The sequence below is a fragment of the Panthera onca genome, chromosome A2, assembly GCF_046562875.1.
Source record: "Panthera onca isolate mPanOnc1 chromosome A2, mPanOnc1 haplotype 2, whole genome shotgun sequence".
NCBI lineage: Eukaryota > Metazoa > Chordata > Mammalia > Carnivora > Felidae > Panthera > Panthera onca.
In genome coordinates, this window is record NC_138340.1 from 117,630,032 (window position 1) to 117,702,120 (window position 72,089).

Genomic DNA, 72,089 nt, shown 5'->3' on the forward strand with positions numbered 1-72,089 from the left:
AACTTTAACCATTTGCCTGCTGCCACTGGGGTCCTTTTCTGTTTGTTAGACGCTGTACCTCCACTCAGCTGAGTGTCAGGACTTCAAGGCTGCAGAGGTGGACTGGAACCTTCCAGAAGAGGGTTAACTTGCACACTAATGTTCATAGCAACATTATTCCCAGCAGCCAAAAGGCAGAAACAACTCAAATGTCTGCCAACAGACAGATGGATAAGTGATACATACAATGGAATATTATTTGGACAAAAAATGAATGAAATTCGGATACATATGACAACATCAATGAACCTTCAAGACACTTTAATTCAGCAGACACAATAGGACAAATATCACATGATTCTACTTCTAATGAGGTATCATGAATAGGAAAATTCATAGAGACAGAAGGGGGAATAGAGGTGATCAGAGGCTGAGGGTAGAGGAAATGGGGATTTTTGTTTGTTTGCTTGTTTGTTTGTTTGTTTGTTTAATGGGCAGATTTCCTGTTTGGAATGGTGGAAAAGCCCTGGAAGTGGAGTGTGGTGATGGCTGTACCACAACATGAATGTACTTAATGCCTCTGAATTCTACACTGAAAATTATGAAAAGGATAAGTTTCATGTTATATATTTTTTATCATAATGAAAACATTAGGGAAAAAACCCTGCAAGACACCTTTTGGGGATAGAAAGAAACTGAATGCCACTCACACAGTCCTAGATGGCACATTTCCACCCTTCTGCCACACTTTTCTCATCTTTTCAAGCTTTATTAGCAGAATTTCTGCAAGGTCCCATGTACTACCTTTTCTTTGGCAAATGGGAAGACTAAAGAACAGGAAATTGCCCAAGGTAGCCACCAAGTTGGGCACATGAATGAGGACACCCTCGTTTCCATTCTTTTATCCCAATGACCTGTATCTCATCACTTCAAGGTTATGAGACACTTACCTTATGCTATAAAGAAAGAATATGTGTTCCTAATTTAAGTTTTATGTCTCTGATTTCCATAGAGCCAAAGTCCATGAGTGAAGATTCCCTGCCATGCACACATCACCTGCTCAGTAAGCAATTTTTCATCACTAAAAGCAATTGAGTATTCAGCTATCTGATACCACACTAGGAGCTATAGTTAGTGAGTTGAACAGTCCAGTTCTGACTGACGTGGGAATCTGAGAAAGACACCGCTCGTGCAGAAAGAGACATAAAACAATCAGATGGAGACTCTTGGTTTTATTATTTAAAGAAATACAAATGGTAATTCCTTAATAACAGTTTATTCTGGGGGGGGGGGGGGGGTGGAGATGGATGGGGGAGGGGATGGCTCCTAACAAGATCACTGATATCCATAAGGATCAGAAAGCATGAGACCTTAAGGATTATTTTCCAAATCTGTTTTTTATAGCACTTGATGGCTAAAGAAGTGTTAGCTAATAAAGGGGCATTGGACTTGCTGACATGGGAAGCTTTTAATGTCTGGTTCTCACTCATTGAAACATGAGTCTCAAAACTCTATATACTCCACTGGCCCAGACTTTCAAAGACATGTCTTTTCGAAGGTTAGTTCTAACACCTCAAGACAGAGCAGAACAGCTTTTCCCAAAGTATTCCCTGGGGAATTTGAGATGTACCTCAAGGAATGGATTCTGTGGTCAATTAATTTGGGTAAATCTGTTTAATAAAATCTCCCACTTGAAGATTTACTATGCACTTGAGTATTTTAACATCCCCCTCCCCCGTAAGAGTATAATCCACTCCTCACTTTTGCTACACTGGCGTGTGGGAGGAGTATACCTCCTGGTCTCTCTGGAAGGCTTGGCCATGTGACTTGCCTCTGTCAATGGAATATGCACAAAATATTATATACGCCATATCTAAGCAGAAGCTTCAAATATGCTTGAATAATTTGGGTCAACCTCTTTGTTCCTGCCTCTGCTGCGAGAACAGCGTTGACCCAAATGGGCACTGCTCCTTCAATCTAGGTCCAGGAATGAAAAGAAATGCACAACTCACCAGTGACAAGTCAAGTCAGAGCTGAGCTACAGATCTAGAGGCCAGAAGTAATGTTGGGAGAAACTTTCAGGTCTGAAGACAAAAGAGAAAACCTCAGAAAGAGCAAATCCAACACTAACTGCGAAAATATTCAGCAGTGGTCAGGGTCTTGGTAGCCCAGGGAATCCGTTACTGGGAAGGGACTTGAAAGTGAGTGAGACAGCAGTGGCAGCCTTGAAGAATCACTGCCTGGGAGGAGAGTCAGAAATACTGATAAGAGGGGCGCCTGGGTGGCTCAGTGGGTTAAGCAACTGACTACAGCTCAGGTCGTGATCTCACAGTTCGTGGGTTCGAGCCCCGCATCGGGCTCTGTGCTGACAGCTCAGAGCCTGGAGCCTGCTTCGGATTCTGTGTCTCCCTCTCTCTCTGTTCTTCCCCTGCTCGTTCTCTGTCTCTCAAAAATAAACACATGTTAAAAAACATTTTAATAAATAAGTAAATAGAAATACTGATAAGAAGTGGTGTCACTTGGATATGCAGCAATGAAGGCCAAGAAGGAAGGAAGAAACTAAAACTAAGAAACCCGCAGAAACAAATACAAAAATAAGACATTGTGGCTACTCCCAGTCCACCCCACCTCCATCATCATCAACATTCTCTAATAAAGATACTGAACTTTACTATAGTGACAGAAAATGGTGCTTTTGATTTAGAAAACTCACCCACAAGATGCCTAGGAATAGAAAACAATCTAACCAACCGTATATAATACTACTGTCGAAGAAAATAACAGTGTAAAAGGTTTTTCAGCTAATGAAAACTATCCCCCAGAATCCAACCATGAAGCAGAAGATGCCTGTAACACAATACTACAAATTGAATTGAGTATTTTCAAATAAACATATAACTACATATATCCAAAAACTAAGACCAAAAATGGACCAGAAACTGGAAGACATATAATGAGAGTTCATTTTACCAAAGAAAGAAATGAAAAGACAAAACTGTTCCAGAAACTACAAGATGCCCAAGGGAGAATAGATTCAAATGGAAATTAAATGCATTACAGAACTGAGCAAATGAGTAAATGGGTTGTTACTGTTGAGAGCCAGGGTTCTACGTGTAAAGAAAGAAATATGAGAATGCAGAAAGCAAGGAAGAGCCTAGGGCTTTGGATTGGAATTGGAAGTAATATTATCAACTCACAACATCACTAATAATTTTTAAAAATTCTTTAAATTCTAAAAGCAGTTACACTCCAGGTAACTGTGAGCACACCTAGCACCCAGGTCTTGGTTTCTAAATATCATCCCCAACTAAAAGGAACCAGGGCTCTTTGCAGAAGTGGCTGACTCCAGGGCTGGGGAAGGGAAGGTAAAGAAGAATCTGGAATATTGTGTTGTGCAGAAAGGAAGGAAGTATTCACCACAAATGATACAGATATGTCAAAAGAACAAAGAAGCCAACCTGAAAGGGTTCCCACTGGCCAAATCTGGGCATCTGAGCATCAAAACAAATGGATTGTAAGCCATTTAATAAAATAAGAATCTGTGTGCAATGGATTTAAAAAAAGGGAGAAAAGGAGAAGTAGAATGCCGACGAATAAATGTGAAAGGGGCAGGGTGCACACTGGCTTTAGGCCTCCATTCACACCCTTTGCCCAAGCACCCTTGTCCAGGTCACAATCTGCACGCTCATGAGCAGTGGCCCTGGGGAGCAGAAAGAAGCACCTTTTTGACAGGGAGTGTCTAAAAGACAGACTTCTCGGGGTGCCTGGGTGGCTCAGTTGGTTAAGTGTCTGACGTCAGCTCAGGTCATGATCTAGCTGTTCCCGAATTTGAGCCCCGCGTCTGGCTCTGTCCTGACAGCTCAGAGCCTGGAGCCTGTTTCAGATTGTGTGTCTCCCTCTCTCTCTCAAAAATAAATAAACAAATAAACATTAAAAAAAAATTTTTTAAGACAGACTTCTCCAGAGAAGTCATTATAGTCAGAGGAGCCAAGAAAAATAGATGAACATAAGAAAGAGGGCAGGGGAGAAAAGTGAAGTAACTCGAGGAACAAAATGTGAGGTGATGCTAAGACCCAGCGATGGGAACATCGAATCTCAGAACTCCTAACAACAGAGTAGAGAGCCGATAACAACAACAAAAAACAAACAAACAAAAAAACACTGCTCTCCAGTTCAGAAGCCCTTGAAACCACAGAGCCAGAATGAGAATTACGTAGCATAAGACACCCAGCCTCCCCTCTTGAATTCTCAGACACATCAATCATGCATTATGGAGCTCTTTTCTACTGCTCCTAGGTGCATCCTCACAATCTTTCTCAACACATCGACCCACTGGCTTTCATTCAAGGCAAAAGCCATCTTCTCTATGTGTGTGAGAGTTCACGAGGCTGGAGGCAGAAAGTGGAAGAAAACAGGAAGGGGACCCTCTAGCGCTGGGTCTCAGTTCAGTTCCCATGTGGGTGACAGACCGAAATCGGGAACTTTCATACTAAGAGTATATGGTACATTTTGGAGAGTTTTCAACTCAAACAACTACTAAATTTTTCACAATCGTAGCAATCTGGTGCCTTAAAGTTAATTCCTTCTCAACTGTAAAGAAGAATCCTTTCTCTAAGCAGTCCAGAAATTTGAATTTAACTATGGAATGCCAAAATAAGCATGCTTAACTTCTGCTAAATCTACATGTGGCACTGGAAATTTTTATAGTCATCCAAACCAAACGCCAGGCAAAGGCTTGTGTTGAGCATTTATACCTCAGCCATTTAAGAAATCAGCCATTGAGACCTTGAAGGCTCCACGGGCCATTGGGCCATCTGATTCTACCAGTCTTCCCACGTTCCCTACATCATGGGAGGCTAGCCCTGTTAGCTACAGGCACTGGTGTCTTAGGGAAACGGAGCCAGAAAAATGCAAAAGAGTTTGAAAGCTTTGTAATAAGGCTAGACTGTAGCCTCAGGGTCTCAGATCCAGCTCTCAAGGCTTCCAAGCACAATTAATTGTGAGGCTTCTCTAAGATTACAGAACTTCCTACTGAAAGCTTAATGTGGTGACTTCATATGAAAATTGTCATCCGGTCTTATCCATTAGAACACACTTCTTCTGTAAAAGGCTGAATAGGAAAGACTTTCAGCTTTGTGGGTCATAGGGTCTCAGTCCCAGCCATTGAGCTCTGCTCCTACAAAGCCAAAGAGCCATGAACAGTACCTAAACAAACGGGTGTGGCTGTGTTCCAGTAAGACTTTATTTACAACAGGCATTGGGCTGGATTTGGCCCAAGGCCACAGTTTGCTGAGCCCTCGTGGCAGGTTGCTAAGCGTGAGCCCAGATGAACTGCAAAGCAGTTTTTAGGATCCAAGCTTCCAACTTCTACCCCCGCCCCCAGCGTGAGACTTTTCCTTCTGGTGGTTCCTAACACACCTTTTTTTTTCACGTGCAAGAGGATGTTCATGCACTACTGGATACACACGGCCTCCTGGTATCTTGTTTCTGAAAGGTTATGGGGCTACCTAAGAGTTCGCTTACCAGCAACCTCTCAGCTCAAGCAGAACCCGGAGGCTCCACTGGAAAGGCTCCCAATACACAATTAAATGTCATCACTACAGAAGCATTGTTGCACCCTGAATTTGATTGGCTGCTCAGGTTCATATTTGCCTTTTCATTTTTCATCCTGCGTTATGAAAGATTGGGGCCTTTAGCATGGGCCATATTTAAATTGTCAAGAGATGTCAACAAGTTTTGAGGGACAGCCTCACACTGGCAGCAATTACGAGAGGGCAATGATCAATGGGGGTCTTTTGTTAGCATTGCGAGATCACCATTGACTCAGGAAGTAAGTGTCCCGGTGGTTTAGGCGAAAGCTGAAATGGACAAGTAGTTTCCCTCTGGCTGCTCGCGAGCCACAAACCTACACTTTCTCCATTAATTATTCCTGCCCAAAAGACAGGGGCTGTTACCATCCACCGTCTGCAGTCTCCTGAGAAGAGGGGGTGGCCAGGCTCACAGAGGTTCTATTTACAGGGCCAGGAAATGCATCCTTCTTGCTTTCCAGGAAAGGGTGATTGCCTTATTCCACTGTGATTTCTTCTATAAACAGACAAAGGCCATGTGATAGCCATTTGGAAATTGAGGACTTTGAAACTTTGGTCATGTTTTTCGACTCGAGATTATATTTATCTGGCACCATGACCTGATGAATTATTCCAGTGTGGAAGAGATGCTGTTTATAATCCATAATGCCCGTGGCGACTTGTTCTTTCTCTTTGCATTTTTTATTTTTACACTTCCTTGCCTTAAAGTCACATGACTGGTACCAAAGAATATAAAGTTGGGGGTTCAAAGAAAGGCCCATGCTGACCATCGCTAACCCTAATTTCCAGAAAGAATGTAAGTACCAAGAATTATCCTCTAAAGGAACATAAAGCCAAAATCCCATTCCCACTTTATGTCACCTCTTCTGGATCTGCCCACAGTATTCCCTGGTTAAACGCTGCCTCTTCCAAAAAGCCTTGCCCCACCTAAAAGCTAGAAACAATCTCTTTTGATTCTGACCTTCCATAGGAATTCTGCACCACATTCATGCCTCCATCTGCACATGCCTCCTTCTCCCCACCTTGTCTACATCGGAAAGCAGGATCCGGGTCCCATCCTTTATAGCCTGCTTATATAGCCTTATAGCCCAATCTTTATAGCCTGCACAGCACCCAGAGTAGTGCCCCAAATGAAGTAGGGGCTGGAGAAGTGTGTCACGAATGAACAAAGCGGCTCCGACCTCTAGACTCTGGGACTCAGGAACCAGAGCATAAGCACAAATAGTTGGCATTATAAGTCATGATGTTATTGCATGGGACTTCCCTTCCAATTAAGATTAGAAGAGCACAGGGGCGTCTGGGTGGCTCAGTCACTTAAGCATCCGACTTTGGCTCTGATTACCATCTCATCAATTTGAGCCCCGCATCAGGCTCTCCACTGTCAGCACAGAGCCCGCTTCGGATTCTCTGGATTCTCTGTCTCCCTCTCTCTCTCTGCCCCTCCCCTGCTCATGCACGCACCCTCTCTCTTTCTCTCTCTCTCTCTCTCAAAAATAAACATTAAAAAAGAATTTTAACAAAAGATTAGAAGAGCACAAAAGACTTCACTTCCTTGATGATAACAAACATTCAGACAAAATCAACATCAGACTTTTCGATGGGGCTAATGAAGAGCTGTGGAAACACGGAAGTCTTAATGGACTGAACTCAGAAAGAAACGGGGTTATTGCAAACAGGAAAACACCATTTGCAAAAGGATCCCAAATTAGCATCTTGCTTGCACACAATAGGATGCCGCATCAGAACAACACTGGGCTCTAAAGTCAGCTAGAGGATTTGAGGAAGACAAAGTGAGTCGGCTAACCAGAGATCCCTCTGGTCTCTTCCTTGGGAACTCCAGCAGAGACCCCTCTACACACTGGGTCAATTTCTCACCCCCTAGAACATCCTTCTCAGAGGAGAATTCCCGCCAAATTCCATAGGATGGGAAGCTGGCGGGCTGCCTCGAGATGAGAACTGATAATGATGAATGAGGCCAGTTTCCAGAGAGGCTTTCATTGAGGAAGTTTGCTTCTGAGCACTGACACTTTCTCCCCGGATCACTGAGTTGGGCTATTCCACTGGGGCCCCAAGAAATGGAAAGAACATCCAGCCAGGGGAATGTTTCCCATTTAGAAATTGGCTTTGTGGAGAGGTAATTATGTCCTAAGGTAAATTTTAAATATAAGAAAGGACAGCCATTTCCATTCACGAAATTACGCCATTTAACTTTATAACCATATCTTTCCTCAAGCAGTTAAGTTAATTTTTAGATGAAGGGCTTGACTGTCTATTTTTACTACGTGTAATTTATTCTGTAACTTTCACAGCTACTGGTCTTCATTTCTACGTGAAAAATCATGGAGATTATCAGGAGTGTAGTTTCAACCATTCAGCCATAGCTAAGGGTCCGCAGATTTATGACAGGAGAGAGACACTTCCTACCCAACAGAGTTTGTGGTAACTAGATTCCTGGGGCCACTGGATTGAAGGAAGTCCCCTTTGTGATGTTTTACTTGGCACATGGGTTTGGCATAACCTGAATCGAAAGTAACTATTTCTGACTCTGGACATACATAATAAATGTGCCCTCCTCTGGCTCAGTTTGCAAACCTGTAAAGTGGAAATAGCCCCATTTACTTATGTCACAAGAAAAGCTGCAGCTTATAGTTGAAACTTTTATTTTGTAATTATGAACTTAAATGCTAGAAAGGTATATCACTGTAATAATAATAATCAAGACACCAAAAGAATGCAAGGGAAGAGAGGATTTCTGTGTGTACAAAAGGGATGACTATGCCCTGTGGACTTCATTCAAGGGGAAAAAAAAGAGTGGGAAGAGTAAGGGGAAAAAAACCTTTTTTTAACTAATGGAAGGTGGAAGAAAAAACAGGAGTGACATAAAAACTTCACCCCGTCTTCCTGCTTCCCAGGGACCATAGGAATTGCCCCAGATCGGTCAACCTCACAAATCACATGCCTTCATCTCCCATTTCTGACAAAGCGACTCAGACTCTGTAAAAGATTTTTTCTCCAGCAGCCAGATCAAAGACAGTGGTTCTTGCCCTGTTTGGTCCAAAGTCCCCTCTGAAAAGCTGGTAAAAACCTATAGGTTTTATATCCATTTAAAATCCACATAGGCACATCACAACAATAGTTATAATAGCATCTAATGTTTAGAGAACACTTTGGGGCCAGGCATTGGGTTAAGTGCTCTGCATACATTTTCTCATGTAATCCTCATGCTAACCCGGTGAGGCAGGTATTATTTTCCCCCATCTTACAAACGACTGAAATGTAATAGGTCAACTTATAAGATATCAGAAAGCTTATTGTATGTAAGCTCGGCTTAAACTCACCTTTCATGAAGAATTGAGATAAAAGCTTATGCAGTTCCCTATTAGGGTTATTGGAAATTACTAACCGCCCTATCTCGCTTCTGTGACCTCGTCTGCTTGCTAAATAGATAACTTAGGTTGCAAAACGCTCCCCCACCCCCTCTACCAAGATCTGGCCTAGGCAAGACCAACATGTAAAAAGTCACGAACTCACTGCCCCACGGTATCTCAAGTGTCTGACTATGATTGGTCATTTTAAACCCTCTTAGGACAAAGAACTTTAAATTGATAGGTTCCCGCCAAAACTAACGTCTGTATGTCACAATGTAATTGGCTACCATGAAATGCCGTAAATTGTAATTGGTTAACTAAATAATGACGTATTCTGACTTGCTAAAATTCATATAAGCTCACTGCTACCTTTGTTCGGGGCCATTCTCTGTACTTTTCTCCTTAAGATCAGGAGATCAGGTTTGGCCCGGCTGTGAATAAAATCTTGCCTCGCTTCTATTCGGCGTCCGGTGGGTTTTTCGACAGCACCCTGTTTCATAAAAGAGCTTAGAGAGGCTGCATAACTTAGCCTCCCATGCAAACACTGACTTATGATTATAAGGATTCCCAGACCTTGCTGAGGCTCACCGACGGACCACTGAGCATGTACCCCAGGTTAGGAAACTGCCCTTCACAGACAGAACAGGTGCACACAAGGACTCTTCAACATGTGACAGAGGATGTCATAAATCCCAAGCTCATCCTAAAACATCAAAAATGACATAGATGTGTGTATATATACAAGCATACATATATACGCGTCTCTACGTATGTACATGTGGATCACCACATCTAAGAATCAACCACTTTTATTTTTGATGTAGTTTTCGAGAGTTGATTAGGACCAATGAACTGTTTCATTACTATCCAGTTCTGTTACCTGATAAGACACTAGTATCCAGTGTTTACAATATCCACACTGCTCCCCCCACCCCGACACACACACACACACACTCATCAAACGCAAACTGCATCCCAGCAGCCATGAGCTTCTGCATTGACCCTGGGGAGGTGTCAGATAAGGTGCTACCAAACAACAGACAGATTCACGGTTCCTCAGCCGACATTGATAATGAATAAAATATTACCCTGGGCCTTGAAACCCCTCTCAGACCCATTACTAATGACCCTTCCTGTCACTGGGCTGCTCTTGGAGCTGGTGTTTAATCATAGGCCTGCAATGACATCAGAAGTCTGGTGCTGGCCTTTTCAGCGGGTTCTGGGGGAGGGGTGGTTGATGTTCAGTGCCACTGAGGAATCCCATGAGCAGTTTCCAAGAGTCCCTACAGTCTGCATCCTTTAGCCATCAGCATCAAGGGGAGCAGATACAGATCTGAGAGACTCCCCCTCCAGCCCTAAGCCACATGGCCACAAAGGCTTCCTGGAGACTCCTTATCATCTCATCAGTCTTCCAAAGGAAGGTTCAACTTGAAGTACCCAGTGTTACCTCCCAGGGCATCTGCTCAGTGGTAAGCAGCTTCAGGGTGCTAACTCCCGGGGTGTACTTTTCCCTCTTCCTTCCCAACAAGAGACTTTGAAGTCCAAGTGATAAGCCGAGACTCCTTTCTGATTATCAGGAGTCATCAGAAGAAGTTATCCAGCCCTCTGATTGTGGGAATCGGTCAGTCCCAAAAAGATGAGTTTTCCAGCTAACACAGAGCCGAGATCTGTGTCGTACAGGTGTGCTGATGCCCTCCCAAATTTAGTGGCCTAACACCCGGCCAAGACAAAAAAAGGGAAGGTAAGAAACTCAATTGGAAAATATCAAAGAGACACAGCATCACAGGGTTTCTTTAAACTACAGTGAATGAAAGGTATTTTGATGTCAGCCATTCCATCCGGCATGAAAAACAAAATATCTACACAAAGCCAAGATACTTTTCCAAACACCATCCTGGATTTGTTTACCACTTCCAATTTGCCAAGCAAATCGGTTGTTGATTTGTTTATTTGTTACTGAACTAGACACACATGGCTGCTGGAAGCAATGAGACAGTGGTGGGGTGAAAAGAGAATTCAAAAATAAATCGATCTAAAGAGTAAAACATACTGCAAAAAAGCTCGGGACCCAGGCACACCTTCCAAGTCGTGTTATTCTATGCTATTCATACCACTTTCCTTATTTATGTAAAACAATTTTTGTTTTCTTTTCCAGAAAGAATGCTGCCAATCGCCAGAGGCAGACATGTTTATCAAGCTGTGCATCTTGAAGTCTGACATAAAATCTGTGGCCTTTGGTACAGCTGAAAAACACTCTGTCAACACCATGGAGAGAGCAAGCCCGTGGCGCTGGCCTCGACCCAAGGCGTGCAGGGGAATGGACAAGAACTTGACATGGGGCCAAAAATTACAAGATGAGGGAAAGTCAAACTTGAGGCGAACAAACCTTTTCCATCGAGTCTGTTTAATATCTGGTGTAAGCATCCAAACCACAAATCGGTCAGTGCTTAGGTGAAAAGACAAGTTTTTCTCCCCTTTGGAAAGCTATTTTGCTTAAGCTCCTATGAATACATCAATTATATTAGCCCTGAAAGTGTCTGTCAGTGCAATGTTAAAAGGTCTACTATTTTACAGACTGCCCACTTTAGAAACAAAATACCCTTCAAACTCCCTGCCCTGAATTGCTTCGGCCAAAGAGAGCTCCAGAGGAAGGGGGAAGAAAAGTGTAAATTCTCCTGTATTGAGAAAGAGAAGAGCCACGGGTTTTAAGTAAACTTGTATTAATATTTGCCAGCTTAATAAAATCCCCCCAGCACTTGTGTGCTTTCAAATTCTTCAACAAGTCAGGAAAAACGTTCTTTTGTGACAGAAGGTGCCAGGCCAAAGAGAAGGTTGTCAAAGGGTCTCCACCCCCTCCAGTCCAACTGCCCTTTGAAGTTTGGGGAGCCGTGATTAGGAAGAGAATAGACGTGCTACAGAAATACTGTGCTGAGGTTTTCCTTCAGGGCAGGTCTCTGGATTCCCAGATGAGAGGTCCATAACATCAGGACACCACTCTGAATCAGGGTTGTGTCAGGAAAAGCAAACTATGGTTGAGGACAGCCCACAGACTTTTGCATACATAGAGGAAAAAATAATAATGGCAGTTCATAATGGTGCATTTTCCAATGGACTTTATTATTACCTGGTGATCATCAGTCAACTACAGGTCACCCTTGGCTAAACTTCCAGAAATGGAGTAACCTCAAAGCTGTCGTTGTCAAATATCATGTGTTCTTTCCAGAGTCCCTCTACCCCTGCCTCCTCCAGTCATATCTGTCCCCAATCTCCGCCACCCTCTGTTGCTTATGTTGGCTGGCCTGCCTGAAATGGAAGAGTTTGAATCCTTCATGCTATGTGCATAGCCAACATTCCACAAGATTTATGTCACAAGAGCCTATGAAAAGGACAAATGGTGGGAAAGAGGGCCAAAGGGGGAAGAAAAATAAATCCAACTATGATTCAGCCAAAGGTGGCACGGTACTTGTACCCAAGGGGTCCTGTGATATCGTAGGGGACACAGGTTCAACAAGACAGAAGAAAAATGCTGTATGAGTATCTTTATAACATCCTTATTTTCAATTTCACATCTCTTCTGAAAAGTTTACTTTTTACCCTTACCTCATAACCCAAATGTGTCAAATTTGGGTGGGTGACTGGGCACAAGGAGGGACAACTCTTTTCTAAGATATTTACATCTCTTCTTTAAAAAATAAGCGTGGGTGTAGGAGGCATTCTGGTTGTCTGGGGTGATACAGTAATGGAAGGCAGGCCCCCCCATATGGGGAATGAGGACGTCACATTGTAGGGCAACTGTTCCATAGAGTAGTCTGTTTGTCCTCGTCACCGTTTCATGAGCACACTTTATCTACCAAAAGTCACCAGCTCTAGCCCACCCACCCCAAAGCTAAGAACTATTCTTATGAAGAACTTTTAACAACATACAGAGATGCCTCTGATGGAACAGTAAATGAATAAAAGCAAGATAGATAAGCACATTTTCAGTATAATCACAACTGGATATCAATATCCCAGAACTTTGAATGGTGGTTATCTCTAGCTGGTGAGATTACAGATGATTCTTATTATTTTTCTATACTTTATATTGTCTAGGTATTCTATGACAGGTAGGGATTTATTTTATACTTAAAAATAAACATTTTAAAATAGAATGAAATCCCTAAAAGGTATCACCCACTTTTTTCCAAACAGGAAATGTTCCTCAATTCATAGGTTGGGGCCTAGGACTCTCCTTTTCAAAGCTAAAAGGACACTGTGAAAAGTTTCAGAACCTATTTTCTTCAGTTTTTTATTTGATGCTTACAAGCTCTGTTGACTCTTCACAGAACTATGGGAGGAAACCCACTCTTGACTTTGTACATACATCCAGACTTTCTAGAGCTAGAACTCTCTAGAACTGCATTGGCCAATACAGTAACCACTGGCCACACGTGTCTCCTGAGCGCTCAAAACGTGAATTAAGATGTGCTGTGTTAGGTACCTACCAAATACTGAAGACGTGGGGGAAAAAGAGAACATAAAAAAAAAAATCTCATCATTAACTTTATATTGATTATATGTTGAAAAACTACTTCGGAGATACGGAGTTAAATAAAAAATGTTACAATAATTTTACCTGTTTTTTTTTAAACGTGGCCTCTAGAAAATGTAGTCACCTAAGTAGCTCACATCATATTTCTATTGGATGCAAATGGCGAAAAAAGTTCTGCAGAAGTACAGTTCAGTGATCCAACCGCCATCTTTTAGAAAGATACAGGATGCCAATATGCACAGACTGCTTGCCCACGCCATGTCTACAGCCCCCGTAAATGTATTTGTCTGCCCCTCTTCTAAGTTCTATCACACTCTCAGTGGTCACATAACTTCAGTCATTGCCCAGCGTGGCTGGATTGAGGCCGATTCCAGGGCAACACCCAGCTGTACCGAAAGGGAATGAACCTTCCTTCAGACTCGCACAGCCCACATGGCTCAGAATTCTCTAACTCCCCAACATCTGCAATGGATGGCCCCTGTTCCCAAGGATTCGCTCACACATCTGCGTCACACTTCATTTGAAGGGGATAGTCCCCATTTGGGACAGCCTCCAATATTGCCAGCTACCAAAAGGCCATGCCTACAGGACTCCCTTTATATGACTCTAGGCCATCTCTTAAAGTGCCCCCGGTGTGAGCGAACTGAAAAGGATTGCTCTTCAAAACGTCAGGGAAAATATGAGAGGAAGGATTATATCTGCCCGAACTGCCAAACCAAACTCCGAGAAGCAGGTCCTCCAGAGAGTGACTCAGATCCACATGATGTTTTCCAGAGACGATGTTTGCACGGGAGGAGGTGTACGTGGAGCTACCCAGACAAAGGCTACTCCACCTTTAACAGCCAGCCCACCCCACAGCACACGGGGACCTAGGGTCCCTTTTTCTCCCTGCTCAGAGCTGCATTCTCTCTCTGCCGCAGTCATTGGAAGAAATAAAACCCCTATAGTCAACATGAGGAGCAGAAGACACACTGTCTTTCCAATACAGGGCAGACACGGGGATGACAGGAAGAAAAAGAAAGAAGGGAGTAGCAAAGGCGGTGGGAGCACAGCTCCCGTCATCCAGAAGCCATGAGTTCTAGTCCTCCATGAGGGGCTCTCTCGGAAAAGGCAAACCTGTGTTCCCAGGCCCGTCTAGAACAGAAGGAAAGAACTTCATTCTGGATTTACCACTTGGCATAATCTTCTCCCTTTAGTGTCTATTGTTTAAAAGAAAAAAAGAAAGAAAGAAAAGGAAGAAAATAGAGAATGTCCTTTGAATGGGGGCAGACCTGGGCTCCCTAAGCAGCTACCCTGCGTGCCCCAGACCAGGCACACGGGACACACTCGGGAAGCCACAGATGGCAATTACTGTGTCAAGGCTCACGAGGACTGAACTGAGCTACTAACTCCCGATTACTCCCTCAGAGATGACTAACACAGCCCTAGCCCAGCAGTTTTCATACTTTAAAATAATTTTCCGTAGAGTTCTCTTTAATCAACCTCAGATTCAATGTCTTCACAAAACTGAAGTCCCTTTCACGACAGAGGAGTAGCCTCAATCCGAATTTTCCTCCAGGGATGAGAAGCCAAAATCCCAACTCTGTATGTGCCACGCTCCTGAACTGTCTTCATTTGTCTCTCTGAAATTTTTGGGCATGGCTCACAAATCAAAACTTTAAAAGAAATGAATGTGTAAGCATAAGAACCATGACCATCATGAGTTGTTTAATTTTTACATCCTTATTATGGAGGTGGAATTTAGAAAGCAAAAACTACACTTGATTACTTTAAAATCTACCTCCAAAATCACTGCATTAAAGGGTGTTAGAAAGGGTGACATTGTAAGAACGTTTCATTGGCATGATTTGGGGGAGAGGGCTGACAGCATACAAGGAAGAATTGAATTTGAAAGAGAATTTGTTAATTTTTAAATGTCATCCAAGTAATTACAGTCATTATACCTCCCCATGGGCAGCAAAGAAGTACAAATATCAAGCTGTACCACACATTTTATATATATATATATATATATATATATATATATATATATATACTGTTAAAACATACACATGTGCACACAAACACACACAGCGAAACCAGATTTTAGACTTTAGCTCTTGCTTGCCAAGGTTCACCCTAGAGCAAATATTTACTGCGGAGTTACAAAGTTTTCCTAAAGGAGGACCAAAATGGAAGCGTTTACATATGCTGTGAGTACTTTATATGTGCAGGGGCCACAAGAAAGATATAGTTTAATAAAAACATTTATGGACTTTGAAAGCAAACACAATCCAAGAGGCTTGCACATGTGGGAAAAGATGGTATTTCAGCCTAACACGTTTTCTCCTAAAGATCCTTTGGCTGTTCGCAGTGAACAAGTCCCAGTTTCCACTGAGGCCCCGCTAATCCGTATTGTAAAACATTCACAGGAAACAAATAAAAGCACAATCCGACACTGCTCTTGGAGACAGGGGCAGGGATGTGGTTCTTCTCTCTCACACGCAGACAGAATCTTTCTAGAATTTAAGTCGCTGCGTTGGAGTTCTCTACGCTGAACCATCCCCCATCTCCTCCCCCACCCTGAGAATGTCTTTCTCAGTTTTCCTCTGCATTCTCCCAACCCATCAGCCTACCTCCCATTCATGATCGCAAAATAAACCCAGTATTTGAAAAACAACCAGGAAAAAAAAAAAAAATACACTAGAGTGTATCCTCATTGTCTCAATGCCCTTGGCCCTTGTCTCCATTTCTTTCTCCGAGCCTGAAAACCCACCAAGTGTGCCTGGCATCAGAACCAAAGTTTTGCACTTCAAGTTAGCCGTTTGCACTCACTCCATGTTGCTTGGTCCCTGGGTCTTGGGGGTGTGCTAGCCTGTTCTCCATTAATGCTTTTGTACTTCATGCCCCCATGAGCCCCAAGCTGCATCCATCTACCTCAGCGCTGATGACCAATTGAGAGCTTAAAAGAACAAAAACTCTGCCCCACGTACAAGTCAAGCAAATAGGAAAAGGAAGCAATGACGAGTTTGACAAACTTTTGCAAAGAGCTTGCGCCGCCTGGCTTCTCTATCCTTGGGCTCTACCGCCCCCTGGTGGTTTCTCCGAAACCAACGTGGCCGGGGCTCAGCTCCCCAAAGGTTCAAGGACCCTGCCCTCGAGGCCTGGGGCTGCGCTCTGGGACGTCCTGGTGCCAACCTGGGTGTGGGGAAGGAGGGGGCTGGAGGAACAGTAAACGTGGAGGGAAACGGACCTTCTGGAAACCCAGCCGGCAAAACCCATCCAAACAAAAGAACATCAGGCCTGAAACAAAAAATGCAGAGATCCTAAAACAGCCTTTTCATTTTACAGACGGGAAATTGAGGCCCAGAGAGATCATGTGACTTGCTGGGGGTCCCTGGTTCCTACTGACTAATCTCCCCACTCCCAGTTACGCAGCACTTTCTGGAACCACAGGGCTTGGGGGTCCAAGCCGGCGGAAAAGACAGAGTTGGCCATGTTCGGTTGGAAGGGGCAAGGAGTGAGCCGCTGGAGGGGCGGGCGGCGCGAGATGTGTCCTAGGCCTCCAGGACCCCCGTCACTGGGTGGGACAGAGTGCGGCGGCTCTCTGGCCACCTCGGCCCCGCGTGCGAATGCGCCGCGCCCCCGAACCCCGGAGCGGCCCGGCCCGGCCCGGCTTCCCAGACCCCGGGCAGGCGGGCGAGCGAGACACAAAGCAGGCCCGGCGGGCGGCGCTCGGGCTTCGGGGAGGGAGGCGTGGGCTTGATTGACTGATTCACGCCGTTTAGCCCCCGCCGCGTCGCCGGAGGCGGCCTGTCCAGCTGCGGCCGCGGGCCTCGGGTGGCCGCGGGCCGGGCCCCGAGCCCCCTGCGTCCCCGCGCCCCCGCCCAGCGCCGGAGGGCCGCCGGGGCCGGGTGCGGGGGCTTGATTTACAGCCGCGCCGGACCGACTCTAGCGAAATCACTTCAACCGGGAAACGGACTCCCAAGGCTCAGCCCGGAAGAGGCCCTGAAAGGGGGGCGGAGGGGGGCGAGGGCGGCGGCGGGGGCTGGGGCGCTGGCGGGCCTCAACTGCCCGCGCAGGCCGGGCTTCGGGGAGAGGCGGCCGCGCCGTTCCCGCCTTCAGCCCACATTTTCGCGGGGACCTGAGCTCACCGGAATGCTGGGGGCCGCGGCGGCCCTGCCCCCCGGGACCCGTTCCGCGCGCGCCCGCAGCGCAGTCCCTGGTCCTTTTCCACCCGGAGTCGCCAAGCCCCGAATGCAACCGTCCCGCCGCGCAGGGGGCCAGATTCGCACCTTTGGGCTCGATTTTCCTGGGGGGAAAGCGAAAGAAACTCACACTCAGAGATTAGGGGAAGGCAGCTGCTAGCTCCCTGAAGTCCTGGGCGAAGCCTTGGAGAGCCCCTAAGCCCCACCGCTGTCTAAACACAATTTGCCCCCTTTTTGCAGCGCAGCAAACAAACTTGAGAGCAGCGAGGCTGTGCTTGCAAAGCTAAGGTGACCTTTTAAATCGCTTGGGAGTTTACGTTTCTGTGTTCTCTGCCTAAGAGAAATAAGCGCTCCCTAAAATGTTTGCTTTACCGTTAGACTGTGATGCTCTACGATCATAATTTTGCTTCGGAGGGAGAAAAATTCAGATAGTGGATAAAAATAAATGTACGGTTCAATTTGAACTAACAAATCCAAAGTGGTGGTTCGAAATTAAAAAATAATCTTATTCAACTTTGTATGTTTATGTGATGTGAGGTTGATCATAGAAACTGGGGTTAGTCAAACGTGCAGACCCTTGTGCTGCAGACACTAGGGATATGATGTTAAGCGAGGCAGTTACCCACAGTTAGGAGGTCAGGGGCAGACGTGAGTCCTCGTGGGCACCCTAACCATTACTTCCTGACTAAACAAGTCAACAAACAGACAAACCACAGGGAACAAACCCAATGAATCTGCCTTTTTGTAAGAGGAGGGCTTAATGGCTAGTTTTAAGATTTTTTTTTAACTAATAAACACGCCTGTTTAAGGTCTGCTTTTAACTCCTGACTGCAAGTTTAAAATGCATAATTATGGAGTAGAGTGATCAAAAGTAAATGTAGAATTATTCCGCTTGTAAAAAAATGAGTGAAGAAAACACGAAGTTTCCCAAGAAGAGAGCGGTCAACCTGTAAATGGCCTTACTTGCTACTTTACTTGCGTATTTCCTTCTTTCCTCCCTTCAGCCCTGTGCAAATACCATTAGCGCTTAGTCTGGCCTCGAGGTAGGAGCAGCACGAATCCCTCTCTTCCTGACAAATTCAAAGAGAAAAACAGATATTTTTATAAAAAGGAAAGCAGATAAGTGGAAGTCAATCTTTTCCAGGCTCCCATCCCCACAGCCGCCGCCCGGGTTGGCAAAACAAAGGCGCTCCTTCCAATTACAGTGATTTGCGAATGGAAAGAACGTCTTCCCTATCTAACTGGGACCCCAAAATAAGCCCCTGAAAAGGCTACCCTGTTCTAACGGCAGTTGGATCTAACCTCGGCCCCCCACGGGTCCAGCCAGACTCCGCTCGCGGGAAGACCGCTCGCTGGGAGGTTTAGCTTCACCCTCGATCTCGGTTTAATGTCTGAGGCCCTGAAGACACCCACAGAAACCGAGGCGCTTCTTACCCTTACTTTTTTAAGCCGCTTGGTGTTGTGCTTAAAGGCGAACACTTTGCTTTAAGAAAATGTGTTTTCAAACACTTTCGCTGGATGAGTATTTTACTCGCCAACTTTCCCGGGCAAAATCTCAAAAGTAAGTTTCCCACTAAAACAACAACCAACAAAGCTTATTTTCGTAATATGCAACTCCTTAACAATGCGAGTACGTTCTCACTTCATTTGGCTATACACTATAAAAGTGTTTGGTTTTCAATTTTTCTAAATTACTTGCGGGGCACGGGGGAGAGGGGGGAGGTGGCGGAGGAGGTAGGAAAGGTACCGAGACTGGAAGGAGATCCTTAATGCCATCTGGCGGTGCCATGCGGAATTTCGCTGAAGAAGCAAAATTTCCTGACCATCTGTGCCTAGAGTGGGTTTCTCCAGGGAAAGGCTTGTAATTTTCCTCCTTTTGATATCAAGAGGGTAAACAGCCTCCTTCACGAAGGATTAATTTAAAAACAGAGATTCTCTGTGTTGGTGACAACGTAGAGGGAAATTCTGTGCGCCGGAAGTCCACAGTTACACAGATTTCTATACTAAACCATCATATTCGTGCACGACGTATCTCGTTTTTTGAAAAAAGAATACATTTATATACCAGTGACATACGAGTTTAGGAAAGGCCAAGGCAGCTGTAGAGTTGAACATTTTACTGCATTTATTTAGAGGATCCTGCTGGCAACTGTGCAATATCCATCACTGAACACGTGAGGGCGTGCTCAAGTATCTCCGGCCCTGGTAATATGACACCTTCCTTTATTTGCATGAATTGCCTTGATTGGATGTTAGGCTTTCAAAACGTCAATTTTACGTAAAATTGTTGTCAACCAATCAGCAACCGACCCCGGCGTGATTGGTTTCTACTATAGGTGTCAATCATCTGAAATTTGCATACTACTCCTTCGGTCGCTAGGAGCCTGTCAGTCGGCTGTGGCAGCTGGACAGGAAAGAATCCGACGGAGAAGAATGAAAAATCACTTTGTTCTAGCAAAGCGAAAGAAAAGTATTATTTTCCTCGTTATTTTAAAATAAATTTAAGCGTATATTTACCTAATAAAATAAAGACATTTAATTAAACAAAAACATGCAACTATCAAAGCCTTGTTTACTAATTGTATTTAATGTTTGCCGCTAAAAAATACTGATGAAGAGTGAAAGGCAAAACAAAATGCAAAGAGAATATTAATGCTAATAATTTCGTGTCGTAAACGATGATTTCAAACTTTAAAGTGAATATGAGGCTACTAAATAAAATTACTGTGATAGTGTAAAAGCACTGTTTTCAATTCTTAGGCAAGCTGAAAGCACTGCTTCAAAATAAAAAAATGCACCAAGGGGAAAATTTAAAAGAACATTATTTTGCTTTTAACAGTCACATATTTCTATCACTGCTTTTTATTTATTTACCGCGCCCTCACAGACGGGACAGTACTTGAATGGAGCATCTGTAATACTTGTATTTGTACTTTTGTTCCTCTCCTCCACACACACACTCCAAAATGAAAACAAAGGGGAAAAAAAAGCTCAGGGCCTACTAAGAGGTATTTGCCAGTTTTAAATCTCAGAATTCGTAAAACCGAAGCTTTGATTTGCTAGCTACAAAATTCGACTGAGTTTACTGTAATTTAAAATATGCTCAGCGCTATAAGACTTTTATTATCTCCCTAAAATATATGCAAACACGAAGCAAGGTTCTAACAACTCGTGATAGAAAAACACTCTCCAGCCTTTCTGCCCAGCCCCAACACGCCGAAGAAACTTGGCCGAAACGAGAATTTGGATGCAACAGGGCAACGGAGCAACGTTTCTCTCCTCCGCTAAGCCAGCCCTCGCCTCTGAAGAATTTTGTACTAAGCGTTAACGACAGCACTGCAATAAGCTGGAGTTGTTTCTACGACATTAGCCAGATTGGGGGATTAATTTTAAACTTTACATTCAATAATCAGTGGGGGGGAGGGGGTTCTTTGGTATTTTGTTTATTTTTGACACTATTGTTTTAACTAGTTGCTACAAATTTCTACTTTCCTTTTTCCTTCCTCTTTCATTTTTTCTTCTTTCTCTTTTTTTAACTTCTTTTTATCTTTCTTTCTTCCTGTTAAGGATTATCACAGTGTTTCAGGTGTCTTGAAAGTTCGTCCTGATTTGCATGACTGCAGGAGACCTTCAAGATGTGCTTGTACCTGTGACTGCAAGGGAACCGGACCGGGCTTTGTCAGAGATGAGAAAAAGTGGGGATGAGGAGTGTGGTGCATACGAAGGCTGGGTTCTGATACGACGAGTGATTTAGTGTGTGCTTTACAAGAAATGCACAAACCTACACAGCGGTAAAATTAAATCTCTTCCGGGATGGTTTTAAGTATCTTCTTCAGACACAGTAAAGCATGACTTCTACTTCTCTTTCCTCTTTCCCCAATTAGCCTACTGCTGGAGACCCTTCGCACTAAATTGCTTCCAGACCGTCTCCCGAGCCCGTGAGTCGCAGTCTGTTAACTGTCAGCCCTTCTGACTTAGCTGAAAATGCCCGCGAAGAAGACCACACCCACGGAGCGGGCAGAAGCAGCTTCAATTCGAACACTCATCGCCACTACTATCACCACCATCACTCCCACACTCCCAGCACCCCACCACCACACAGTCTCACGCACGCGCACGCGCGCACACCTCCCCTTGCTGTCAATCATGCACTCACGCCACAAAGCGCATGCGCACTGCTGGACTCTGGCCCCTACCGACGCCACGCCCCTTCCGTACGTCATCCATCCTGACAGACCAATAAGAGGGTGGATTTGGGGGCCGGGCCACTAGGAAGCAGCCAATAAGAGCGCCGTTGGAAGTCAAGGATTGAGAGGAGTAAATCCTTCCATAGTCCACGTTCAGTCGCGCCCGCGATGATTTATGCCTCCCTTTTATTATTTGTAACACTTTGGGAAGTTATTAAAAGGAAGATCTACTGCTTCCTCTTTTTTTGGGTGGAACTGGATGGCAATTTTGTCACTGGCCCTTATTAGGAAAGAGTGAGGCGCAGTGGAAGGTGGTTGGATGCGGGGTTTGTGTGGGTCCTGTTTTTTATTACAAGACAGATTATCCTTTTCATTACAAGCTGTAGACAGGGCCAACTTAGAGTCCTCGTGGCCGAATGATCTTCAGTCTCAGGGAGCTGAAACCTGATGCCTTTTGACTTTCTTGTCTGTATTCTTGGCGTTGGGAAGAGCCCCTGAGGAAGGTGTTGCAACCTTTGGTTGGGAGAAAAAGAAATAAGCGAACTCCCCCACCATCACCACTACCACCACCACCTCTGCCTTAACACCGAGCAAACCTCGGCCTTTTTCCGCTTGGATGCTCATTAAGAGTTAGTTGACTTTGTAGCGGATGCAATAAAACTTGGATGGTTTCAGGCCCCAAACAATCCTGGTTTCTGTTTTTCTCTCGCCCCAACCACACCCCCAAGGAAATTGCCTTTTCAGCAGGCGCCTGCGGGGGAAAAAACCGCAGGAGACAGATTCCCCTTGGAGACCTGCAGTTTGGGGAATGAGGGGAGGCGGGTGTGAGGGAAGGCGAGTATGGAGGTATGGAAATAAATGGGGCCAAGGTAACAGTGCAGGGCGGTGAGGGAGGTCTTTCACATCTGGATTTGAATTTTCTGGTCAACTAACTAGAGGAGGAATCCACAAACCTACGGTACCTGGAGGACATACTGAGAAGTTAGTGGTCACCCACAGAGCCACTGACCACCCTGACCCTGGCTGGGCTTCTCTGCGGGGGACGATTAATCCCCGAGAGTGGAACAAGCAGAAAGGAGCCAAAAGAAAAAAAAAAAAAAAAAAAGGCGGGGGGGGGAGAAATGGATTTAAATTTACTACTCCCGATCTCCAAATATAAATAACAGTTGCAAACGTAAAACACGATTCCAAGAAGCCAGAAGGGACAGTATGTTGCCTCTGTTCACTAGGTCACAGTCAGGAACTTCAGACGCTCGCCTGGAAATTATTTTTATTGTTATGAAAATCCATACAGGAAGAGTTGCTGGAGGGTAAGGATGGGGTGATGAGAGACCTAGGGAGGAGTTAGAGGAGGAGGGTAGAAAGAACCAAGAACTGTTTGATCGCAGGGCAGAGTTGAAGGAAAACAAAACCGTGAACTTCAAAGCTCGAGCCTAATCCCCTTCAGGTTAATTTCTGCTTCCTAAAAAGTTGATCAGGGTCATAAATCACCTGCCCCGCCCCCGCCGGTCCAGCTAGGTTCCCGAGAGGTTCTCTCGCCGCCGGCCGCCGCAGGGGCGCAGGGTGATTCTCTAACAGGAGGTCTTCTGAGGCCTCCCCAGACAGGAGGGCTTCTGGGCTGGGTGGGCGGATGGATGCGCGGGAATCAGCTTATTGGAGGAGGTAAGGGTCTCAGGGAGAGCTGGAAAGGGGACAGACCTGATTGTGGAGGTGGCCTCTGCAGATGCAGGCTCCACAGGGTCCTAAAGTAAAACTCCACCCTCAATGTGTCTAGAGTACTGTTTGAAGAAGGTTACAGCGTGTTTAGAGATTTGCAAAGCTCTGCCGAGCAGTAAAGATTAGAAGAAAGGCCTGCCTGAGATCTGTCAAATGACTTCCGGTAGCAGAGCCTCCTTTAAACTCGGGCAAGCCCTGCAGCCTCTGATCTTGGCTAGGTCCGGGCCTGTAACTCGCGCTAGACAGCGCGCTAGTGGCACCACTGGGCCAGGCGAGCAGTCTGGAGGGGGCCCCGCTTTGGGGTGTGATGGTAAAAGTCAAGTCAAGGTTTTTCCATCGGCTTTTCTGCGCGAAAAGCCCCAGACGTGGACCAAACAACTTGCAGTTGACTGCTAGATTGGAGGAAATGTCACCTGAAGGCTGGCCCTCCCTAAATGAAAGCCATCGCGGTGGAAGCTAAAGAGCTACCTGCCCAGGAAGGTCAGGAAGGCCAGGAAGGTCTTCGTCATAAAGGCCCACATTCCCAGCAACAACAATAACTGAACAAAATTTTTAAATCAAGCCAAGCACTATTTTGTCAAAAGGCTGAGGCAGTGATCCTTGCACTCCCGGTCTCTTAGTGAGCTGCAGCTAGTAGGAATTTTCGGCTTTCCGGGGATTCTTCCCAGGCGGGCATTAACGCGGGATTTCTTCTACTGAGAACGACCGCTTGCGCTTCTGCGTGTCCCAGAGCTGCGCGTCAGATCGCGCTCGCGACGCGACTGTCGCAGAATCAACCCACAAAGCTCCGGTTTACAGGGAATTTACAGCTTGGGCTCACCAGACTAAAATAAAGAACTTAAGGGGACTGTGGACCAAGGGGTCGGGGGTGGGGAGGAAAGAAAGAAAATAAGAAAGGGCATCTGTTTTTGGAATTCATTCAGGTCCCTCCACTACACCGGAAGAGGTGTTTTGTTTTGTTGTTTTTGAATGTTGTTAATGTCTCTGCATATTAAATACAAAGAAGTGTATATCCTCTGCATATTAGATGAAAATGAAAAATCAAGCCCGGTAGAAATCGTTACTCTAGATGAACAATTACTGACATTCACATGTGCAAATGTTCTTTTTCTTTTTTTCTCATGGAAGGGAGATTAACATGGTCTGTCTATAATAAGGCACACACACACACACACACACACACACACACCAATATTATATTTCCATTTTTAAAAAATATAAAATAACTCTAAAGTTGACCAGTGATGGACGTGTTTAACGGTTTAAATATTTCATGATCCGGAAGTAAATGCAGGATTAAGCTCCAGGAAAAAACGGATTGGAGGTTTTATCCTTTTCCCAAATTCTAAGGGGAAAAGTATCCTTTCCCAAATTAAAGCTACACAACTGATAAAAATTGAAGGCATGGAAGACCTCAAGAGACAAATAAATTGGGAGGGGGAAAAAAAAGACTACGTGATGCCTTGAGGCATATTTAAAGATCGAGCACCAAAATAATGAAATTCAAGGGCAATTTAAAAGAAAGCAATGAGCATTTGTTTGAGGGACAAGCATTTGTTTGAGGTGGAGCAGCCACATCTGTTCCAGACGTCGGACTTCCCTGCGACTTGCTCCGTGCGTTTCAACTTCGGTTTTCGAACCCAACACCGCGTGCTGGGAAGGGCGCGCCTGCAGCCCCCAGGGCAAAGCTGGCTGCGCCTCTAAGTGCTTATGTGAACTCTGCCCAGAGGCTCTGAAAGGAGACCCCAGGACTCAGTGACGCTCCTTCCCAGCCTACAAGGAGAGGATGACAAGAACAGAGTTTTCTCTCTTAGTAATCCCAACCCCATGCGGCCAAGAGAAAGCAAATATTCTCGACAGCTTCGGAATTAAAATGATTTGCTAATAACCGCTGCTCACACTTTCCGGGGCCCCGACCTGTCTAAACTCGTGGTATTTACATTCCTAGAGGCCCAAGGAACTAGCACAGGCTCTGGGCCTTCAGCGTCTAGAGCCCGGCCTCCCAGCCCAGCGCAAAATATTTTCAAGACCTGCCCCCCATCTCTGTGAAAGACTTGGGGGCATTCATCAAGTCTGCAGTGAGTTTATTCATTGCTGTAGTCCAGAGCTTTCTAAACGAATATGAACCTATTATTTACATCCGTTCCTTGCACAGATATTTATTATCTGTAGGAATATTTAAGGGTCTGTATTCCGCCGGCCACCTTTGACAGGCGCCGTCACCTCACACTCCCGGGTAATGGACCACACTGTGGCTACATTTAATTTATTGGGGTGAGAAGTTACTGCGGGAGGTTTCCAAAGGGGGCCTGTGCCACGAAGAGAGAGGCCGCGGCCCAACCCCGTAGGTGCTTAGAAGATTATATATAAAACACTCAAACAACCACCCAAAATATGAGAAACATTTCCTTAAGGCGTGGGTTGTTAACCAGGATCCAGGATGTGTAGGGGTCTGTGCATTGGCCTTAGAACTCCCTGACATGGAAAGCTAAACTTGGGTGGTGGTTATGGGGTTCTTTAACTTTTTAAAAATTAAAACAGTTTGTGACCACTACTCACAGATAAAGAAAAAAATCTTTAAGGAGCTCTAAATTGAACTTTACACAAAGAGCTTGATGCTTGCATTGGGCCTGAATAGACGAAATCTGAGAAGCCGGTATAATTAGCAGCGAACTAGGCACGATTTTTCGCTTGCTTTAAGGCAATAGATCAAAACAAGCAACACTGAAACCCTTTAATAGCCATGCCTTTGTGATAAACTCAAGAGAACTCAGGGAACTGGCAACCGGCTACCTGGTGTTAATATTAATGCGTTTTTAAGCCAGAATATTTCAATGACTTCATTTTCCCTCCAAACTTCAAGGCAACCAAGATCTCTTAATATTGTCATTACCACAGCCGACAGAGGGAACCCGATTCGATGTGGTTCTAAAACAAAATGGGATATTAACCGTGTTTGTTTTCACTTTGATCCATAGGAAATAGGTCCTGCGCCCTGTGACCCATTAAACTAATAAGATTATACACATCAGCAGAGCGGAGGTTCTAATTGTTTCCATCTGTCTCAGATCTTTGCATTTTAAAAACTGATGAAAATGGGAGTTGGGTTACAAAAAAGAAAATATATTGAGGGCGAAAGAGTGACAAAGCTGAGCCGGTCGGACCACACATGAAATCAATTACCGAGAAAAAAAACATAGGTGTATATGGTGTGGTGCTTTTGAGGAAGAAAAAAATGCGGTCAACAATCCTTTAAGGTGTGGTGTTCGCAGGTTTCCTAAAGCTAACACATACTTGAAAAGACCAGCCAATCAGAAGCGTTTCCGGAAGACACGCTACACCTCCCCGCCTCTTCATGAATACTCAAACAGCTAGATTTCTAAACTTCTTATTTAAATGTTCAAAGACTTGAGCCGCACAGGCTCGTCTCTCATTGGGTTGCTCACACCCAGGTGGGGCAAGAAGGAGGAGATTCGTAATAAGAAGGGTTTGCCCGAAGCTCTCATTTGCTTAGAAGGCCCTTTTCTTACGTCAACGTACAGCTAAGCCAATCCGTAAAGCTCACTTTGACAAGCTCCTCCGCCCCTCCTCCCTGAGCACGTAGCCAGCTTTAGCCAATAGAATTGCAGCATGTAAATAAGAGAACGCGAGAGTTTCTCGCTCCGCCTACTTCCCCGCCTCTTCCTGGGGCGTGGAGTACCACACCGAGTGGGAGGGGCCTATTGGGGGCGGGGTGGAGGCTAGAAGGCGTGGGGGGGGCGGGAAATAAGGAAGAGGCGGAGAGTGCTGTGACACGTGGGACTGGGTTTACCTCTGAGCTTCCTCCTCCTGGCTCCACCTCCCGCGGGGCGAGATGCCGTTTGGTCATTGGCCGGATTAAGAAAAATGGGGGCGGTTTTCTCTTTTGCATAATGAGTGGGCGGGTGTCCACAGCCTGTGGTGCAACCCGAGAACCGGGTGTACCACCCCTCTTCCTGGGGGGTGTGGGCGTGTCGGGGGTGGGTCCCTACCAACCTCGCCCAGCTTTGGCCGTGGACTTAAGGAAATCAACGGTTTTCTGAAAACCGTTTTAATTTCGTTTTAATTCGTCCTTTAAAGGGAATTATATACTTTCAAGTGTATCTTTTTTTTATTTTTACAAGTTATCCAGGGTTGTGCCATGAAATAAGAAGCGATTACCAATACGTCCGAAAAGAAAAGGTCCACTGCTTTCGCAGGCCCTTTGTGAGGGAAAAAAAAAAAAAACACAAACAGAAAACTTTTGTAATACATTGTTCTTTCATTAATATACATTTTTGTTTTACTATGAATTTCCTGTCTCTCTAATTTTCCACTATCAGATAATAGAGAAAAGCCGAGTCGAAGTGTGTAAAAAGCCGAGAGAAAGGATGGAAATTTCTTGCCAGCTAAGCGTTTGTGAATTGCTTGTGAATGATGCAAGTGTTAAAATTACTTCCAACCGTAATATGCCCCAGGGATACTTGGTTGACATTTTTTAAATAAGAGAATTATTTTTGTGACTTGTTGGGGTTTTTTTTCTTACGAAAATTTCCCTTCTGTTTTATGTCCAACTGAACATAAAGTTACCTTTTTGGGACTTGTGAAATAAGATGTCAGGTGACAAATAATTGGAAAATGAAAGAACAAACACGGATTCCAGGAAACTGAGTTTTAAAACACCATCTGTGCCTTACATTGAATAATATTTCTTACAGCTTCCATGGTAGTTTGTTCGCTCCAAACTAAAATTTGAGAGTGTTTGTTCCTTAATTTAGATTACTCTGTAAAATCTGAATAGTCAACAAGGCCCTTTAATTAAATAAAAAAGAAGAAAGGGTGGACTGGGGGCGGGAAGGAATGGGCTTGCAGGGCTTTTTTAAACAGAAATTAAAATTAAAATTCATAGCAAAAACGAAAATAGAGATTTTGCCCCCAAATTCTGACTTTATCTCCTTCTTGAAAAACAAATGCCACCTTTCCGATTCTACAATTCCTAATCCTCCAGTGCAGAAATAAAGAAGCTTCCAAATAATTTCTACAGTAATAAAAACCTGAACATTCTCTTAATAGAGAATAATTGTTCCAGGAAAGTTAAGAGCAAGGGGAAAGGAAAAGTTTGATAGGTCAATATGGTCTAACTTCTTTCTTTGAAACACTTTCTCACCTATAGTAGAGGTAGAAATTTTGCTTAATTACTGCCTTCCTGGAGTTGTATCATTGTATTCATTACATTTAACTCAACTCATATTTAATTTTGTAGTCTTAAAAGTAAATGGCCTGAAACATTATTTTATGCCTCCTAAATGAAATTATATTAAGAAATATTATTCCATTGCTAGCAAGTAATTTAACATTAAAAATACATGCCAATGCCTATGATATTCCAAGCAATTAAAGTAATACAAATCCACTTTAAGCCAAGAAACATGTCAGTTGATAATTTGTCAAAATTGGTTTTTGAAACTGAACTCTAAGACAGATTAATAAAACATTAGCACTTTTGTACACTTGATTCTTAGTAATTATAAGTGGCTAATTTTACAACCTAATGGCAAAAGATTATATGTTCAGATTAATCAGTTTTAAGTGTTAGTTCTGTATGAGTATGTTGGCTGTGTTTTAATAAACTGTGGTGTGATGAATAAAAGACCAATTTAAGATATCTAAATGAAAATTTATTTAATCCAAGCTATCACATTGGTTTTTTTCCTTTTTTTCTATGAATAAGGCTCTTCTAATTCTGAAGTAAAATAAGTTCCTTAAAAAAACCTGAGAAATATTTAAAATCATCAGAAAAAAATGAAATGTATACATATTCTCACTATCAAGAGTGACATTAACATTTTCCTATATTTCCTTCCTACCTCTTTCTATGTATAAGTACTAGCATGATTCTTTTGTTTTGTTTTGTTACAAAATTCAGACTGGGTTCTATATTAAGAACTCATTGTTCAAAGTTCAAATTTATATTGCTTTTATTTTCTGCTTGAACTATAATTTAAATTTGTAAGAATTCATAGTTTTATTGCATTCATATTTTTTAAAAATTTCATTTTATCATAAAAAGTACACGAACTTTTTATGAGTATTTTATGAACATAAAATCACCATTTGTAACTACCAAAAAGGAGAAATAAAATTTAAGGGTCTGTTCATGAATAATTCCCATGTCACTTATTTGCATTTAAAAAAAAAAAAACACACAACATTATCACTTTTAAACATAATTTAATAAGTTTTTTGTTAAAAACAAAACAGTATATCCCAAATTAATTTACCTTTTTTGCATACTTTAAAAAATGATTTGTTTTAAAAGTTGCATTTTCATATTCTAATCTAGCAAAAGCTGATTTGAGAGTTTTCTCTTCAGCATATGCCAGCAATTCCAACATTGTTCATACAAACATTTTCTCTGGAGTTTTACAAAAATTCTCTTTCCCTATACTTTCTATTCCTCTTAAGATGCATTTGTTGATTATTCTTGTTTCAAATCCTGCATGAATGCATAATCACAGCAAACCAACACATTAAAGACATTGTTCTGTTTTCAAATTGCAAAAATTTTCCTTTAGCCCAATTATGTTTTACTAACAGCATCTGCTTCCAATCTACTTGCACTTTTAGGAATACTGATTTTTATTAATAGCACCTGAAAATACCAGCAAGCCACAAAGGACATGTAATTAAGAATATCATCAAGCACGTATTTAACCAAATGCGTGATTAGCTATGCTTGTGGCCTCTAAATTAAGCAAAAGTACATATCTCACCATTTCATTTTAGTCTGCAGTGTTATTTACATCTTCCCCATCTTGATATTATAGTTCCAGTAACAAAGCAAATAGAACTGTTAATCATTAAATCATAGACTCATAGCAGTACAGCCTTTATAATGTATCACATATCCTGTAAATTTCTAAGCCAAATTATTTCATTGTGGTGGCAGATGGTAATGGAAAGAAATCTGTTTTTAAATCTTGGTTTCCTTTAGTTTCCTGTAATATCCAACTCTAACATATTCCAACAGGGGTTCAAGTGATAGAAGTTAACCTTGTTCCAAATATATAGACCAAATTGCCAACCGTGAGAAAGTCCTAAATCTGTGTCCTGTGCTATTTTATTTTATTTAAATTCATGGATTATGTGATATGGGCAATTTCACCAATCTTTCCAAGGTAGTTTTATAAGAAAAGGACGTGGAAATTGATATGCCCCATAGAAGAGCAATAGTTTAGGCCACTTTTTTTATGGATGCAAGAACCTAAGAATTGAATAAGAATATACAGTGGCATTTTAAAATCTCTGTGAATAAGAACTGATTGACCAATTACATGTTCACAGCGGGAAGGGGCTTGCTCTATACACATTTCAAAAGGCTGCATTTGCCTTTGTGGATAAACACTATCTACAAGAAAGGAAATTAAGAACCTGGTAGGGAGTGTTTGTTTTGTTTGTTGCAAATTTCTTTCATCATGAATATATACATTTTTTTAAATTTTAACAGCACAACAGTACAAATTCACCACTGGATATGGACAAATATTTTTTTTTCATGTAAACAAGAAGTGTTTTGTGCCAGAGTGCCATGATTAAGTAATGAAAACAGACTCTTGAAAAAATAAGTAGCTTTACTAATAATTACCATATTTAAGGATCCCATGTTCTATGATTGTTTCCAAAAGGTGGTGAAGCAGTTATGAAATACTTTAACTTTCATTTGCTATAAACATGCAATATATAGAGTAAAAACAAATACATAGAGTAAAAACAAAACCATGTCAGAATACCAGCTTCCCAAGCAAAAATAAATTGTATCTGAAAACATAAAGAAACACAGTCTATCTCCAAAGTGTAAAATAAACTTTTTTTTCTAACTTGGATTACATTGAAAATCACCTCAATTCTCTCCCTTCGCATCACAGATTCAGGGAGTTCAAGTTATTATTTCAAAGTAATATTCAGCCCTCCCAAAACTAAGCAATCTTATATCTTTAAACCTGATTGTAAAATGAATTTTGTATAGGAAAAAAAAATCCGGAATCCCTCATAGAGCAACTTCTCAGTTACAATGTTACTCACACAGTCTCATGATGGTGGACAACAGTATGCCAGGCGACACTTATCTCTTTTTAAAATTGTGGAATGGTACTTTAATTTATACAAGTGGCAATAGTACATATTTGCGGGGGGGGGGGATTGCTCCTGGGAAAATTAATGTATTTCATTACTATACATTGTGTTCTCCCTCTCTGTTTAGTTTATCTTGTGCAACATATGCAAAATGTCAGTATTATTCATAAGAATAATTGAAGGAATGTTTGAAGCAAATGGATTATACCTTAATGACCAAGCTAAAGTATTAAATAGGCAGATAACTTAGTACATCTGGGATCAGATTGTCCTGATTTTAAAGGGTCATCCATGATTGAAAATTACCTTGTATGGGCTAATGCATTTTCAAAACTGTATATATATTTTTCAACCAAAATAACTTGTGCATTTTAGAAAATTTTAAAAGCACAAAAAAAGAAGTAAAATTCACCTACAACCAAAGAAAACCACTGCTTAGATTTGACATGTATCCTTGAAATCTTCTTTTCTGTATATATATTTGCACTTCAAAAAATTAAACATTGCACATGCTGTTTTCTTTTCATTACACTTGACAAATAATGGAAATCTTCCCATGGTCCAGGATTCTTCTACAAATTATTTGGACTGGCTGACAGATTTACTTTCAATGATCATAACTGGTTTTATTCGACACATTCTACATCACAAGCCATTTAAGTTGTGTTGAATTTTCTGGCATTACAAACAGTGCTGTAGTACATGACATTATATCTTTGTCAGCAGCTGTGACTATCTTTGTAGGGTAAATTCCTATGAGAGGTATTGCATATTTATTAAGCTTTTTGTTCATTTCTTTTTCATTTTGTTCCTTTCTTTCTCCTTTTTTCTTTCTTCTTTTTCTTCTGCATGTGTATGTGCAAGCATCAGCATGATGGTTTCTGGGTTTTTATTTTTGTCTTCAGATTGATTGCTTGTTTTTTAATCAATACAGTGACCCATAAATATTCTTTTCTTGTTTTCCAAAATCAAGACACTAAAAAATTCAAGAGGCTAAAGTTCCCATAGACCAGCTTCCTCCTCCTCAGTTTGGTGGGTAGTTTTTCTCTATGTATTTACAGATAGACATATATGAACGTATAGAAAATATACCATACTGCTACATAGCCTTTAATACTATTATAATGATTCAAACTGCATCCATTCTCAGTGATGGTCAGACATCACTTAAGAGAAATAAGGAGGGAAGAAGAAAGAAATAGGAATTAAAGGCATAGTAATCAGGTAAAAACTGAACTGAAGAAGCTAATGACTTCTTTATTTTCTTTCCACAACTGGAAGGAGGCTGCTTAGATTTAAAAAAAAGAAAAAAGAAAGAAAGAAAAAGAAATAGTGACCGCTTTTTTTTTTTTTTTTTTTTTTTTTTTTTTTTAGCGCAAAGTGAGCCGGCAGTGTGTTCAATCCACAGAGGTGCCGAGGGGCCCCCTGGACTTCTAATAGAACCAAACCCCTAACAGTCCTCCTGTGCGATTGTGTGTACCAATCAGCACCATCAAAAGTTACCTTAAAAAATGTCCACAAGACTTGTAGAAAATGCACAGCAAGCCTGCACTTTTTTCCTCTATAAGCCACCTTAGAACTAAGCAGAATCGAATCCCCTTGGTAAGCCCCCAAATGCCCAGAAAAATGCGCGTGACAGCACCGAGCGTTGAGTTCTTCCCCCTCTTTTTCCTAGATCCGGGGAGGGTGGAGGGGCACCGAGAGCTCCGGGGTCCCGGCGGAATGCAGGGGTGGCCTTGTCACCCTCTCGGCGAAGCAGATGATTCGGGAAGGAGGGCTGATTTCGCGCGGGGAGCGCCTCTCGCAGGTACAAACGGAGGCCTAGAGCACGGCGCTCCCTCCCCTCCCACCCGCACCTTTCTGACGCGCAGCTCCGGCAGGACAGTGCAGGATACAGCTGTGTCCTCGCAGGGCCACCTCATCCTCCCTCCTCCCGACCTTTACACAGAGATGAGCCTCCAGCTTCCTTCCTTCTATTGTGAGACCCACCATTACCCGTATCCCCAGTGGGGTCACTCTTTCCTAACATAAAGAGGGATATGGGGGGCCAGGGACGGCAAGGGGGGTTGGTTAAAAAGAGGAGTAGATGAAAAGCAATGTAAATAAATAAGAATAATCTATAACTCCGTGCGATTTTGTTTCTCCTCGAATTTTCTCCCGTTGCGTTAAGTCCACAAAATCGAACTGACTTAAACAGGGGGGGACTTTTGAAATTGACCAATTACTCCTTTCTGATTTCTGAGCGTCAAACTGATGCTAAAGACGCGCGGAAACAAACTTCCTGTCAGTAAAAACACAGGTTTACAGCTTATGGAAAATACTTGAGAGGCATAGTAGACATCAAATAACTGCTACAAAACATTCTGATACTTCTGGCCTGATAGTATCAGAAACAGATGGGCTCACTTCCTCTCGGTATTTCACACAAACTCCAAAAAATAAAAGAAGAGACTGGAAAAAAAGAAAAAAGAAAGAAAGCGTTTCCATTTGCTCATCCCATGTTTGAAAACTTTTAGAACACCCAACCCATTCTAATTATATGGCTTTATTGCACTGAGAAATTAATTATTATTGCACCATTAGAGGTGCTGACAAACATTTGATCTTCCAAAAGCGTCTGGCTCTTTATGTAAGTCTCTTTTACAAAGGCATGAAGTCTTTTGAAAAAACCCCGTAGAACCTCTGGGTTCTGGCATCAGACTTGATTCCATATTGTCTACAAGCAAACTAAATCTTTGCACATGCAACCCTCCTGCAGTCTACCTCCATGGTCCAGAAGAGGGGGGATAGTTATTACCTTCCTGATTAGTATAAGCAGGAGTATTCCTAATCAGAGGAATCCTTCCTCCCCTCCCACCCCCAAAAAAGCCACCTGGATTTTTCTAATTTTCTTCCCAATTTTGTGCATTAACTAAATATTATCTAAAGCGCGCTTCTTTCTGAGCTATAGACAAATCTAAGAGCCGTGACTACATCTCCACCTATGTCCAGCTATTTAAATGTTTGTAAGTGTGTCAGAGTGTATGCACTGCTAATGTGGAAGTGGTTGGCATGGTCAGGTACTCCCCATTTCCACGTGCAAAGGTGGTGAAACTCCAGACCTGGTAGATTGCATTTGTAAGAAATATTTGTTCTTAAAAGTCTTGCTCTATCACTGCCTGCTGTCCTCTTTAATTGGTCATTCTGTTCCTTTTTCTGGTAAAATCCGTCAAGAGTTAGGATCAAAGATGGAGACCCAGAACTTAAACCAGCCCCTTTCCTCCATCTTCTGTTTATTACATCAAGAGTTAAGACCGGGTGAATTCAATTACGCCTTTGAAGAACACATCTTTGTTTTGAAAGGCCGATCCCTAAAAGCAACATAACTCGAGCATCTGTTCATCTGAACAGCTCAGAAATGTGCCCAGATTGTGCCAACTTCCAATTTTAAACACAGTCTGGAGTGTAGGCCCTGGAGCCAGGCTGCCCAAATAACTGGCTCAGCCACTGGCCACCTGTGTGAACCTAGGCTAGTTGTGTGACCTTTCGATGGCTCTATTTCCTTCATCAGCACAATGAGAGTAATTAGAACATCCACAACCTCCTGAGATCATGGTGAAAATGTCATTAATATTCATAAAGCTCTTCGTGCCCAACACATAGTGCCAATCATAAGATTTTTTTTAGCTAAGTGTGCAAGTGATAAGTAGCCTATTTGGCTAGATAACTAAAAATTCCCTTTGCCTAGAAAACAGCATATGTAGGCCTCTTTAGGAGCTCTCACAAAGGCCATTTGGCCCATATATTAAGTCGATGTCTCTAGTATCTCTGTGGGGGAATGAGGGCCTGGGGCTTCCTTTTCCACCATCTTGCTGAGGTCACTTGCCATAGGCCTCTTTATATGTTTGCAGTTTTGTTTTGTTTTTTCCGTTCTTCTTTTTCTTCTCCCCCTCCCTCTCCTTCTCCTCCTCCCCTCCTCCTCCTCCTCCTTCTCCTTCTTTTTTATACAATGTTACTGCCATGCTCATGATAGGCACCCAGTAAATAATTCTGTAATGAATGAATGAGGAAAGAGTGGACTCTGACTTCATTTTTTTAATAGTGGAGATGGAGAAGGGAGCGGGAGGTAGTAATGAAGGATAAGTACCTCCCCTAGCTCCTGCTGGAAGTTTGGATTATCAGCAAGGATAGAAACTGAGAATTCTGAGTCCAGTGACCAAGGAAGGAGGTTCTAATGACAGAGCAGGTGGCAGCAGATAGAAGCAGAGACAGCTGTCCTGTAGCAGAAACAAGTCCTGGGAGTCAGGCAAGCTTTGGCTCCTCTGCATGTGGTGGAAGGTCTACTATGCTTAGTACCTGCCTCTGGCAACAAAGGGGATAATAGAGTAGAACTTCCCTCTCAGGGTCCTGGCCCCACCATCTACTATTCGGGGCAAGCCTTATACCCCCTTGAACCTCAGTTACTTCCCTCTAAAAGGAGGCTCATGCAGCAGGTTCTGAAGAACAAATGATTATGTCTATGAAAGTGCTTTGTAATCTGCATAAAACAGCACAAAAAAGGAAGTTAAGGACATCATCATATCTGAATTAGGAGAGGAATTAAATTAGAGTTAGACCTAAGGGAGAGGCTCCGAAGAATGTTGATGACATAATACCAGACCAGGTTTTTTGTTTTTGTTTTTGTTTTTTAACATTTATTTATTTTTGAGACAGAGAGAGACAGAGCATGAATGGGGGAGGGTCAGAGAGAGGGAGACACAGAATCTGAAACAGGCTCCAGGCTCTGAGCTGTCAGTACAGAGCCCAATGCGGGGCTCGAACTCACGGACCGCAAGATCATGACCTGAGCCGAAGTCGGACGCTTAACCGACTGAGCCACCCAGGCGCCCCTCAGACCAGGTTTTAAGAGGAAATTGTGGAATCTGTATATGGGGAGAGAACTTTGAAAGAAAGGAGAAGAAGGAATATCTGTGGAGAGAGGGAGTGTGTAAAGGGCCCTGGAAGGTATTTTTTTTAGATCTTGGATTTCATAATTCTGCGGCCTCTAAGAACATGCACTGTGGTACCTGAGAGGTGCTCATGACTGAGTAGGTGTCACCTTTCCTGTGTTGTTGAGAGGCACAAGCCAGCATGGCCTGCAGGTGTGCTGGGATGTGAGAGAGGAGGGCATCTGGAAGAAATAGAAAAGCTGCAGACTGGGTTGGCTCCACCAGATCTTGTCTGATGGGTAATCTCTTTTGAGAGAGTAGTCTATCCGGGTGCCATCTTGTTTTTAAATACTACAACCAGGTTTTGGGGGGGTCTGAAGCTTACACAGTTTGGGGGCCCCTCTTTGAGGAAAAGATCATGAAATCACAAAAAAGCCAAAATGAAGCACAGGGTCTTGAAAGGGGCCAATGCAAATGAGGGGCTCTGAAGCCTAAGCTTCATTAGCTTCGTGGTAAACCAGACTTGCCTGCTACCATATACATTATTATTATTATTATTTAGTTTGAGAGAGAGAGAATGCAGGTGGGAAAGGGAGAGAGAGAGAGAGGGAGAATTTTAAGCAGGCTCCACAACCTGAGCCAAAATCAAGAGTGAGGTGCTCAACCGACTGAGCCACCCAGGAGCCATATCATTGCTACCATATTATGCCACCACTTGCTACCATATTATTACTTGTGCTTCACAGTTTGAAAGGCTGAGGTTCCGAGAAGTGAAAGAACTGCCCCAGGTGATACAGCTGATGAGTAGCAGAGCTGAAAGCAGGTCCTGGCCATCTTGTTTCTATGACACTGGCTGTACTTACAAGCGGGGTGGAGTCTCTGTCCTTCCATGTGTAAAAATAGGATTTCTGGAGCCTCTACTTTTATGAGAAGTGTTCGCCCCTGACTCTGAAAGGGTAGCCAAATGCTGAACATCCTTGTGTGTGAGGGTTCCGGAAAACCTAGAGGTTCGCCAGGTCTCAAATGCTTAGAGGTTCAATGATGGAAGGCTTCAGTGAGGGCAACTGACAACACTGATGGTGGGTGAGTGTCAAAGGAAACAATATTTAGGGCTATGATAAAATAGTTAGCTCTAGAGTCTACAGCAGGAGTCAGGAACATGGTCGCAAAAGTGATCCAAGAGCAATGAAGATGCCCAGGTCCCAGCCTAGCAGCATCTTTCTCCAACTAAAGATAAAAACTAAGGCCCAGAGAGAGTAAATCTTGTCATAGTCAATGGTTTTTTATAAGTTAAAAAAAAAGGACATGTGCATATGTCCTTCACTGACACCAAAGCAAAAAGGGGCATGGTAACTTTCTGAAGCAAGCACGCAACTGGCCGCACCCTTGTGGAAGGTCACACAGCTCCAGTGGCAGAGCTGGAACTAAGAACATGCTCCTGGGGTTCCAGCTCTGCTTGACCAATGTCGTCATTGGGGGTTTCGGCTCCACAAAGCACTATTTACTTCCTAAATAAGGGTGTTAATGCTACCTTCAAGAATTGAACCTTTAACCATGCATTTTGATTTTTGCCCAATCTCAATGATAAACAAAACAGTCTCCGTGTATTTTTTTCATCCTACAAAAGGCTTGGGAAAACCTTCGGTCGTGAGCCTTGCCAACAGAGAGACTTTTTCACAACTTTTCACACTTAGCTATTTAATTTTATTTCCTGATGCTTTCCATCGTTGACCAAAAAGTTAGCCCAGTCAGGGATATTGGTGGAAACAAAAGTTACCACGGACTTTTTCTTTGACTTCAGTGAAGGACATGTTTTCATGTTCTTCTTAATACCCATTTTATGAACTCTTAAAAGACTCTTGTCTATGGCAAGACAAGATGGTCCGTCTCCATTAAGCTGGCTACATCATTCCCATGATTCCACCAATGCATAAAGTTTCCTGGTGATGAAGGGCATTACCTCTCCCATTTCCTACCTTACTTCTCTTTTTTTCTACCCTGGTTACCTCCCAGGCTACTGAGAAAATGCTTATGATGGCTCTCTAAGGCAGTGCTGTCCAATAGAACTTTTGGCTATGATGGAAATGTTCTGGATGGGCACTGTTCCATATGGTAGCCATTAGCCATGTGTAGCTACTTGAGGACTTGAAACTTGAAATGTGGTTATTTGAACTCAGAAGCTAAATTTTAAGTTTCATTGTATTTTAATTTACACATTTACATGTGACTAGGGCTATAATGTTGGACAGTGTAGATATAGAAAATGTCCAACATCACAGAACATTTTATGAGACAGCACTGATCTGAAGGGTTTACCTTCAAGCAAGAACCATGGGTCTCTGCCCCCTGTCTGACCTTGAGCAGGGCTTCATCTTTTGGGCAGAGCTGAAAGACAGACCCCCTAGAGGGCTTGGTGAAGGACTCCTGGGGCATCAGGATGAAAAGAGTCTGGACAATGTGAAATCACCTCATTGGTCCCGAGCAATGAAACCCTAGAATATATAACAGAGAAGGGAACTGCAGACCTCTACTCCCTGCCCCTCCTTACAGATGAGAAAACGGGGGAGCAATTAATTAATGACTTGGCAAAAGTTCTTTCAACATACACACATTGTGTCTCGTCTGTGGAAGGATTCTTGTGTATAGGACCAACAGGGTGGGAGACATGAGTTGGTGTCCTTGGTGGCAGAGGAGGGGGTGTTCTGCAGCTTATCTCAAAGGGCCATACAGAGGACCAGATACAGTGACAGCATGTTGGCTTGCCCAGACTGACCCAGCGTTAGCACTGAGTGTCCCACAGCCCAAGAAGCACCTCAGTCCAGGGCAAATCAGGATAGTTGTTCCCGCTAAGACCGATACTACATTCCTGATCTTCCAGAATCCAGAGGAAGCAGAGAAACAGGACAAGTACTACACTTGTATGGGTGGTTCATACCTTTGATTTATGGATTTAGAGAAAAAGCAGTTTCCTGGGATAATATCCTAGTATTCTTCCCTTCGTCTGCGTCCCATTGTTCTCAACCAGCAACCTGCGAGTAACCCTGCTTTTAAATGGACCATACCTCCTGGCAGAACATTACATCTCAAAGCACACCTTTAAAAGACCATAACACAATTTTAAAACAGAGATATGGACGGATTCATCCACAATGTATCACCCTGCTCCGGAGGCTGGGACTGGCTGTTACAACATGAAAACATTTATCCGGTTGTCAGTCATCTGCACCAAACCCTGCTTTAGTAGAGGTCTGGGGACTTCTCATGGCCTCTTTAAGAATGTCCTGTCTGTACTTCAGTGAGTCCAAGGCAGAAGTGTTGTTCAGGTGTCTGGTGAACACCTGGTCTTTGCATCAGTTGTTCAAAGCCCTGGGATGAAGGTGATGGCAGAGTGTCCCAGATAGAGTCCAAGGTTAGGAGACTAGAATCCGGGTTCTAGTTTTAAATTTGCCATTAACCAAGTTGCATGACCTTGGGAAACTCACTTGAAGTCTGTGAGCCTCAGTTTCCTCATCGGCAAAAGAGAAATTCCAATGCTTGCCCTGACTGCTTTCACAGAGAGAATGTAATAAAAGTGAAGGGCTTTGGAAAATACAAAGTACCAGGATGAGACAAAACTCTCAGGGCTCTCATAGGTGGAGTTGACTTTTGAAAAATGTGACCATGAGTGGAGATCAAGCGCAATTACTGGACCCTAAGGTGAACCTTCACTTAAACCACCTGCCTCCCTGAAGGACAAGAAGGGAGACACATGAAGGTAGGAAAGCAAGAGCAAAGAGTAGATTAGAAGTCTAGGGAAGTAAAAAAAAAAAAAAAACAAAAAGCCACATTATCTCATGCTAGCAAGTTCTTCTGTAACAAAGACATAACTGCAAAGTGGGTCATTTAAAATAAAACACCAGAACAAAGTGGGTCATTTAAAATAAAACACCAGAGTATGCATAAGGCACAGACTCAATTAATGTGTGTTTATGTATGCAGTCTCTAGCCTTGGAATGTATGTCAAGACATTTCTTTCTGGTTCTGCTAGCATACAGAATATCACAACAATTAGATTGTCCTCATCTGAAACAAAAATCAAATTCCTTTTCTTCGAATATTTTTACTGGATCGTCCCTAAGATAGTTAGCTTCTACCACAATAATACTGCATAACAAGCAAGCAAACATTAGCATAACATGTTTGCATAACAAACCTTAGTGTCATGCACAGGCAAGTATTTATTTTTGCTCACGAGTCTAAGGGCAGTTCTGCTGATCTTGGTTGGCCTCACTTATGCACCCGTAGTCAACCATGGGTTGGACAGACAGATCTGCTGATCTTGGCTGGGCTCTCGTAAATTTACGTAGGAGGTGGTTGATGGATACAGAACAGTATCATCTGGGATTTTCTCCATGTGCAGAGTTAGCAGATAAAATACAGGACAACAAGTTCAATGCGAATTTCAGATAAATAAAAAAGAATTTTTTAGTGTCAGTATGTCTGAAATTGTGGGTAAACCTGACAACTCTCGCCTCTAGCAGGTGAGCCCTGGCTTGTCCTTGTAAGGTAGGGAAAGAGCAGTGGAAACACAGTTCCTTGGGGTCTGGGCTCAGAACAGGCACATCATTGTATTCTGTTGGCCAAAGCAAGTCACAAGCCCAGCCCCAGCCCAGATTCAAAGACTGTAAAAGTCACACGGAGAAAGACAGAAACAAGGAAGATGAAGAATTGGAGCCATTTTGACAAGCAATCTATGACAATCCCCCATGGCAAAATCACCACCAAAATATGTCTGTACAAAATCCCACAAGAAAAGCCCTACTCAACGGGCACTTTTCCATCCTATTAAAATATAGAAGAGGAGTGGCTTGATGACATATTTAGGGCATTATCTCCAGGGGAGGAGGACTGGGTGGGTTCTTGTTTGACTACATAAATCATTTCTTTTGTTTTCTCAGACAGACCACTTCTTTGCTGGGGCTCAGTTTCTTCATCTGTACAATGGTAAGTTTGCACTCTTAAGGCCACGCAGCTCTAAGATTCGATATTCTTGAATATTTTAACTCAAGCAGCTTGCCTTTTTCCATCATTTCCCTACAGCAAACTCTTCTAGCCTAATCGACTTTATGACTGTGTTAGCAATACTATAACTTAAAACCACCCATTATGGTCCTCATTGACTGCTCCTGTATTCAAAGTAAATTCAATCACCAAAACATATCCAATAAAAAAATGGAAATCTCCAGGCCAAGGGGACATCAGCTCCTGGCAAGGAATAAAGCCTCTTGAATAAATAAATCTGCTTTGCTCAATATTTCCCCCTCTTGATTTGAAGAGAGACAGTAACCCTTTTTCTGTCATTGAATTAATTTGCTAGAAGTGGCTGTAATTTCTATATAAATCCTGAGATTGTTTCTAATTTACATGTTATATATGAATGTTTATGCATGTGGTGCCAGCCTAATGTTCTCCAGGGATCCTCTTAGAAACTGTATGAATCATGTAAACAAAATTAGATGGAAATAAAAAGAACGTATGATATTTTCTTCACTAGCACTAATTTTTTTCTAAGTTTGGTTTTCTCCATAATGGTCTTCCTGCTGACTTTAATTATATTTATGGCACAATTATCCCGTGCCGGGCATATCCTCATGTGCCTGCCGCTCATTTGGCGTCTGTCTGGTTTGGGGAATGCCCTGCAGACAGAGAGGTGGTGTGGCTTTTCAGTATCTGTCCTCTTCGGGGCTGGTGAGGAGGGAGGGGGAGAGAAGGGGTTCTAGTGGCATCTACGTGGCTTTTTCTCCCTGTCTCACCCCGCCTCCTTTCTTTTTTATGAGGATGAATTCAGGTCATGGACAAGACTGAAACCAGGTCTGGGAAACTTCCTTTCTCTGTGGCCTCCCCAGAGTGCTATTTGAAGGCCATTACTGCCGTTAATTAATGATTTGCCAGCTGTCTACACTAATTTTATGGCATTTATGTATGCACATGCATTGTATTTTAGTCCATTTTCACAGACGAAACCAAACACAACGAGCGTGAAATATGCATTCGGGTCTCCGGTCTCTGTTTTCAGCAAGAGAGCCGCTTAGCTGAGATGCTCCTATCTCGTGTAATCACAAGGAGGCTGCGCTCACCAGCAGCTCCTCTCTGCTGGGGGGGTCCCTTCGGGAGGGAAGGAGCAGGCTGCCTGTCCAGGGACAATCACCAGCTCAATAGTCAGGATGCAGATGTCTTTTCAGAATATTAAGCTGTCCTAGGCTTCCTGCATTTTTCTCTGAAGGAGATGTCCACACCGCCTGAGATGCTTTCCTTGTTATAATCTCTTTTCTTTAAATAGCGAATACTGTATGTGTGATTATTTTGATCTACCACTGGGGCCAAGCCCTGCCACAGTTCATCCTAGAGACTGTAGTGCTCAGGAATATGAGACGTTTGCATCGGCTCATCTTCAAAACCCTTCAAAACCAGAGATCCAGAATTTCAGACTGTTTTGCCCTGACGAGCCTGCTTTCTATCACTTCCCTAGGCTAACCCACATCAGACCGGATCATCCTTTTCTGAGCACTTGACCATTCCCTTCCCCCCAAATCAAGGAAAAGGATAATTCTGCCTAGAATATAGTGCTTCAGTTTCCGCGTAACAATTCAAGCACAACAACAACACACAAAAACACTTTAATTTATACTGTGAGGTTTAGAGGAAGATACAGCAGAAATGTGAAATGGCCCATAGGAAGAAGGGAGGGCCACACACAGTCGTTAACCACCTTCTAGGAGCCAAGCCTCACCTCTGTGCAGTTTCCTCTTCACAACAGCTCTGCATATATTAGCATTTTGTAGATGGTGAATCTGAGACTCAAGGAACTTAAGTTATCTCCAGGGGAGAAGAAACACAATTGAAGAGAGAATCTCACTGTGAAGTGCTAAGCCAGGCCATCCCTGCCAGAAATGCAGCAGAGTCTGGGAAGGGAGAAAGATGAGCAAAAGCTGGAGTAGACTGTTAGGGCAAGTGCACGGAAGGTTTAGTAAGAGCTGCATGGCTATACGAGTAGGAGAAAACATTCCATGAGAGAATCTGAGTGAGGAATGAACACATATCCTCAAGGAGCAGCCAGGGAGTTGGCCTGCTTAAAAGCCCAGGTTGGGGCAGGAGGAAGCCGACTGGCCCTAGAGTCCACACTCCAGACTGTATTTAAAATTGGAAGTTGGCGCAGTTGAGACACGTGCCTGAGTTCTTCAGGATGATCAGAGAAGGAAGGATGGTGACCCACGGGGACATACAGTCAAGTGGATCCTTTTGCTTCTTGGGCACAGCCCTTCATCTAGCCAAGGGACCCTTCTAGACTCACTGGGGCAATTGCATTCAGCTCATAAAAGTACATGTAAACACCACCACTCCCCCAAACGGTTAGTAAAGTGAGTGCCCACAATGTGAGTATGAAAGCTGGACCCCTTAGTATTCTGGATGTCTGAGAGGAAGTGTATCAATGACGGCATCAAACGTATCTAACATAACATCATTACCTTTGGGCAGTTTTCCTTATTTCTAGGTTTCCTTAGGACATTGCAATTAATTCTGATACGTTTATGTTCTATCCCAGTATCCCGCACATCCCATCCTGTTTATTCATCTGAATGTATTAACATGAAGGATTTTGACAAAGGTGGGACAGAAGCAAAGTAAGTTTGGGGAGATTTTAAGGCAGAAACACTTTCTTTAAAGTTTTCCTTCCCGATACTGACTCAATTTGAGAATTCAATCCACAAGGTCAAAACCAGGTCACGTATCCTGACTTCCTTACACCCACAGCTTAATAATCTAAAAATAAAAATCAATTCTTGTCTGAGAGTTGTGAAGAGCTCATAATTGCTTTAGAGTGAAGCTCGGAACGACTGCACCTTCTCCCATCTTCCATTTCTTAGAGATGAGAATGTCATTTTTCAAGTCCAAGGCGCTGTCAGTATTAGATTGCATGGTAACCAAGTAGAAAAATCTGTTTAAGATGAAATAATTCTCGTCATTATGCTCTCTAAGCAGAGATGAGGACCCTTCTTTAATGCTGCCTATAAAGATAGCAAAGAAGTAATATGAGCCAATTGTTGGTGAGAAATGTTTTTCCCTTTTTAAAAAAAAAAAAAATGGCTTACAAATCGTTTCTCTTCCTGCTATCCTGGTAGTATTTTGAATCAAGCACTTGCTTTGATTTTTACAGAAAACTGGTTGCCCCTTTTCGAGCTACTGAATGTTTCTCTCCCTTTCATCTCAAGATACAGATGTGTTCTGAGCTTTGCCACAGAACAAACTTTAGCTGCGAGCCTGGCTGAGTTGAACTTCTGATTTGTTTGCTTTGTTAGATTTTGTGCCATTGAATAAAACGTTGGAATTCTAGACTGCTAATGAATTTCCCATCAGAGCTACACATGCATTTGCATATGAGGGTACTTGTAATGGGGACAGCTTTCCATTTTTACTAGCATCTTCTTGTAGAAGTATTTAGCCTCCCAACCATCCACAGTTATTCAAAACCAATTACCGGAGTTTTCATGAAATTTTAAAGTACCTATCAAGAGTCTTTTAACTGTAAAGATCAGCTATAAGATGGAAATGAAAGAGTCCATTAAATTCTCATTATAGGAAGAGACATTCTCTGCCACTTTTTCTGAATTCTACCCCACAGGAATGTAACTACCCTCCCTCCCCTACCTATATCAAGGGATGGCTCCCTATTAAAATCTAAAGGCGTGGGATGTGTCAATGGAGACACGGGCATGTTCTTCTCATCCTCAGTGTCAGTCACAGGTATATGCACTCTGTGGTCTGTGGCTCCCAATCCTTGCACGCCACCCCAACCTGGCCTCATCCATTCTCCATCCACCACCATCGCTTCCAATGGTCTCCACAGCCTTGGCAAAGCAGAACATTCCTCCTGAGTCTCTCAAACACTATTTTTAATCAAAATTTAGACATGTCCACAAGGTGATTTCTTTTAGACCAAGCCAACTTTCTTTTAAGCCCCGTCTGTTCTGTGAGGCCAGCTAATTAGCCTGCCTGTACCAGAAGTGCTCACTTTTTATTACCTTTAGAAAACAAAGCCAGGTTTGAGGAAGTGTTGGATGTGAGCTGTCTCCAAAACCTCAGGAAGGGAACCCCCACCTTCCAAACCCCCTCCTCCTCCCCAGCAAGATTTGTGGTCTGGTTAGAAGGACCATTTAGATGATGAAAGGAAGCAGTGGACAGCCCCTGATTTATAACCAGTGTGATTTTTTTTAATATCCACCAAATTAATATTTTTATGTCTGTTCCCCCATCAAGTTGCTTCGGTTTGAATTTCAACGAGGGGAGCCTGCCAAGATCATGTAGTAAAATACGAACTGGATCATAAATCCCGGCAGGGGTGGGAGAACGTAAGACAGATTGCTAACACCTTTAAAAAAATTTAAACAACAACAACAAAAAAAGGCAGGAATTGGCTTTAAAGCATAGCAGGCCCTGGAGGGCCTGGGAGAGACATGGCGGGCGAACGTGGGGGCCGGTTTGCTCTCCCAGTACTGCTTCTCCGAGGACCCTAACCCGTGGAAGGTCATTCTGGCAGGTAAATCGGGCCCCACGGGCTCTTCATCCAAAACCAGTGATGTTTCTCTGGGATGTGTGTTAGGGGGAAGGCAGAAATACTCTCAAATGAGCACCTTCCAGGAAGCTGAGTCCCTTCCTGGGGATTCTGCATCCCTCCCTCTGGAGCGGCCACTCACCCCCTCATCAAAGTCTCCTTTCATTAGTGCCAGGCCGAGGGAAAGAAATGCAGCTGGCAAGACGGAGTTTGAAGCTGTAAGAGGAAAGCCATGTGTTTCCCTCCTAAGACCAAAACCATTTCCCTACGAGGAATAAAGACGTTTTACAAACTTTCTGGATGGACATGTCTTGGAGGGGAACATGTTGACTACTCTCACACCCTCCCTGTGTACCAGTAGGAGAAACAGAAGCCCTTATTTGCTTGGTTTTATAACAGTTGAGCATATATGGAAAAGTAAACACCCTTATAACCCAGCTTATTATTACACCGATTTGGATAAACCGCAGGTCAAATCACGTCGGCTGAAACATAACTGCTACCCACAGGCGAGGCCTGATATAACTCAGTGGATAGCCTATAAAACAGATGCTCGTCCTGTCTGTCAACACCGGCATTATAAAGGCGTTTCACTAATCCTCCTTGGTGGACAGCACTAAATCCTTGAGCAATGTTGTTTTTTCATCCTGTCACTTGCCTATCTCTGGGTCTTAGGACACACGATTTGATCACGGGAGCCAGATGACCTACTTCTAGCAGCTACGATGAGTGACGTCTCCAGCACAAGAGAAACCCATTTGCAGACCAATTTGCCCTTTCTCATAACACTTTGCCAAAAAACCCCTTTGGACCTTTGTTTTTCCCACTCTGGGTTCAGAGCCAAAGTCATTGCTGAGACTCCCAGAAAGCTCCTAGAAGGCAAAGGTGCAGATCCCAAGGGAGACCAGGTGGATATATAGAGACTTAACACTGAATAGGCACGCACAGAGGAACCCAGAATCTGGCTTTACTTTTTGGTGCAAGGATGTAAACATTTTTCATTTGTCAGTTATGGATATTTAATTACAATCATAAGGGAGAATTTATATAATATAATGTATATTATATTATATATTATATTATATATATTTGTTTTTATATATTATACAGACATATAATTTAGTTCTTTGTTTAATAGCCTAAAACTTTAGCAAGCTCACACAAGTCCCATAAGTGAGATACGGGCTTCATACAAACTCAAAGTAAAACAATTTTTTCTAGAAAAACATTAGTAGGACAATTCCTGAAATCTAAATAGGTCTGTAAGTTAGGTAATAACTTTGTAGTAATGTTGATTACCTGGATTTTGTAACTTCACTCTGGTTATATGAATGAATTTAGGAAATACACAATGAAATATTCAGGAATAAAGGGGCAACATGTCTACAACTCAGTGTCAAACCATTTAGAAAAGTATTAACACACACACACAAAGTGAGAAAGCAAACATGGCAAAATATCAACCCTTGAGGAATCTGAACAAAGAATATACAGGAATTCTTGGTACCATTTTTTAACTTTCATGTGGCTCTAAAATTATTTCAAAACTAAAAGTTAAAAAAAAAAAAAGTCTTCCTATTTAGGCCCCCAGAGTTACTGTCTCTTTCTTTTTTAATTTTATTTTAAAATTTTTCTTTTTTTTATTAAAAAAAATTTTTTTCTTAATGTTTATTTATTTTTAAGAGAGACAGAGACAGAATGCGAGTCGGTTAGGGGCAGAGAGAGAGGGTGACACAGAATCCAAAGCAGGCTCCAGGCTCCGAGCTGTCAGCACAGAGCCCGATTCAGGGCTTGAACTCATAAACTGTGAGATCATGACCTGAGCTGAAGTCGGATGCTCAACCGAGCCACCCAGGCGCCCCTTAAAATTTTTCTTTTTAAATGGAGGTATACTTGACATGTAACACTGTATTAGTTTCAGCTGCACAGACAGCATAATGATTTGATATTTGTGTACATTGCAAAGTCATTGCAGCTATGAGTCTAGTTAATATCCATCAGCCCCAACAGCATACATAGTTACAGAATTTTTTCTTGTGATGAGAACATTTAAGATCTACGTTTAGCAAAGTTCAAATACGCAATACAGTATTATTAACTATAGTCACCATGCTGTACCTTACATCTCTAGGACTTACTTATTTTACAGCTGGAAGTTTGTACCTTTTGACCACCTTCACCATTTTTTCCATCCTTCCACCACCACCCCTCTCCCCACTGCCTCTTATTTAAAATAAAAGCCCAATAGGGCACTTGGGTGGCTCAATCAGTTAAGCATCCGACTCTGATTTTGGCTCAGGTCATGATCTCACGGTTCGTGAATTTGAGCCCTGCATCAGGCTCTGCTCTGACAGCAACGAACCTGCTTGGGATTCTGTCTCTCTCCCTCTCTCTCTGTCCCTCCCCTGCTCACTCACTCTCTCCCCAAGTAATAAATAAACTTTAAAAACTTGGGAAAAAATAAAATGAACACATAAAAAATAAATAAATACAATAAAAGCCCAATAGAGTGTATTTGTAAGTTCCTGTGTTTGTTTCCCCACACCAATACAAAAACGGATTTGGTAAAAGTTCTTATTATTTTGGATATCCTTTAGAACTCTTAATCTTGAAGGCCATTAGAGGATAAGAGAGCTGGAGACAAGACTGGAAAAACACAGGTTGGTACCAGTTAAGCGAATGTCCAGAGAAGAGGGATTCCGGAAGCAGAGGACCTGGATTCTCTAGGCCTATGGAGTTCCAAACCATGGGATATTTACCTCTGTGGCCCTTGGTTTCCTCCTCTAAATGGGCATAAAGGCAGGGCTGTGGTAAGGATCAACACAAGATGGTTTGTCCGGTTAGGGCTTGTCACCTACAGACTGTTCAAAGAGTTGTGTCTAGTCTAGCCCTGCCTTCTCTTCTAACCTTGAGTCTCCTTGCCTAGAACAATGGGATGGCACCCCAGGGCATGTGGTAGGGGTGTTTCCTGAGTGTGAGTGCACGCCCACTGAGAAAGGAGGTGATCACCAAGGCTCTGCTCCCCCTTAACACAAGCCCTTTTCTGCATTTCTTTCTTTGGTAATGGAAACATCCCAACCATACTCCTTCCTGCTAATCAAATCCCATTTGGGCTGAAGGCTTGCTGACATTTATTAGCCCAGACCTGCTTTTCAAAGATTTCCACTCACTTTGAGCTAAACATGTGGGGCCCAGCCCTGGGCTGAAATGAACATTGTGCTTTCTTCTTTCTCTTTTTGACCATTCTGCTGCCATCGGAAATGGATGCATCTCAGTACAAAGTGTCTGTTCTCTGTACCCTTCAAATGAACATGGTCCGGGCTCAACACAAGCAACACACGTACACACAAACACACACGCATGCACACACAAATTCTCAGCCCATAAAAGTCAACCACACCACTGAATGTCTAACACCCACCGCTCAGGAAACACTGTCTCCATTCTGGAACTTTAGGAGACGTAGACAATGTTCTGTCATGGAGCATGTGCGTAGCTTGGACTGACGATAAATTGAGGTGCTAATCCTGATGCACAACACAGCAGCACCTGCAGTAACGGGGAGGACCGTCTCGGCAGACGACACACATATAAATCACATTTATTTTCATAGCACATTTAAATAACGTCTTGGCCCTGGGGATTTTCCTCCAAGTAATGAAGCATCACCCAATGAGAGTCCGCAACGTCGCTCGGGTCCGTGATGCCCCTCACGGCAGAGGAATAAAACCTGTGATTTATACGGATGCCATCAGGACGGTGGAGGGGCTTCCTTCCCTTTGCACGAGACAGGCTCGGCATCCGGATTAGAGATGAGATTTATCTGTAAAATAAACAAAGCACAGACACCCCCTCCCACCGCTTTTCTCCCTTAATCACACCAGATGAGAGAGCAAACACACACAGGCACACGCATGCAATCATTCAACAGCAGGCATCCGCCGCTGCGCGCGCACACACACACACACACACACACCACGCACAGGTTTATTAGCAGATAGGAGAGAGGGAACAATCTTGATAAAAGATGATAATTTGGACATTGATGAAGATTTGCTTTATCAACAGCTCCTTACAGTGGGTGTCTAGTTTGTGGGCTTTCGCTGTCCCTCCACAGTGATGCTCTGTCCTGTCAGCGTGTGTGCCTGAGACCCCTCACATGGTGGAGAGAAATCAAATCTCTTCCACAGATTGCAAGGTGATAGTGCAATTCCCATTCACCCGCCACTTCCTGGTTTCTTGTTTTGAGGGGAAATATGACCTCATTTTAACAAGATTTTCCTTTGGATGGTCCTATGGGTGGGTGCCCCTGGCCACTTAGGATAAATTGCAAATTGTCCTGTTGAAACCATCATGAGTTCTCTCTCTCTCTGTCTCTCTCTTTCTCTTTCTTCCTTTCCTTTCTTTCTTTCTTTGTCAGTCATTTATTCTCTAGAGCTCTGAGACCACTACCTGCCTTGCTAAGTGTAGGTTGCTTCTGACAGAGAAATATGTAAACTACGTTTCGGGGGAGCATAACCCCGTGCGAACATGATTCATCGTCCGTGGATTTGGATATGCTACAGCTCATTCTACAACTGCCAAAATATTTCAACTTCATCCAGAAAACACTGAAATGAGAATAATAACTCATGTTGTTATGGTCCTTCACAGTTAGCAAAGTACGTCCATACACTGTGCATTATCATCCCAGTTGGTGTTCACACAAAGCTGCGTGACAGATAGGGCAGTGGGCAGGGCATAATCTTAGATGGGCTCCTTGTGCCTGGAGAAATCACTGCCGCTTCAAGGACCCAAAGGTACTTTACTTTTCTGCCTCGGGTTCACGTGTTTCAGGATCACTGGAGAAACCCAAAGCAGAAAGGCTCATACTTTAATACGGAACACCATACCTTGGCTAGCCAAGGGTGGATAACAGATGGCTGGTGGCAGCCTTGAAGGCAGGGATACTAAATAGTCAGTTTCACTTGAATCAATCTGGAGCTGAGGTCAGATGCCACCCAGCTATTTCTAAATGAGGGCTACTTCCCAGAAAAACACATTCTCGTATTTACTGCCGTATGTTCCGTTTTCAAGCCAAAGGGTGAACTTTTCATTTGCTCACATCTGACTTTTGTGAAATGGAGAGAGACTATAATATTGCTTTGTGCAAAGTTTCCCATGCCTCGCGTGAGGGTAAGTACACTTCCATATTTTGGTCTGAGTCACAAGCTTGGAGTAAAGGAGCGCCAGCCCAGATTCCCCCATAACCTTTGTGGTGTTCATGTTAGAGTCCAGAGCGATCTCGTATAGCTGCATGTAAATGGACTTTTTGCTTCTTGTCATTTTAATTTCTCAAATTTGTTCTGAAGTTGTACAGTAGCCATCCGAATGGCAAGGGGAGATTTTTAATTTACAAAGATGACTGCCCCAAATTAAAAATATTTTTAAAGACAAGTAGGAAAAACATCATTGCCCAGCAAGACTAATTCACGACTTTGCAGAGGGTGGCTTGCCCCTATAAAAGTAGGGTAACTGGGGCGCCTGGGTGGCGCAGTCGGTTAAGCGTCCAACTTCAGCCAGGTCACGATCTCACGGTCCGTGAGTTTGAGCCCCGCGTCGGGCTCTGGGCTGATGGCTCGGAGCCTGGAGCCTGTTTCCGATTCTGTGTCTCCCTCTCTCTCTGTCCCTCCCCCGTTCATGCTCTGTCTCTCTCTGTCCCAAAAATAAAAAAAAAAATAAACGTTGAAAAAAAAAAATTAAAAAAAAAAAAAAAAAAAAAAAAGTAGGGTAACTACCCACGGCGGTTTGCGTGGGGCAGTTCTGACTTATGGTATCGTCCTGGCCTAATTGTTAATGGTCTGTCTTCCAATTTCACGATTGTCCCAGTTTGGATGCTAAATTATATAGTGGCCCTGTCTAAGAACTGTAGAAAAATCCAGTTGAAATAGGTTTTTTTCTTTTAAGGGCTTGAAAACAACCTGAAAAGGAAGGTGGGGGAGTGAAGCAAAGCGAAATTTATGCAGTCAGTTCAATTGTTCAGGCGTAGAAGACTTGGTGAGATTGTATCTGTTTTGCTCATGTAATTCTAATTATGAACCAATAACGTGGAATAGAACTAATTTCATTATAACCACTAGTCTGCAATAAAGCAAATGCACAGAATAATTTGTTGAGTCATGAGGCTCAGATATAGATTAACTCCAGTGCTCATGTGGGCGGCAAGAGGATGGCCATCCCACACCCTCCCGTCTCAGGGCAGTCTGGGCGGGGGTTACAGGGAGCTTGTCTGTGCTGCCTTTGGTCAGAGAATCACAAGTAGATGGAAATGCCCCCCTAATTAGATTCTGGGCAGTGTGAAAGCCAGGCCCACGGGGATAAGTGAGCAGTGGCCACGGCACGCCTCCGTGCCCAGACCACATGTGGCACCGGTGGGGGGTGTGCCCCACGTGCCCCCCTCGATGGATAAGCCCAGGCTTTAGTGGAAGAAACGGTGGCATTTTTTAATTATGGGAGTTTGGTCTCCCTTGAGCAAAACAAAGCTGTGTCTTTTCACTCCTGCTGGGGTTTGCTGCCCTGTTTAACGGCATAGGTTTTCATCCCTCCCCGTCGTCATAACCACGTGTGGGACCAGCGCTGACTTCCCCCAGGCACGAAGTCAGAGATTCCAGATGCATCATCTCTGCCCGGCCAACTCCATTCTGTTCTCCAAGACACAGGCTCTGAACCGTCCAGGAAACTTCTCTGGCCCTCCCTGTCCTTTATTTGCAACCCCACCCCGGGGTCTCCCCACAATAAGCACTTAAAGAGTGTAAAGCTCTTCCCCAGACTTCCATATCCTGCCAGTCACATTCCGGCCATAGCACTTCACACCCTCAGTGGCCATTGTTTACTCCCCTGTCTCCCCTTCTAGAGGCTTAGCTTCTTCTTTTTTTACCATTAATTTTTTAAAAGTAATCTCTATACCCAACGTGGGGCTTGAACGCACAACCCCAAAATCAAGAGTTGCACGCTGGGTGGACAGAGCCAGCCAGGAGCCCTGAGCCTTAGCTTCTTGAGGTCGGTGACATTGTTTCTCATTGGACGTCTCCGGCCTAACCTGGTGTCCTACAGACAGTCACTCAGTCCCCGTTTGTGGGATGAGTGTATGCGCAGGTAGAGTCCTACTGGAAAACAGCAATAAGTAGTATAATAATAGGGAACAGGATGTGTATCAAGCCCTTGGTGCACGGCATGAGATAAATGTCATGTATGTATCTGCAAGTTTCGGAAATTGTGGTGAAGACCACACAGCATGCACTTTAACATCTTAACCATTCTTAGATGTACAGTTCAGTGCTGTTAAGTACCTTCACGCTGTTGTGCAACAGATCTCTAGAACTTTGTAATCTTGCCGAACCGCATGGCATGGTGTCTTTTAAGTGCCTTGTAAGCGTTATCTCCTTTAAACCTCACAGCGCTAGACGTACTCACCAGGGATAACTATTACTAATACAGGTACCCGGGGTGATCAGTATTCCCATTTTGAGAAGAGTAGTTAGGCAACTAGCCTAAGGTGACACAACTCAGGGTGGGTGGAGCCGGATTTGCAACTCGTACGTTTTCATTAAACTCTGCTTAGCAGTTTTACACTACGTGATAATTGCATAGCCCTGTGGGTGTATAGAAATGGAAGATGTCTGTCTCACCTTCTGCCAGATCTGTATCTTTCGAAAGTGTCTCTGAAGTTTTACTGGAAAGCAATATGAAAAAAACTCATGCTTCTTTGTGCACTTAACATGATGAGTGCTGGGTGATGTATAGAGTTGCTGGATCACTATATTGTACGTCTGAAACTGATGCCACACGGTGTGATAACTATACTGGGATGAAAATCTAAAAACTTGAAAAAAAACACCCATGCCTTTTTATGAAGTTTGTTATTGAGATCTAAGAAAAACGTGACCAGTATTTACTGTAAAAACAACTGCCGTGGAGGATTTATAGAATCTTAGCAAAGAAAGGCACTTAAGAAGGTAGCTGAGCCCAGACCTACTGTTTCATAGGTGTGGAAACCGAGGTTCAAAGTCACAGTAGAAGTTAAGAAAACATCAAGTTCAGAGCACAGAGCTCTCACTAACTCTCTGATGCTAGTCAGAAGACATTTTGGCTTGAACGTTAATGTTCTCTTTTGGGTTAACATGCATGTCAATCCCAGCACCATTTTCCCCCCCCAAACATTGACAGACCACATTATGGGGGGTTCCTACCTGGCATCCCACACTCTTAAATTAAAAAGTGCATAGAAGGGGCGCCTGGGTGGCTCAGTCGGTTGAGAGTCCGACTTCAGCTCAGGTCATGATGTTCTGGTTTGTGAGTTTGAGCCCCATGTCTGGGGCTGTGCTGACAGCTCAGAGCCTGGAGCCTGTTTCAGATTCTGTGGCTCCCCCTCTCTCTGCCCCTCTCCTGCTCACTTTCTCTCTCTCTCTCAAAAGTGAATAAACATTAAAAAAAAATTTTAAATAGATAAAAAGTGCATAGAAAAAAAGGGATTTGGAAACTTTGTATACATAGTACCTACATCCTGGGCCTCCAGGGCAGGAAAGGGGTATTGCTGGGTGGGCTGGAGGGATGGAGGGAGGGCCTTTGCCCCCGGACGGCCACATCCACCCTGAACACAAAGGAGGGGGTGAGACGCTCTGGTAGGCACTAGGGATCCCCAGACGAGGGGACAGATGGCAGCAGGGGTGTGGTGGCTTCACCTAAGGAACCAACGGCAGCGCCTGGTGCCACAGCACCAGCCAGATGGTTGCTGGCCTCCTCCGTGGGGAATTAGCAGTCACAGGTGAGCTCCTCACCACACAGGGTTCGGCACAGGACAAAGGTGACGATGTGCTTCTCGCCCTCCGTGTGGAGGACTCGAGAGAAGCAGATGGACACACACGAGTGGTTCGATGAAGTGGGTGGCATTGCATTGCAGCATTTATTTTTAAAGATTATATTTTTTTAAAGGCAATCTCTACACCCAGCGCGGGGCTCGAACTCACAACCCTGAGACCAAGAGCGTGCTCTAGTGACTGAGCCAGCCAGGCACCCCAGTCACAATAACATTTGAAATTAAATGTGCGTTAGTCTATTTTCCTCCAGGGTCTCCACCCCTGTCTGGGTCAGGGGCCCTGATACCATCTCCCCCCACCCATATCAACGGTCCTTACCCTTTGCCCCTTACGCTGCAGCCCCCCTTTAATAATAAATCTTCTGTAACACCTTCTTTTTCACTCCAGAAATGAAATTCAAGCATAAGCTACCTAAACACATGAGTTGAACACCAACACCATATATACATATATATACATATATATATATATATATATATATATATATATACACACACGTATATATGTATATATGTATATGTGTATATATGCATGTGTATATATATGCATATATACACATGTACATATATAATGCCCTATCTGTAATATCAAGGAAAAATGAAATTTGTGATAAAATATATAGTCAACAAGTGCATGTTCCAGCATGAGTACAAGAAGACATGATGTCACAGCCAGTATTTACCCCTCATCTAGAGCCACACCCCACCCCACCCCACCCCCAGACACTGCCGCTAAAGAGTAGACCCACAGAAACACACGATGGAGGTGACTCAAATACCACAGGCAGGGTTTGTCCCCCGCAGCAGAGAAACTCCTGGTAGGGCTCTGAACAAATGAAGTTCAAAGTTCTCTTCACTTCCGCGGTAGAATATTTAGAGCGCCAAAAAGAGAAATTTAAAAATTTAAACCTTTCTGTTTAAATGTAAAACTAGGCTCCGATCATTATAAACACATCTGTCACCTGCCAGTGACCCATGGTGCGCAAGGTTGCTGTGTGTTCTGTCTGAGGCGTGGGGGGTTCTCCCGCAACCCTGCTTCTGTCCATTGAGTATTTTCACTGCCCCTCCATCGTTGTGACCACCAAAGCATCAGTCCACATTTCCAAAAACACCATAGGGTTGATCCCCGCACGCTTCTGAGGACCTCTGCACTAGACGCTGAGTATATTCAGCATAGAGACTTGGCTTTGCATCAACAGCACCTCCTACAATGTCTACGCAGGGCAGCCCCTCCACCCATGTTTGATGAATGGAGGAAAGAAGGAGAGAGGGAAGGAAGGGAGCGAGGGAGGGAGGGAGAGAGGAAGACGTTGTACAAAGAATTAAATTACACCAGAAGTTAAATTACACAGCAAAATCGAGAGGCAGGTACACAGATTTGCTCATAAAACACCCCAAGAGACCAGAATTTTAGTCCTGGTGCTAATGCAGGATTGACGTGGGAATGTAATCAAACTCATTCAGTCTCTCATTATTGTCATGTACGCATAAAAATAAATCAGCATATTTCTATAGAAAGAGGAGCACGTTAATTTCTTTATTTCATGAAAATATGTGCAGATGTATACATACATATTCAAAGAATATGATGTGAAATCTGAAAACAACACACGTTAAGTATTAACTAATTACAACTATCTACAACTTCTATCTAAACACTGACAAGTTTTGATGTGAATTTAGTGATGCAAAAGCAATTACTGTTTTTAAGATTTTTTTTTTATTTTTTTACAATTCAAAGCTGAACACAGGACATTTTGTCTTCACTGCGGAGAATAAATGTGGGCACTGCTATTTGTTTTTCCTGCCATCCAAAACAGGGAACCAGAAACAGAAAGATTTTTTTTTCATCAGTAAATTCAGTAATTGATAATCACAGGTGTGAGTTTGTTACGGGTTTTAAATGGATTACCTTGTTTAATCCTCAGAAGGACTCTGCTAATAAAGCATCTTATCCTAATTCTGCTAATAAGCAAAAGGAGGGGCAACATTGGAGATGACATTGAATCGCTCAAGTCAGGAAGCCAGCTCTCTCAGCCCTTGCTCTGTCCTCCCACCTGGCTACAGTGAGGATGCTTTAATGCCCCGAATTCAACTGTAGTTTCCAAAGCAAGTTATCAGCCCCCAGAATCACCGGGTTCTGGGAATGATTGCCTCAGATGGAGAATTCCTTTACCATTCTTTTCGTCATCGCCCTGCAAGGCAACAGCAAGATCCAGTCCTGCAAGACCCAGCTTTCCAAACATTTTTCTTTGTCCTTCATTCGATGGCTATTTTCTTAAGACTTCATTGTCTTAAAGTAGTTTTAGGTTCACAGCAAAATCGAGAGGAAGGTACAGAGATTTCACACGTGGCCCCTGTCCCCAACGTGCACAGCCTCCCCCACTATCAATGTCCCACACCAGAGAGGGACATTCATTACAATCGATGAACCCACAATGACACATCATCATCACCCAAAGTTCACAGTTTACGTTGTGGTTCACTCTTGGTGTTGTACATTCTATGAGTTTGAACAAACGTATAATCACATGTACACATCATGATGGCATCATAGAGTATTTTCACTGCCCTAAAAATCCTCTGTGCTCACCCTATCCATCTCTGTGTCCCCCCAACCTCTTACAGCCACTCATCTTTTTATTGTCTCCACGGTTTTGCCCTTCCCAGGATGTCAGACCGTCGGACTCATGCAGTAGGTATTCTTTTCAGATTGGCCACTTTCACTTAGTGATGCGCATTTCAGGTTATCCAGATGTTTTCACGGCTTGATAGTTCATTTCTTTTTAGCATTGAATAATTTTCCATTTTGGGGTGTACCATCTTGGCTGCTTCCAAGTCTGAGCAACTATGAGGAAAGCTGCTCTAAAAATCTGCGTGTAGGTTTTTGGGTGGACCCGATTTTCAACTCCTTCGGGTTGACAGCAAGGAGGGCAATTTCTGGATTGTGTGGTAAGAGTATGTGGTAAGAAACTGCCAAACTGTCTCCCAACACGGCTCTACCATTTTGCGTCCCCATCGGCAATGAATGAGGGTCCGTGTTGTTCCACATCTTTGCCTCGTGTTGTGTGCTGACAGATTTGGGCTGGCAGCTATTTTTTTAGCACCTATAGTGCATCTGAACCATGGTGATCACGTGGATATAGCCCCTGCCCTCATGGGGCTTACATGCCAGAAAAGGGAGCAGACACTAATTGTGTAATTATATAAATCGACATAACCACACACTGTGGGAGGGCTTCAGGAAGCTGTGAGGGCACACAGAGGGGCTTGGCTTAGTCTGGAGGCTTCATGATGTGAATCACTTACACTTTGATCAAACTTAAGTACCATTTGCAGGGCACCCGCAATGAACCAGCTCCTGGACCAGTCCGATTCCATAGGCCTTCTCCAGTCCTGTAAAGAGGGTATTTTTGTGCCCCATTTAGTGGTGGAAGAAATTGAGGCCGAGAGAGAGATCAGGAAACCTGCCCAGGGTTGGCCGGGACCAAGCCAGGGTTTGAATGAGGACAGTCAAGCTTCAAAGATCCTGCCCTTTCTCTACCCTGCTCTCCCTCCTCAGATTACAAGGATCTCCAGGGAAGAGAACTAGAGACACCATACTTGTTCTACTGCAGACCTGTCCTCTGCCTCAGCTGGTTCCCCTCCAACATGCCCTCAATGGCCTTCCAAGCTGCTCACGTCCCTTTCCTGCCTAAACTCTCCTGAGCACTCCAGGACTCTTGGTCTAAAACTCCTTGGCTTAGTACAGCATGCCAGGGACCCTTGTTCCCTCCCCACATCACTTGCTGGACACAAGCGCCATGCAGACTCCTTTGCCTGGGCCCATGTCTGTTCCTATCATGCCCTTAACCCTCTTTCCTATCTAGCCCATTCCTGTCTTCCCAGTCATGTCCTCCAGGGAAGTGTCACTGATTTCTCCATCTTTGGAGGCTTGTGCTGCATGCTCCCTCTCTAGCCCAGCAGCCATCCCATAGACTGGGAATGGTGGGTGTCACCAGCATTTCTCCATCCTGGACCTGAAGCTCCTGAAGTTCAGGGACTCCGTTGTGCTAGGTCAAGCAACACCTGGAGCCACACATTACATATCTGCAAGCTGAATTCAACTGGCCTTCATCAGCACAGAAGAGGGGTAGAAGAAGAAAACTCCTTTCCTCATCACATTTCACAGTTTTGGCTGCAGACAGATTCATCAATAGATAATTAGCAACCTCAAGTTCACCATTTTTCACTTGCCAAATATGTATAATTTAACTAGTTGCCCTTTCCAAGGAATAGTAATATCCTTATTGGGATAAATTTGGTTTTTAAAAATATGTATATATTTTTCTATGTTATTAAGTTTATTTATTTATTTTTGAGAGAGACAGACAGACAGGCAGAGCACGAGCAGGGAAGGGGTGGGGAGAAAGGGAAAGAATCCCAATCAGGCCCCGGACTATCAGCGCTAAGCCCAACGTGGGGGCTCGAACTCACACACAGTGAAATCATGACTTAAACCGAAATCAAGAGTAGGCCACTTAACCAACTGAGCCGCCAAGGAGCCCCTATATTTTTTATTTTAAGTGAGCTGTATGCCCAGCATGGGGCTCGAACTCACGACCCCAAGATCAAGAGTCGTATGTTCTACCAACTGAGCCAGCTAGGAACCCCTGGAATAAATTTTAACAACATTTTTAAAATGACAAAGTACTGTCTTTTTACAATATTTTAATTTGGTCCACAATCTTCATTCTCATTTCATAGACTAGCTTTTTATGTCTTTTATTTAAACGAATAGGTCTTGAGAAAAAATAAAGGATGGCTCAGTTATTATGTGTGATAATTAATCTCTGAAATTAAAAACTGTCCTCTGTCCTACTGATTTACAAAGAACCTTTTAACGGGCAAAAAAAACTGCTTAATAATCTGCCTTCTGAAAAATAAAAAAAGCCAATAATTTTTTGCAGGTGAAAGGGCTTCTCTTCAAGATAACACACGGTTCCAGTTTTTAAATCTTATATGAGGGTTAATGTACTAATTATTTTTGACATTGTGAAGGTAGCCCATTTGAAAAAGGGCTGAAAGAAAGAATTTTCCCAGCCTCCTGCGACCTCACTTTCCCTCCTAGTAGGCGTGGCCCCCAAAGTCCCAGAACCATAAATAAATCAAGAATCACACTCATGGTTACAGCAGGGCACAATTACAGGCTTTGACAATTCCACCAAAGAGACACCAGGGGGCACTGTAGGACCATGTTTCGTGATTTTAGGCGCCATTTTACCCTTGGACTTGGGAAAATAATTTCTTGAAAAAACTGTTAACCTTCTGAGCTCCGGACGTCATTTTATTTATTACTTTCAATATGTTATTGCCACTCATCTTAACTAGCTGGGCTTAGAAGGTTATTTTAAAGGACAGTGCTCTAAAAAGAGAGATACAATCAACCTTCCTCTTTGTTTTACCTCCCTGTGGAATGTCTCTCTGGTGTGTGTGTGTGTGTGTGTGTGTGTGTGCGCGCGCGCGCGCGTGTGTACACGTTTTATTGTTAGCTTTACAATTGAAGAAGAACCATTCAGATGATCCAAAACTAAACTGCAGGGGATGTCCTTCACAAAATCTTGATGTTTCAGGCAAAGGGGTTTGTTTTTTCATTGTTATTACCTCTGTAACTATCTTCACTCATTTACTGATTCAATTTATCAGCAAATTTTTATTGAAGCCCTTAATGTGCCAGGGCACACCATGCGACAGGAGCCACGTCCCATCCCTCATGATGACAAGGTGATTCTCTTCACTCCTATGAGCCAGATTTAGTCTTAGAGGTCCCAAACTCATAAGTGAAAGGGGACACTTTTGTTTAGATCATGTTTCTTTTCATTGCTGTCCAGAAATAAGATTTTTTTCTCAAGAAAATAATAAAAATCATTGCTTTCTATATGTGACCGTCTCAAACTGAGCATATGAGGGATTCAAACTCTCTTTCTGGAACCGCATGCAAAGTGACCGAATTTTTATTAGTCAAATAAAATGGATGCTTGTCGTTTTCTGGATTTTTTTTTCCTTTCAAAGCCCCATGTCGATTAGAATGAATTACAGTGTTTTGAAATTCAGCAAGAAACCGAGGACAGTGCACCACTCTTGGCATCTAAGGGAGCATGTTTCTGGACTCAGCTGGACCCTGCTTGGCAGCGCCCGCACCCAGGGCTGGTCAAAATGGGATACAAGAAGTCTGTTTCCTCCTCTTCCCCACTTCATTTAGTCCCAGTGGTTTGTAAAAATGAGGCAAGAGTACTGTGACACAGACATTTTTACGTCCGTTATCTCACCTAATGCTCACGGTGACCCCACAAAATACAGCCATTTCCCCAGCTGAGCAAACTGAGACTTGAAGAAGTTAATTCTTTGCCCAAGGCCACAAAACCTGCATCCAAACCCAGGCGCATTCGCCTCCAAATTCGTCTTCTGCTACTCAATATAAACCTCCCAAAGACTGAAAATGACACTGATGTGTGCTTATGCAAACCCACCTATCTCCTTGCTGTGCACACAGCCGGACTACATATCCCAGCCTCCCTTGCAGTAAGGTGTGGCCTTGTGAGTGGCTTCCGGTCAGTGGAATGTGAGTAGAAGTGAGGCAGTCCCCGCCCCCCTCCCCCGCACCTTCCAGGCCTGCCCATCTCTCCTACACCATCTTTCACTCCCTGTCTCTGCCTGTCTCAGTCCAACAACTAACTTCTAGGCTGTCGGGAATGGAAGAGCCACAGAACACAAAGTGCTTGGGTCCCTGAATCACCACATGGAAGGTGCCCACTGAACACTGACATTATTGGATCCATAAGCAAGATATATAACTTCTATTATATTAAGTCACTGTGATTTGTGTTGTTTGTTAAGTAGTCAACCTTTAATAAATAATATGCAACGATGCAAGGAAAGATGATGGCATCCATGAAGACTTCCTTTCCCCCAACCAGGGGTCCTGGGGCCTTGCTCTGCTTCTGTGATAATGACCTTGTCACAGTCTCCCTGCTCATTAGTAAAAGAAGGGCATAGAACCAACTGATCTCTGAGCCCTTATCGTGATCTAAGAAAACCTTATAATTCCTCACCCACTGCAGCCCGTGTCCCCCACTATTCATCCTTCTTTGTAGGAACAAAGTTGCTTGGACCAGGAATGGCTTGACCCAAACTCCTACACACGCAGGAGTTTTCCTTTTCGTATAACACCTTTCCTCCACCTGCTGTGCAGCCATAGACAGATACACCTCTCTCAACCACGGTAGATATGTAAGATGTAAGTTGTACCATCAGGGGGATGGGTATCTTTAAACAGCTTTGGCCTGGAATGTCATAATCTCCCCCAAGCCCTCTGTGGTCTGCAAGGGAATAATAAGCACCTTCCACCAAGAGTAGGGCTGACTGCAGATCAAGACGTTGACCACTGTTGGGCATGAGGAGAATAAACAGAAGGCATTCTGTTCTTTGAAGGCACCGAGTCTTTAATTGATGTCACTTTGACGTCTATAAAACATTATACCCAAGATATTAAGAATATCTCCAGTGGTTTGTGTGATACCGTTTTCTGTCACTGAATGTGATGGGCTCAAAATGAAGACAATGTTAATACAGAGAAAGATGGAACTGAGATTTTTAATTGCACCGACTCCTAGCCAAATCAGGAAAGGAGTGTGCTGTTTGCAGCTGGGATTCCGGCTGGGTCCCCAATGCTGAAATTAATTCCGCCCTCTTTTGGCCTGCCATGGCACCTCCAGTGAAAAGCTGTGAGTCTCACAAATCACTCCTGGGCCTGCAGCATCCACCCCTCCAGAAAACTCCCTGTGGGCAGGGAACTTGGCCTTATCATCCCCGTGGCCTCACAGCGCCGTTGGCAGGCATTTGTTGAATTGGATACTACTGAGGTTTCTAGAGAGCCAGTGAGGGTTAAGACCTGGTTTTTTAAGTTGTGACAAATTGGGGGTACAGGTGTAAAAACCCAAATCCTGGTTACATGTGGTGGCAGTAATGTCCTGTCTGTATGTGTCAGGAAAGAAAGGGGCGGAGTACATGCTCTTAATATTAAAATATAAAATATTAAAATGAATTGGATTAACTGTTATGGTGAACACTGATTTTCCTCCTTCCTCTCTTCCTGTGTCACAATTCCTCCTCTGATCTCAGGAGGGGGAGCTGGCTTGGGTGGGATGGATGCTGAACTCAGGCTTGGCCATTCACTATCTCTCCTCCGTCACACTCACTGGCCGCATAAAATCCATGCCTGGGAATTTTCCACTGAACCATGGCCCTCTCTACTTCTTCCCTTCCAGGTTGTTTTTCTGTCCCTTGTAAACTGAAGAATCCTGACTACTCAAGCCATTGGCAGGACCCACAATACGTATCGCTCTAAGGCACCGGCACCTGGCTCAACTCAACTTATAAATTACCATAATTACCAAGGGCAAAATCCAAGGTTAATGATGAAACAAATTAATGCATATTTAAAATATATAAAAGTGGTCCATAACTACTACACGATGAAATAAGGTTAATTAAAGTAATTTTCAAAATATTAACAGAACCATAGTTCCAGCAAGTGCAGGAACATTATCAGCACATTTGAATCATTAAAGGATTTAAACAATGTATAGAGCCATAGAGGGAGCATTCACATTTGTGAAGGTCAAAAAAGGATACGCCATGTAGCTTTCTTTCACGTGTGTGAGCCTCTTTTGTTGTTCCATGCTGTAGCATTACTACATATAAGATTCAAACTGCTCTAATATTATTTGTAGATTTCTATTCATGCAAAAGGGGGAATTGCTTCTAGGAAAAATAATTGATGGAGTTTAACCATTCACCAACGGACAGTTATTTGTAGGTACTTAAACGTGAAGATTTAGCCGAGCATGGTAATCTGTCATTTTTAGTGCTTATTTGACTGTCTATAAGAACACAATTGAGTACAAAGCGGCAATGTTTCTATAGTGCTACGGCTACTTTGATTGATAACAAGAAGATACAGCTCCCATTTTTAATTTTTAAAATGCAAGATTATTCTGGAGTAAATTAACCTAATCACACAGCTCAAGTAAATTAATGTCAGTTCATTACCTAATAGCAAAAATAATATTAACCTAAAGAATCTAAATCCACTTCTGACACATATTCAATTTTTATAATGTTACGGTGACAGTTTTTTTCTGGGTTATATGTGGTGGTTTCCAGCATGAGCTTCTCTGCTAATTGGAAACGTTGAAAGTGAGAACACAAATATTCCCATGGTGTTGAAAAAGGTTGCTTCCAGAATTGATCTAGCTATATTACAATTCAGACACCGCTTCACTGAAACACCTTTGGGTATTTTGCATGGCAAGCCCGCTGTAAATTCATCCAGTGAGAAGGTCTCAGAGCTTTTGCTCCCGTGGCAAAGTGGATTTTTTCCAAGGCAGCCCGGCAGCTCTCATTTGGAGAATCCAGGTTTTCTGGCCATCGCTCCACCCCACTCCTGCCCCCACTGTCTGCTCTGGGAGAGTCCACAGCGTCGGCACTGTCTCCCCCAGCACCCTGGGGGGCTGGTACCTAGATTCTCCCAAAATGGGGCCGCATGTGGGTCACACAGACTGGAGGAAAGGCCCTGAGCTCACAAAATGTCTCCTTGGCTTTCGCAGCTTTCAAAGTTGGGAAATTTATGTTGCAACCTTGAGAGAGACAGAGTAAATACAGAGCAGGCCAGCTATTTGTTTTCCTGTTGACGAACTCTGCGAGTTCAGACTGGAAACCCTCCAAGGACTGAAGTCTCTCCTCAAAAAGCAAAGTGTTAACCCTGAATGCTTGGGCTGCTTTTCCCGCCAGTTCTGCACCTCTCTGTCTCCCATCTAGAAAGTTCCAGAATATCTCTGGGCTTCCGCTGGCTATTTCTCTTGCTCGCTGATGAGTCTGTTCCCGTTTATCACCAGGGCCAAAGACGGTGAAGGAAAAAGCCAAGGGACCACACGGGAGAGCAACTGTGAAGAATGTCTTGCAGAAAGGCTGGCTAGAGCTGGGCCCTATGTGCTGAGCAAAACTTGCTTAGACCGGGGAAGTGAGTCACATATTTAGAACCAAACTTTTCTCCCTTCGTGTATTTGCCACACGCTCCTCTGCAATCATGGTTTTCATCTTAGAAATCGTTATTCTTCTCACTGGAAATGTCACAAGTTAGCACGACTTTTATCTGTTGGTGTTGTTTTCCTGAACATGAGACATGCAGTTGATAGAACAGTCTGGGTAAAATGATTTTAAATCCCTTAACCACTCCTTATTTTTAGTATGATCCACTGTCTTTGCCATTTACAAATTTTAAATATAATCTTTTTGTAAGTATGAAATTACTACATCCTCTCTATGGGAAACATGGGAAATGGGTATAAAATTTTAAAAATATTGTTTGTATTCTCATCACCCACAGTTAAGCATTTTTAACATTTTGATGTATTTCTCTCACTCTCTCTCTGCTAGTTATACTATCTGCATGCTGATTTTTTTTCATTTGATCTTATGTCATAAATATCTTCTCAATATTTATTAGCAATAATCTTCAAAACTGAGATTTTTAATGACTTTGATAATATTCCATCATTGGAATGGACTATCATACTCTTAACTAGTCTCCTATTGTGGGATGTTATAAGTAGCATTCCAGGAAACTCATTTCTACGTAAGTCTTTGGCCACATCTCTCAGTAATTACTTATGATAGATTCCTAGAAGTAAAATTACTGGGTCAAAGTGTAGGATCAGTGTTGAGGTTCTTAATACATTTTGCCAAACTGCTTTTTCCAGAGGACGCCTATCAGTTTACGCTCCCACCAGCAGCGACTGAGATGCCTTGGCTTGCTGTGTTCTTATCCACTTGGAGGATTGCTGGCTTTCATCTTGGCCAGTATAATAGATACTTCTGCTGTTGGCACAGGTGGTGTGGCCCAGGGATGGGGAAGGTGGTAGACTGGTAGTCAGGAGACTTGGGCTTGAATTTGGGAATGGAATTCTTCCATTAATCAGCTCTGTGACTTTGTGGAAAGCCCTTTGCAGAGAGGATAAAAATCTGGAATGGTGAGGCACCTGGGTGGTTCAGTCAGTTGAGTGTCTGACTCTTCATCTCAGCTCGTGTCATGATCCCAGGGTCATGGGATCAAGCCCTGCATTGGGCTCCACACTAAGCGCGGAGTCTGTTTAAGACTCTCCATCCCCCCTCCTTCCACCTCTCTCCCCAACTCTCACTCTCTCTCTAAGAAAATTTAAAAAATTGGAATGGTAATGAATGCCCAGATGGGATAATAAATAAGAAAATGCCTTGTAAATATAAAATGTAAGGTTTTCTTACTACATAATTTACTATCACTACCCATTGCTACCAGTAGCTAAGAAAAATTAGGAATTGAGTGTGCAAATTACAACAAAAAATGAAATGTTATGGAAATGTTGATTTAAGGTTTTCTTTTAAAAAATAAGAGGAGGTGACGTTCTTATTAGCATATTTTCTCATGTTTCTTTCTGAGCTCACACACAAAAAATTATGCAGTTTCCAAAATCTTAGATGAGCCTAACAGTGATGTATGAATATTGGATATTGTTTTGGATCAGGCAGACGAAACCAATAGTTAACGCTTTTATGGAAGGTGGATTTGGGTGTCAGTGGCTCTTAGATGGAGATGGCAGAAACTCAAGAAAACTTTCAGTCTCAACGGCGGTAACTCAGTACAAAGCCTTCCCCCTAATCAGGCTGCTCTGTTCCCGTCATTCCATCACGTGAACCACCCTCCACATTCTTTCCCTCTTCTGCCCATTGATCTCTAGCTGCTTTTCCCTTGAGGTTTGCCCAGGATCTCCTTTCTCCTGAAGTCTTTCCCAGCTACTCTCAAGTGAGAGCTTTCTCGTTTTTAGATTCTTCCCTGTGAACAACCACCCCCACCCCTGACCCCAGGCCAGCTCTGGATTGCCCACTGCTTTGTAAGATCCTTTCATTATTTCCAGTGCATCAATATTTCCTCCCCATCTACACTGTCAATAATTTGAAGAAAGAGATTCTTCCCTTGCATTTGCTACTCTATGCACACTCTTGGCCCAAAATCAAGTTGCCCCTGAGGTTGACAAAGAAATAAAGTTTTACCCGGGGCCAAGAAGTCATTTTCCCAGTAACTCCCACTGGGGAAACTTGCTCTAGACCTTGTCTCTCTTGGCTTGAGGGGCAGGGAGGGCAAATCAGTGCCTCCAGCCACACGGCTTCTGGGGCCTATTTTTCCCTCATTAATTGTGCTGACAGGATAAGAATAGCTCACAACCCAGCAGCAGCAAAGGCTAATGTGGACAGTTTTATTCTTTCCTCACTTTTTCCTTCACCCTACTCCTCCTGAGTCACCTTCTACCCTCCTTGCTAAATATATACCTCCTTTCTGATTAAATGTCACTGTTGTTTTTTTTAAACAAAGCTAAAGAAGAGGTTGAGTTTCAGTATAATCATTATGATTCCCAAAGAAATATTAATGTTCTGAAGCCAACAATGTCATATTCACATTTTAGAGAGGTGCAACGTGATTACATCTCAGTGTCAATTCTACACACATTCCGATTTCCAAAGACTTACGGAGGACATGTGTGATTGTAAGAAACAGAAAGCCACCCAAATTATTCAAGTCAAAGGACAGAACAGAAGTTAAGGGAGCCACCCCAGCCTTTCCAGCACATCAAGCTTGAAATCTGTGATTTATGAAAGAGAATCCTGGTTTTTCAAAGCAGTGAGAAGGACTGTGCTGGACAAAGGAATTGCTACAATATAGACAGGTAAAATTCTCTGCTCCTCATCAGGCAACTGGTAGAGTTCAGAGAGCCCTTTTGGTTTTGCAGAGCTGTGAGAGAAGGCTGCTGACGCCTGGTTTCCGCCCTAATGGAATATAAAGATTGCAACCATGTACGTCTACAATTGGGGCATTAGGTCCTGGGCAATGACCCAAGACAACTTTCCTCAGACTTTACAACATAGTTACAAAAAGAGCATTTGGCAACTGTCCTGAGAAGAGGTTCTGAGAAAGAGCTCTGCGACCCAGCCAAATATAATTGCCTCCCAAAATTAGGTCAAAGTTGTCAGAGTGAGTTGAAGACCTGGAGGCAGAAGTGAGAGCACTGACCAGTCAATCAGTAAACAAATTCGCTATTGGCCTTCTGCAGAAGCCAGTTCTGGAGAATCTCTCTGCTTTACGAGCAATAATGTTTTAAGAAAATATATCAGAAGGACAAGAAATCGAAGTTGGCCATTGCTACCACCAAAGGGAATCATTCCATAATCCAGAACTTTCAACTACTTCTTTCTTTCCATGCCATGTCACATTTTGTTTTCATTTGAGTGCCCTTTTATTTGTAGAATCATCTCATAACTGTTTTTCACGGCTGCCGAAACAAAGATACTGGAAAAGGGTGCGAACGGCTTCCGACACGTGGCCCTTCCCAGTTTGGGGAACAGCGGAGCTTTACCCTGGCTCCCAGACTCAGCCATGCCAATCTCGTTCCACCCTCCGCCTTCCAGCCCCCAGTCTTCTCCGCTTCCACAAACCCAGGCAAGATGGAACCGAGCCTGTTGCTGATGTTGCTAGCAGTGAGCAGATGAAGTGGCCGTCTACTGAATCTACCAAGGCCTAGCTGCAGCGATAAAGTTAATACTACCTCAGACTCCAATCCTGGGTGGTAGACCAGTTCCATGGGTTGACTTAACAGGATCTGCCCTCCTTAAGCCCCTTAACCTGTAGACCTTGCTTCCCAGGTGCCACAGCTGTTGAACTTAAGGAAACTTCAAAGGATAACTTTGAATTCAAAGTTCAAAAGAGAGAATTAAAGTCAAACAAAATCGGTCTGTAGAAGAGGTTGAAAGTGCTGTCCAAATGGCCCACGCGCTTGCTGACGTTCCCAGCCTCTCTCTGCTAGTTGGTCCAGGGGCCATGTGACTCCCTTTGGCCAAAAGCCTCATGAGCAGAAGGGCTGACAGTCTCTGCACCACTGTGGCCCAGAATGCTCACCAGCAGAAGTGATTCCAACCCCCACCCCCCCCAGCCTCCTTCCTGCTTCACGGCCCCTGGAAACCACATATTCACAGGGGTGGCGCCTGGATCCCTGAGTCCCTGGATGGAAGAGTGCCTCCCAACCCAGGAAGCAAACCGTAGTCAGAGGGCTAAGCCACAGATTCCAGTGTTTATTTATTATTTCGTATAATAAAGCCTATCTTTTAAAACGCGTTGATTGTTTTTTCTTTTTAATCACATTTCTCCGGGAACTTCGTGCTCTTCAGAGAGGCTCGCGACAAGTGTAAGTGACTGTAAATGAGAGGTTCACGCACTATATCCACGCCACCAGTGAGCAAGGCGTTAAAGAAAAAAGAGGCCATCCCAAATCAGATAACACTTTATACAGTGACTAAACGTCTAAACTGATGGTTCCATGGATCCAATAAAACAGCTGACTTTGGCACTCAAAGGTCTTATTCTGATACAGTCATTTATTTTCTCCAAGACCCTAAGTAATTTAATCTTGTCTCTGCTTTGGTTTTAAGATGTAGAGAAGGACGTGCCTCAGAGGGTTTTGGTGGGCAATAAAAATAACTGTAAAGCACTTTTCCGGCACAAAGTGCCGCATAAATGCTTAATGATTTCCTTTAATGATATCACGGACAGGGGCACTGTACTTTTAGGTGAAATATTTTCATTTGAGTTATAGCATGTAATACTCCAGATGTCGAGGCCTGATGGATGGCTGAAATAAGGATCTTTTGTTTTTCTGGAGTCTGGATAATTTAATCATTCTCCTTTATCTCCAAAAATTACACTTAATTAAACATATGCAGGGCTTAGATCTCACAGAGGAGGCTAGTGACAGTGTATATAGAGAGGGGACTTTTCCAGACACCATGAATGAGACAGTCTTAAAGCCAACAGTTTTGTTCATGAATTCTGCTTTTAAGGAAAAAATACCCACTTGGGCACTTTTTAAATTTTTTTCAATTTCTTTATTTTTATTTACTTATTTATTTATTTATTTTATTTATTTTATTTACTTATTTATTTATTTATTATTTTGGGGGCACTTTTTTTTTTAAATAACCTACTTTGATTTAGAAAATCATAGCCTTATATTATACTGAGTGCGGGTTAGAATAGCAAAGGGTGGGCGTTGCTCTCTCGTCTACCATGGAGGGGCCACATTCTTCTCTGGAATTATTATTCAAAGCAAAAAGTAAGAAGGAAAAAGGCAGCGACAAATTTTTTTTTTTTTTTTTTTTTTTTTACAAAAATGTAGTTCTAGGGACACCTGGCTGGCTCAGTCAGTGGAGCATGTGACCTTGATCTTGAGGTTGTGAGATCTGGCCCCACGTTGGGTGTAGAGATTATTTAAAAATAAAATCTTTAAAAAAAACAAAAACAACTCCCCCCCAAATGTAGTTATAGAATCCTTTTATTATTTTCTATGCATGTCATAAACTAAATGAGTTTGAGAAACTCTGCTTTGCAGGTCAGTTCGCCAACCTCTAAGAGTTCATTCCATCCAGGCTTCCAATTTCCGAGTTATTCCAACTCTCAAACACCAGCTGTACCTCTCCCCTGGCCACGCATCCTCTCATGGCAGCTACCATCCACCCATGCGTACTTTGTGCCAGCTTTTGTCCAACACAGTAAATGCAGTCTCGAGTAATCCACACCATAGTCCTGTAGGGTAGGAGTTCTTTATCCCATTTTTCAGATAAGGGAACGATGCTCAGCGAAGTTAAATAATTAACCCCAAGTCATGTAGCTAGCAAGAAGCAGATTCTGGATTCGAACATGGTCCAGCTGCTCCTGTGGTTGGGCTGATAAGCCCTCCACTAATGTGCCTTTTCACACAGCTCCGTCCTTAGATGGTGAGGAAGGGAAGGGGGAGGGTGGAGAAAGGAAGGAAAAGAAAGTGAGCAAAACGACTGCTCCTTCTTTTTCTTAGAAAGAAGTGTAGAGCTGAAAACAACCAGCCACTTTGCACATTTTTTAGAAAAAGAAACAGATACTCAGACAAGTGAAATGGCTTTTACAAGGTCACCACCGTAACTTGAATAAATTAAAACTAAACACAGTATGTTGGGGCCAGAATCAGTATCCAGGATTTCCAACTCCCAGGTCTGTTCTTTCCACCATAGTATCCCCTGTCCCACTCCACCTTTCATTAAAAAAATAATAATTTAGGGGCACCTGGGTGGCTCAGTCGGTTAAGCGTCCGACTTTGGCTCAGGTCATGATCTTGCGGTTCGTGAGTTCAAGCCCTGCATCGGGCTCTGTGCTGACAGCTCAGAGCCGGGAGCCTGTTTCAGATTCTGTGTCTCCCTCTCTCTCTCTGACCCTCCCCCGTTCATGCTCTGTCTCTCTCTGTCTCAAAAATAAACATTAAAAAAAATTTAAAAAAATAATAATTTAAATTAGTGAGTTTACCTCATATATATATTTACTTATTTATATTATTTTTACATATTTATATATATAAATAGTTTAAATTGTTGCAATGACCTGGAATAGCCACCTGTCATACACACTTGTGTGGAGGGAAAGGTCAGCCCCTAAATTCACTCACTGTTCATTCAACTCACGTTTTAGACTATTTCTCCTGGGTAGGGCTCTGTGTCAGGGTCAGAAGACAGTGTCAAACTGGACTGATTGGTCCCTGAAGATGTGAGCAGTTTTCAGCCTAATTAATGTAAAATTTAATGACTTTTATCATACACCAAGGGTCAAGAGAAAAAAGTAGTGAAATTGATCCAAAACGTTGATTCTTAACAGTATCCTTTCACTACTTGAATCCTTTGCCTATTTTTTTAAGTTCATGTATTTATTTTGAGAGAGAGAGAGAGAGCACGCGCAGGGGAGGGGCAGAGAGAGAGAGAGAGAGAGGGGGAGAGAGAATCCCAAGCAGGCTCCACACTGTCGGCGTGGAGCCCAACATGGAGCTCCATCCCACGAACGGAACAGTGAGCTCATGACCTGAGCTAAAATCAAAGAGTAGGACGCTTAACCGACTGAGCCATCCAGGTGCCC